This window comes from Ascaphus truei (genome assembly GCF_040206685.1).
Source record: "Ascaphus truei isolate aAscTru1 chromosome 2 unlocalized genomic scaffold, aAscTru1.hap1 SUPER_2_unloc_3, whole genome shotgun sequence".
NCBI classification, from domain to species: Eukaryota; Metazoa; Chordata; class Amphibia; order Anura; family Ascaphidae; genus Ascaphus; species Ascaphus truei.
The window spans coordinates 471,906-543,452 of record NW_027453817.1 but is presented as its reverse complement, the minus strand read 5'-3'; the positions used below and the strand labels follow the sequence as shown (position 1 = coordinate 543,452).

The window sequence follows — 71,547 nt, the reverse complement described above, 5'->3', positions numbered from 1 at the left end:
TAAAAAGTGTTGTGTGGCTCTAAGAGTGTAGATTGCTTGAAGCGGCGCTGAACCGCTACTCCTGCCCCCCCCCCCCTCACCCGACACTTGAGATTCAGTTCACCCTGTATTCAACTGTCATATACTTAATCTATATCTATAAAACTGAAAACGTTGTTTGTTTGCTGTACCTCTGGGCAATCAGATTGGTCCGTCAGTCCGCCTCTGGCCAATCTGATTGGTCTGTCGGCCCGCCCCCGCATGGCTCTCATTAGCCTGCGTGGTTCGCTGACCACACCTACCCCACTGGCACACTCTCAGAACAATCACTGAACTTTAGGAGTACGCTTGACAGCACCATTTTCCCGCCTCACCGCCTGCTCTCACCTCAGAAACTAACCCCAGCGCAGATTTTGTGCCTGAAAATTTTCATCCCCTGCGGACTACACACCACCTCAGGAACCGTGCGCTACCGCGTGCCACCTCCCCTCCCCCCCCAACACCACCCCCCCTCACCTCTGCACACTACTCACACCATCCGGCCCTGTGTGTCCCGCACAGCGTTCGGTACTGCGTCATCCCCCCGCTCCCGCCACCCCTCCCCCCTCACCAACACCGCCCAGTGCAGTCACCCGCCAGCACACCATACACCGTCCGGTGACACCCCCCCTCCCGCACACCCTCCGCTGCTGCGTGCCCCGCCACCTCCGCGGTCCCCTACCAGACACGTGCCAGGGCCCCTGCACAAACCACCACCATCACCTCCCGCCATGCACAGCGTCGCTGCATAACCCGCCAACAGTCACCCCCATCCACACAAATTCAACCCCTCCCCCAAACAATAACACTGTCACCCATACAGACACCACCAACCACACAAATGCCACCCACACCCCAAATTACAACTATTACATCATATTTACATTTAATTCAACACTTATTTTACACATTATTATACCACGTTTACACACAATAATTAGGGATTAACATCCCGGCCAACGCCGGGTCTCTCAGCTAGTAGCACTATAAAGTTGGTGGTGTGTTTACTCACGGTACCGTTGGGCGACGTTCCTGCTGTGTGTGCTCCCATGCACTGATTACAAGATAGAGGGATATAGCCATAGACTTCAATGCAAAATACACAGCTCAGTCCAGACCAATCTTTAAGGTATACAGGGTCACCCCAACAAAGTTCTGTCCTGAATACAATATTGGTGCTCGGGGTCCCGGCCTTTTTTACCATCTGCTGCTATAAAGTCCCTTAAAAGCCTGCCCTGTTGCTGCCATCTCAGCAGCGCCTCCAATTGTAGCACTGTTTCTTCCCCACCACCCCCTCTGGGAGATATTGCTTTGGCTACAGGTGTTTGTGGTGCGTGCATACCTGTGAGGGTCCAGGAGAGCTGAGTGGTCCGCGATGGTGTGGGGAACAGGACAAGCTTTGGTGATCTTTATGTTTAGCTCAGGGTCTCAGCGCCTCCAGCTTCAGTGGGCTCCAGGATTCCAGAGACAGTCCCCAGCAAAGCAGACTTCTTTCACACCCCTGCCCAAGAGACTGTAAACTCAGGCAGGGATGTATGAAAAGGGATGCTTTATTGCTGCAGTCACTGCAGATGTTGCACAGCGGATGTAGATAGGTGACAGAAGGTCCCAGGCCTCTGGATGGTGCTAGGCCCTCTGGTAGTTTTGAGGACTTAATCTCTCTTAGACAGCCAGCCCTGGAGGGACTGGCTCCTTGCTTCCTCACCCCAGGAGGGTGGGAGCTGGACTGAAGGTCTCACCCCTCTAAGGGCTGAGCTTCCTCTATAATTTAGTACTTCCTCCCTGAGGCTCAGAAGGGTATGCACGTGGATTGAAACGTACTGTACAGTATGCACCTGGATTGAAAACTGGATGAAGGACAGACAACAAAGGGTTGTCATAAATGGAACTTTTTCAGGTTGGGCTAAAGTCGTGAGTGGAATACCTCAGGGGTCGGTACTGGGACCCCTGCTTTTTAACTTGTTTATTAATGACCTTGAGGTTTGCATCGAGAGCAAAGTCTCCATCTTTGCTGATACTAAATTGTGTAAGGTAATAGAATCAGAGCAGGATGTAATTTCTCTTCAGAAGGACTTGGAGAGACTTGAAACGTGGGCAGGTAAATGGCAGATGAGGTTTAATACAGATAAATGTAAGGTTATGCATTTGGGATGCAAGAATAAAAAGGCGACTTACAAATTAAATGGAGATATATTGGAGGAATCATTGATGGAGAAGGATTTAGGAGTGCTTGTAGACAGCAGGCTTAGCAATAGTGCCCAATGTCATGCAGTAGCTGCAAAGGCAAACAAGATCTTATCATATCGTAAACATAATTATGCCCCTTTACAAAGCATTAGTAAGACCACACCTTTAATATGGAGTACAATTTTGGGCACCAATCCTAAGAAAAGACATTATGGAACTAGAGAGAGTGCAGAGAAGAGCCACCAAATTAATAAAGGGGATGGACATTCTAACTATGAGGAGAGCCTAGCTAAATGAGATTTATTTACATTAGAAAAGAGGTGTCTAAGAGGGGATATGATAACTATACACAAATATATTCGGGGACAATACAAGGAGCTTTCAAAATAACTATTCATCCCACGGGCAGTACTAAGGACTCGGGCCATCCCTTAAGGTTGGAGGAAAGGAGATTTCACCAGCAACAAAGGAAAGGGTTCTTTAAAGTAAGGGCAGTTAAAATGTGGAATTCATTACCCATGGAGACTGTGATGGCAGATACAATAGATTTGTTAAAAAAAAGGTTGGACATTTTTTAGATAGGAAAGGTATACAGGGATATACCAAATAAGTATACATGGGAAGGATGCTGATCCAGGGATTAATCCGATTGCCAAATCTTGGAGTCAGGAAGGAATGTAATTTTTCCCCTTAATGGTGTAACACATAACCCCCTTCAACCCCTCCCCCCCCCCCCAATCGCAGATAGGGACCATGTGGGGAAATCTCTATATGTTACCAGGTGTGGTGCAATATACCTGTCAGGTTTACAGGAGGCCTGAGCCTCCGCTGATGGGAACCTGGGGGTGCTCCTAGAACGTCTCTTGGGTCAGCGCCTCCACCTATGTGGGATTCTGCAAATGTAGAATGGCCCTCACATAGGAACATCCATAAAGTAACCAGCCCACACCAAAGGTTATGGCTAAAAAGGATTTACTATAGGGATCAGCAACATAACATCATTACATACATCACAGAGTACTAACAGCTCTATACATAACACATAGCATCAGCTATATGCCAATACTGACAGCTGTAACACTAGCCCCTCACTGGGCTGTAACCCCACACCTTTCTTCCACCCATCCCTGTGTCCCATTAGTCCCAATCCACCCAAGTGTGTGTGGTCAGGCCTGTCACATATGAACAGCAAGGTTGGTGCACGTGTGGAAGGTGTAGATACCTGCCCAGATGCTCCCAGCACATGGGTATGACAATCTTCTCAAAGGATCTACCGACGCCACGATGACTGTGCTCCGCGTGGGATGGGGTCTCGCCAGACGATCCCACCGTGAAGACCAGTCTCTCAATCAGCACAAAGCAAACAGCGATCTGACCCCCAGACCAGATCCTGAGAAACTGCAGAAGACACTGTGTCCCTGGCTGCTACACATATAATGGGGAAGGGTCCTACCTTAGGGCCTGTCCCTATGAGCTTACCCACTAAACCCAGTGGGGAGTGGGGCCTGCCTGGGGTTTCTCTGGCCTAGTACAGCAGAGCACTGCTCTGTGTGCACTACCTTCCCCAATCTCTTCCCGGATCCAACTGACTCGCATGGTCTGTGCACAACAATGTATCTTTCTCCAGCAGGAGAAGCTGCAAGCCCTATTGGCTGCCTGGCTGCATGTGACAGGGATCATAGGGCAGTCCCCAGAGGCTGCTGGGTGTTGTAGTCCTTTGCAGAGCTCCTTATCATTGGACCGCAACCCTGTAATGGCTGCCACTAGCTCTAGCTGCTCCTGCTCACCTGTAATGGCCGCCGCTAGCTTTGCCAACCTCTGCGCATGCACGGACACAATAAAGATGGCGGCGCCCTGTCACTGATGTCGCTGGGAGCCACCGGCGACGCACTCACCCCCGCAGCATCCCCTACCAGGGTGAGGGTGAGTGAGGGAGAAAGGGGGAACTGGGGAGCCAGAGGGGACCTGGCTTCAATGGGGGGGGGGGGGGGGTTTGTTTGCCTTCCTCTGGGTCAATAAGTAAGTACAGATATAGGATAAAGTATCTGTCGTCTAAATTTAGCATAGGTTGTGAACTTAATGGACGTACGTCTTTTTTCAACCTCATCTACTATGTAACTATGTAACTATGTAACTATGAGGGCACAAGATCTGCACCATAATAGGCTGCACACAGATTCCTATGTCACCCCCACTTCCAATCGAAAAACCTGTAAAAAATAAAAATACATTTCCATACATGCAATATCTTACTTACCATTAGAAGCGGTGGCCCTCCGTCTCCCGGGGAAACAGGAAGCTCACGTACCTTGAAGGCCTCCAACAGCATCCGATGCCATCATCCATGAAGATCCGGATCATGTACCCCAAACTTCTTTCTTCTTTCTTTAATCACTGTCTTCTATCTTCTATCTTTGGCCTGAGCGCGCCAAATGTAACTAATCCCTGCAGGGGAATACTGCAGCCCTATTGGCTCTCGAGCGACATGTGGTTAGCATGCCCCTATGCATTATGGGGCTTGTAGTCCCTGTGGAGCCTATCCCTAATAGCCGCCGCATGCATCTAGCGTACTTCACATGTGCGACTCAATAATGGCCGCTGCGACTCCTCTGCGCATGCGCGAACTGGTAATGGCCGCCGGAGCTCCCTCTGTGCATGCACGAGTCTCCGCGCATGCGCCCGCACTACAACATGGCGGCGCCCCTTACCAGGAGCTGACGACGAGCCCGTCGCTACCTGCACCTCCCCGCAACAACCCCCGCGGCAGTGGAGGCAAGGGGGGGGGCAAACAGTAAACCGGGGAACCTGGTTACATCCTCCCCCTGGTGAAAAAATACCGTCCCCGCTTTGGAACGGCGTCACACAGCATAAGTTTACACAATAAAAATGCCAGGCATAATATGTAGAACTTATCACATGCACAGTACAAGGGCAGACTAGTAGCCACAGATGGCATGGCTACAAATATACACATTCTGCTGTGTGACGTGAGGGGGTAACCAGGCTATACAATAAAGGTTAAGCCCCCTGGTTACCCCTGAAACCATGGGGTCCCTGGTACCTCCATAAGCCAGGGACCAGGGATAATACATGGGGAAAATAAAGTGACCCCTGATTATTCTGTTTTCATGTTCCCTTGACCCTAGAACTGAGAGATTTCTTGTGTGGCAGTTTTATGTGGGATACTTTCGGTGAAAATACAATTATTTTGTTTGCAGGAGTTCGGGGCCGAAGTTACCGGTAATCGTTTAATTCTCCCCGGCGAGCAGGAATGATTTGCCGGTACGCAGGGTGAATTACACCGGGGGCTTCACTGTGTCCCCCAGACTCCTGGATTTCGAGCCCAAATATCCCTAATCCATTTCCTGTAAAAGTATAAGGTTCCCCAAATATATTCTTTATTAAAGTGTACTTTATAAGATGTCTACAATTACTATAAGGCCCTGTACAGTCCGCCAGGGCATCAGCATAGATGCCGGTATGTCTGTATAGAGTCCGTAGTTGAAAGAGGAGAGGGTAGAAAAGGAAGGTGTGAAAGAGTGGCACACTATTGCTTTTAAGAAATATATTTAACAATATTTTCCTCCTTGGTGCTCACCCTCTATTGGTCCCGGTGTCTCAAAGCTGGATCCACGTGAACATGAACAAGTATTGGAAACAGAGGAAGCACACAGGAGGAGCCTTGGGTTGAGTATAAATACACTTCTACTGTATTAATGCATCAGAGCAGGCATACATATATTGTTATCATATTGTTATTGTTATATATATTGTTATATGTATGCCTGCTCTGATGCATTAATACAATAGAAGTTTATTTATTCTCAACCTAAGTCTCTTGTGTGCTTCCTCTATTTCCAATACTTGTTCAAAGAGGACAGGATGTCCAGAGGTGAGAAGACCATTTGGTGGTCGAGGAAGAATGAATTACCAAGTCCGAAGAACAAAGGGCACCCTGTGGGGACACCTTTTGTGTCTGCCAGACTTGGTGGAGCCTGCAAAGCGGGTGGCATTGGGTTAGCTTGGGAAAAATGGCGAGCGTAGGCGCTTCTCCCATTGGCTAATCCACATTTCCCGCCCACCCAGCATTTCGAGCCGGCTTGGCACGCCTCCTCCTCTAACGTCAGCCCAGAGACGAGTCCCTGTTTCTATTGGCTGGTGGGAAGGAATTCCCACGCTCTGATTGGTTGCTCCTCCTTCCGCCATGCTGAACATAGCTCAGTGGAGGGTACGTATGGAGGAGCCCCAGTCAGAGAGCCAGACGATTTGGTGGCTTGAGTTGATGAGGCTAGGGCAGGCTATTTAAAGTTGCTCTGTCCCAAATAGCAATGCAATCGGCCTTGTTTTGGAGCTAGGAAAGTCTGCCCTGCAGAGACTAAGTCAGACACGAGGACCAAGTTCTCATCTGAGAACATAGTGGTCGTGGTCAGGAGTTCCTGTCGAAAACAGTTCCAGGAGTATCAGGACTAGGTGCCGATCAGGAGTTCCTGTTGAATCTCGGTCTAGGACGTCCGGAACAATGTTCCGATCAGGGTAACACTTGCAAGTGGGCTCCCTGCACCTAGGAAAGGCTAGATCTCAGACCCCCAGACCCTAGTAAGTGTGTATATTTCTGTGTTTTGTTGTATTTCCGAAGGTTTTATCCAAATAAACCCCATTTTATTTCACTGCCTTGTTTTGCCTATTGACTGATCCCAGAAATATACGTGTGTTAAGAGACCTGGTCCCCAGTGATACTCCGTTACACACACAAACTGGTGACATTAAAGGGTGTGTACATCACTGCTTCTAACCTGGGTAACTCTCCCTATTCTTTCTCTGCAGAGGTACTTAGGCGTGTTCCATCTCCTGTATAGCGTCCGTTATTCGCTATTTCACCTGGGCCCGGTGATGGTAGGGATAGAGTTGGCTGCTTTGAATAAATGTGGAGCCCATCATTTCCCTGACCTGTCAGTAAAACATTTGTACTAAGTACTGTATATATATGTAGCCATGTGTAAAATTGGTGTACATATCTTCCTCGTGCTGTGCAGTAACTCCTGTTAAAAGGGCAGGGTTGCCAGTAGTCATCATGGAGGTTTGCCCTCAACCCCTGTGATGTGTAAGATAGTAGCCAAGGAAGTGACAGCATGCTCTGGTCCACTATTAGTGACAGAGGTGGGTTGTTTCTGGAAGCTGATATATTGCACAGCACTCCCTAAAGTTAGTCAGTCAGTGAGAGCCATGTGGAGTGTCTGCAACACTGTTGCAGGGTGTCAGAGCAGAGCCAGACAGTGCAGTGTCTGATGCAAGAGCTGTGAGGCTGTGCAGCTGAAGTGGCAGAGAGACAAGCTGCTTACCCACTGTATCCAGGGACCTGGTACAGATGGGGATCTCCCTTATGGGAGAGGTGGACACCCAATGTAATTAGGAGGAGCAGGAGGAACCTTCCTCAAGATGGTCAACCCAAAGATGAGCGGCTAGACCGACCACTATGAGGGGCAGTTTAGCCAGGATGATGCTAATAAAGAGGCCCTTGTTCACTGCAACCCTTCTGTGTGAGTGTGGAGTCATTCTGCAGAAGGAGGCACCACAGAGGAGGTCCTCATCAGATACATCCCCCTGCGGACGCAGAGATCCTGATGAGGTGGAGGCGCTGCATCGTATGTGAGTAGGACTCAAAGCACACTACCTCAGATGCCTGTCTTGTTGATATCCCCATACCATCCAAGCGGGAGACTCAGGAGTCCTGTACGCCAGCAGGTGCACCACAACATACATGCATGTAATGGGGACCAGTTAGACCACAGGGGCCAATGTGAGATTGGGTGGGTCCAGAAAAACCGTTACATATATATAGATATGTGTCGTGTAGCCTGTTTCCTGCACCACAGGGACCAGGGGTTAACTCTGTACTCAGGATAAATGTTGCAAAGTTTCATGTGACCTTTCCATGTGTAACCCTGTATCCCCCCTCTCCTTTGGGAAACTACTCTGGTTACTGCTTCGGTGCGCTGCTGAAGCCTACCCGCGGTGTCAGGAGAAGCTGAGCTGCGCGATGTTAAGGGCAATGGGACAGACTTTACGGACATTTCTTAGTTACTCACACACGTTACAGCGCCTCCAGCCATGACAGGGTCCCAAGGATAGGATGTCAGCTCCTGTCATTGCGGTCCATCTACCTCCTGCCTAGTAACTGACACCCAGGCAGAGGCAAGGTGCACAAGCATCTTTATTTTCTCAGGACTTCTGGATGGTGCCTGCCCATTCTCTTGGGGAATTCTGGTCTGGAGGGTCTCTTGGCCGGCCGGCCTAGAGTAATGGCATGCTTGCCCCGCAATGGGGAAGACTCATAGCCCTCTTACTCCCTTTCAGGATCAGAGCCAGACCTTTCCTCCTTCCATGCCTACTCCTAGAGCAGGGCAGAACTCCACTCTCCTCCGTACAATCTCTCCTAGGAGGGTAGCGTAGCACTCTCCTCTACCTCCCCACTCTAGCAGGAGCTCAGAGGAACTCTCTCATCCACCTCCTCACTCCAGGAGGAGCAGAGGGGAACTCCTTAACTTTAGCCTACTCCCCTTAGAAACTTCTGGAAGGGGCGGGCTCATAGACTGTACCCACCTGCACAGGCTACAAGACACCACCTACCTTCCTTCACTTTCTGGGGAAGCAAGAAGGGGGGGTCAAGGGCCCACAGATTAACCTGCTAATGCCTGGATCTTAACAGGGATTACATAGCAGATACACTACGTGTGGGAGAAACAGGTACAGCTGGACATACCCTGTTACACATGTAACGAAGGTTATTTAGTTAAACCCTTTGACCAAAGCTTTATAAGCCTGCAGCCAACGTCAAGGCTGCGGCCCCAGACTGCACTGCAGCACGTGCGCCCGGGGGGTGGGGCGGCGCGTGCACAGCACTTTACTGCGATCTGTGGAGAGAGGCAGAGATTGCGACAGGGGGCGTGGCTGGGGGTTTTCATGGGCGTGGCCATGACCTCACACGGCTGGTTCGCCCTTATTGGCTGAAGCGCCAGGGGGCGTGGCCACGCCTCTGTCACAAGTTGCAAATACAATTTTTTTGTATTTGGAAAATCTCGTCATAGAGCGCAGCTGCACCTTCCACGCCAAGGTGCCGCGTGGGCCCAGCCCCCCTGAGGGGCGGTGCTTGTTCGTACAGCGCACGCCGAGCCGTGCGCTGTAGAACGCACTGGGACCGTAGCCTCACCAAATTGCTGGTACCTACACTGAATATAGGTCATCATTGTCCCTTGGACTAATGAAAAATGTGAGAAGGTCCTTCAGGGCCGAAGCGCTTAACTAAATACCCCTTATTCATGAGATTAACTAAATACCCCTTATTCATGAGATTAACTAAATACCCCTTATTCATGAGATTAACTAAATACCCCTTATTCATGAGATTAACTAAATACCCTTATTCATGAGATTAACTAAATACCCCTTATTCATGAGATTAACTAAATACCCTTATTCATGAGATTAACTAAATACCCCTTATTCATGAGATTAACTAAATACCCCTTATTCATGAGATTAACTAAATACCCCTTATTCATGAGATTAACTAAATACCCCTTATTCATGAGATTAACTAAATACCCCTTATTCATGAGATTAACTAAATACCCCTTATTCATGAGATTAACTAAGTACCCTTATTCATGAGATTAACTAAATACCCCTTATTCATGAGATTAACTAAATACCCCTTATTCATGAGATTAACTAAATACCCCTTATTCATGAGATTAACTAAATACCCCTTATTCATGAGATTAACTAAATACCCCTTATTCATGAGATTAACTAAATACCCCTTATTCATGAGATTAACTAAATACCCCTTATTCATGAGATTAACTAAATACCCCTTATTCATGAGATTAACTAAATACCCCTTATTCATGAGATTAACTAAGTACCCTTATTCATGAGATTAACTAAATACCCCTTATTCATGAGATTAACTAAATACCCCTTATTCATGAGATTAACTAAATACCCCTTATTCATGAGATTAACTAAATACCCCTTATTCATGAGATTACTGTTTTATTTTAGCCTAACTGGTGGGAGCGCAGGAATCGTTCTTTTTGTTTTTCTATATGTAAGGCCGACCTTTTTACCAGCAGTATAGGGAGGAGCGTGGTTATAGGTATAATATAGGTATAATATATATATATATATATATATATACATATATATATATATATATATATATATATTTAGGGAGGAGCATGGTTATATGTACAATATATATATATATAGGGAGGAGCGCGGTATTATGTACAATATATATATATATATAGGGAGGAGCGGGGTATTATGTACAATATATATATATATATACTGTATAGGGAGGAGCACGGTATTATGTACAATATATATATATATAGGGAGGAGCGTGGTTATATGTACAATATATATATATATATATATAGGGAGGAGCACGGTATTATGTACAGTCTGTGACGGTCAGGGGTAGCCAGGCTCTCAATAAAGGTATTATGGCCGTCTGGTTACCTCTGATCCATATTTTGGGTTTTAGAGTGTCAGCTCTTCAACCTGAAATGTATGTGCTTGTGCAACAATAAAGTATTTGTGTGTCGGTTACCTTTCCAGGAGTGCCAGCGAGCAGGGAGTGCCAGCGCGCAGGGAGTGCCAGCGCGCAGGGAGTGCCAGCGCGCAGGGAGTGCCAGCGAGCAGGGAGTGCCAGCGCACAGGGAGTGCCAGCGCACAGGGAGTGCCAGCGAACAGGGAGTGCCAGCGCGCAGGGAGTGCCAGCGCCCAGGGAGTGCCAGCGCGCAGGGAGTGCCAGCGCGCAGGGAGTGCCAGCGAGCAGGAAGTGCCAGCGAGCAGAGATCGCTGGGCTATAAGTTTCAGGGGGGGATTTTGCAGAGCAAGTCTTGTAAGATTGTGTTTAGCTAGTCGGGGTCCAGAGTTGCTGGCTACCCCAATAATGTACCCGGGAATCGGGTCAGGAGACCGGATACATGTAGGCACAATGCTCCGGTCAAAATCCTGCTCTGAAAACGCTTTCACGACTTACCGCTAGACTCCCTGCTTCAGCACAGACCAGAAAGGTAAATGGGACATATGGGGGTAAGGTATAACCAGAACAGTCCCCCAGTTAATACCCAGTTACTCAGACCCAGTATAGAGGTTCTGGAGGTACTCCAACCATACATGAGGTAGCGAGGGTTTTTAAAAGTCCTAGTCCGGTTTTCAGAGTGTGGGGATTCGGCCGGGGAATATGAACCTGCGCGCTGTCTCATTCTATTCCCCATAACCCAAGGACTTAGAAAAACATGTGAAAGTACCTTTTATTACATTGTGTTTTAATAGTACATATGTTTGTGCACAGTATTATGAGCTGGGGACTTCCAGGTCCGTGGGTCCGAGAGACCATGTGGCTGCCGAGCCTGGTGCCACAAAGTCTGCTCGGGTCCCGGACATGAAAGCCTCAGATGTTGCCAGGTGTGAAAGCAGGTGGAGTACCAGAGTTGGGCTCAAGTACTCACATCCTGGAGTGAATGGAAGTCATCGGACCACCATTTGCCCCAACCCAGACTTTGACGAGCCTAACACAGCGGGAGACCCTTGCATGACACGTGGCAGAGGTGCCAGGTTGGCGCATGCCCTTGTCAGGTTCCGAATCCGAGCTTGCCCGGCTTCAGGAGACTGACATCGCTCTGATTGGCTGGTAGGAAATTTCCCACGCTCGGATTGGCTGTAGTGCTTCATGAATGAACTCAAAAATACTATAAGAATCCCTCAGCCAATCCGGAGTTGAGATTCTGAGCGCTAAGACAGCAGCGGCAAATTTGAATGTATGAAAAGATGCTCCGGGAGAAATAGCAGCGCGCCGGCTTCAGACATTTCAGGACGACTTTAGCGGCCAAGTTCTGAGGATTGAACGTCGCGGCTGGAATTGGAGCCGATTTTAGTTCCCGGACGTTTGGGATTTACTCGCGGTGAAGTTATTTCAGGCTCCGGAGCGGATACAGCGGCGGCGTCAGGAACTTCACGCCGATATCAGTTCCAGGACATTTCAGGCTAAGTCTAGTTGTGTAGCCCCAGTAAGTGTGTCTTCTCTTGTATTTTGTGAGTCACTGTGTGTGACGCCTGTTTCTATGGAATACAAGACAATTTGCTTTTCTATCTTGTTTTGCTCAGGGAATGATCCTGGTAAAAAGCTGTAAATACGTGCCTCCCGTGACACAGCCTTCCACACATATACGGTATGTACTGGTGCAGCCACGAGTATCCGAACGCTGGGAAAATCTGGGACAATCTTCCAGTAACGCTGCAACATTTCCTGTGACATTTCTGCAGACAGACTAATGGCCCGTCGGAGTAACACAGCGGGGGTCCCTGGCAGTCCCATGCAGTTTGAATGTTGCAGCATTACTGGGAGATTGCCCCAGATTTTCCCGGGCAAGTGTTCGGATACTCGTGGCTGCACCAGTACAGTCTTCCCCGAATATTAGGCCAATCCCTTGCCTTGCTGCACACTCCATGAGGGCATTTTAATACAGTGTCACTGACACGTCACGGGGGGAGGTTTATTGGCTCATCTGCTTTACATAGTATTTCCTTGGAGGTGTCTGTCTCCTCCCTTCAGGGCAGCGCCCCTACTAATTCCCCGCTTAGTACAGGTACAATATACCCCCCAGTGCCAGTCTGCACATCACCCTCCGAGAGCCGGTGAATGTGTACGGCTGACAGAGAGACATATGTGTACGTTGTATTATATTCACAGCAGGGAATTTGTGCACCCGCAGCTTATCTCTGTAGTACGGTAACTACTGTATGGTACTGGTTTGACCAGCGTGTAGATGTACTACTCACAAAAGAATGTACTTTATTTAACCCCTTCAGGGCTTTCTCACGGTCCATGGGACAATAATTGCATATATTCAGTGTAAGTACCTGCATACGGTTATGCCGTGACAGGGCTGCATACGGTTATGCCGTGACGGGGCTGCATACGGTTATGCCGTGACGGGGCTGCATACGGTTATGCCGTGACGGGGCTGCATACGGTTATGCCGTGACGGGGCTGCATACGGTTATGCCGTGACGGGGCTGCATACGGTTATGCCGTGACGGGGCTGCATACGGTTATGCCGTGACAGGGCTGCATACGGTTATGCCGTGACAGGGCTGCATACGGTTATGCCGTGCCGGGGCTGCATACGGTTATGCCGTGACGGGGCTGCATACGGTTATGCCGTGACGGGGCTGCATACGGTTATGCCGTGACGGGGCTGCATACGGTTATGCCGTGACGGGGCTGCATACGGTTATGCCGTGACAGGGCTGCATACGGTTATGCCGTGACAGGGCTGCATACGGTTATGCCGTGACGGGGCTGCATACGGTTATGCCGTGACGGGGCTGCATACGGTTATGCCGTGACGGGGCTGCATACGGTTATGCCGTGACGGGGCTGCATACGGTTATGCCGTGACGGGGCGGCATACTGTTATGCCGTGACTGGGCTGCATACGGTTATGCCGTGACGGGGCTGCATACGGTTATGCCGTGACACGGCTGCATACGGTTATGCCGTGACGGGGCTGCATACGGTTATGCCGTGACGGGGCTGCATACGGTTATGCCGTGACGGGGCTGCATACGGTTATGCCGTGACGGGGCTGCATACGGTTATGCCGTGACGGGGCTGCATACGGTTATGCCGTGATGGGGCTGCATACGGTTATGCCGTGACGGGGCTGCATACGGTTATGCCGTGACGGGGCTGCATACGGTTATGCCGTGCCGGGGCTGCAGGCTTATAACGCTTTGGCCTAAGGGTTTAACTAAATACCCCTTATTCATGAGATTACCATTTTATTTTAGCCTAATTGGCAGGAGCGCAGGAATCGCGCTTTTTGTTTTTCTATATGTTTTCGGTTAGGAGGCGCCGTACAGTATGGGTGGGGCGGTTAGAAAAATAACAGCGCCAGTCCAGCGTTAAACGCCGATGCTTCGCCGCGAGAACCTTGCGTTGCGCATGTTCCTGCCTGGCGATAAGAAGCAGACATTTAGCTCAGCGGTGAGTGATCCGTTTGCAACCTCTGAATGCCCACAGGGTCAGCAGCTATGACCCAGGGGTCAGCGGTTTCACACGCCACGCAGGACACTAGCAGGCTAAGCACCTGACATGTCGTCATTATATCAAACCTACAGGTCCCCTCCCTCCGAGCAGAGATAGGATCCCTCCCTCCCCTCCCTCCTTCTCTGTGCGAAATTACCACTGCATACTGATACAGGGTGGCTCACTCGCACACTCGCACACACGCAGGGGGGGAGCAGTGAGCCTGCAGGGGTAAGTCTGGCACAGAGGAGCGGAGGACCCTGCATACAGTACGCAGCCACACTGCTCACCCTATACACAGCCACACTGCTCACCCTATACACAGCCACACTGCTCACCCTATACACAGCCACACTGCTCACCCTATACACAGCCACACTGCTCACCCTATACATACCCACACTGCTCACCCTATACACAGCCACACTGCTCACCCTATACACAGCCACACTGCTCACCCTATACACACGCACACTGCTCACCCTATACACAGCCACACTGCTCACCCTATACACAGCCACACTGCTCACCCTATACACAGCCACACTGCTCACCCTATACACAGCCACACTGCTCACCCTATACACAGCCACACTGCTCACCCTATACACAGCCACACTGCTCACCCTATACACAGCCACACTGCTCACCCTATACACAGCCACACTGCTCACCCTATACACAGCCACACTGCTCACCCTATACACAGCCACATTGGTCACCCTATACACAGCCACACTGCTCACCCTATACACAGCCACACTGCTCACCCTATACACAGCCACACTGCTCACCCTATACACCGCCACACTGCTCACCCTATACACAGCCACACTGCTCACCCTATACACAGCCACACTGCTCACCCTATACACAGCCACACTACTCACCCTATACACACCCACACTGCTCACCCTATGCACACCTACACTGCTCACCCTATACACAGCCACACTGCTCACCCTATACGCAGCCACACTGATCACCCTATACACAGCCACACTGCTCACCCTATACACAGCCACACTGCTCACCCTATACACAGCCACACTGCTCACCCTATACACAGCCACACTGCTCACCCTATACACACCCACACTGCTCACCCTATACACAGCCACACTGCTCACCCTATACACAGCCACACTGCTCACCCTATGCACACCCACACTGCTCACCCTATACATACCCACACTGCTCACCCTATACACAGCCACACTGCTCACCCTATACACACCCGCACTGCTCACCCTATACACAGCCACACTGCTCACCCTATACACAGCCACACTGCTCACCCTATACACAGCCACAGTGCTCACCCTATACACAGCCACACTGCTCACCCTATACACAGCCACACTGCTCACCCTATACACACGCACACTGCTCACCCTATACACACGCACACTGCTCACCCTATACATACCCACACTGCTCACCCTATACACACGCACACTGCTCACCCTATACACAGCCACACTGCTCACCCTATACACAGCCACACTGCTCACCCTATACACACGCACACTGCTCACCCTATACACAGCCACACTGCTCACCCTATACACAGCCACACTGCTCACCCTATACACACGCACACTGCTCACCCTATACACAGCCACACTGCTCACCCTATACACAGCCACACTGCTCACCCTATACACAGCCACACTGCTCACCCTATACACAGCCACACTGCTCACCCTATACACAGCCACACTGCTCACCCTATACACAGCCACACTGCTCACCCTATGCACACCCACACTGCTCACCCTATACGCAGCCACACTGCTCACCCTATACATACCCACACTGCTCACCCTATACACAGCCACACTGCTCACCCTATACACACCCACACTGCTCACCCTATACACAGCCACACTGCTCACCCTATACACAGCCACACTGCTCACCCTATACACAGCCACACTGCTCACCCTATACACACCCACACTGCTCACCCTATACACACCCACACTGCTCACCCTATACACACCCACACTGCTCACCCTATACACACCCACACTGCTCACCCTATACACACCCACACTGCTCACCCTATACACACCCACACTGCTCACCCTATACACACCCACACTGCTCACCCTATACACACCCACACTGCTCACCCTATACACACCCACACTGCTCACCCTATACACACCCACACTGCTCAACCTATGCACAGCCACACTGCTCACCCTATACACAGCCACACTGCTCACCCTATACATATACACTGCTCACCCTATACATACCTACATTTACCCTGCATACAGTTCATACCCACACCGCTCACCCCATACATAACCACACTGCGCACCTTATACATTCCCACATTGCTCACACTATAGACATACATACTGTACCCACATTGCTCAGTCTATAGATATAAACACACTGCTCACCCTATAGATATACATATCCACACTAATCACACTAAAGAAGACACACACGCCTCACCCTGTAGATAATCATACCCACACTGCTCACACACATACAGCTCACCCTATAGATATTAACACCCACACTGCTCACCCTATAGATAGAAGCGGCGGCTGATCTTGTTGGAGAGACCGGCGCAGGTAAGTGTTCCACTCGTCTGCTATTCATCTTTCATGGGTAAGATCTCTGGATCTCGCTGGAGGTAAGATCTCTGGATCTCGCTGGAGGTAAGATCTCTGGCTCTCGCTGGAGGTAAGATCTCTAGCTCTCGCTGGAGGTAAGATCTCTGGATCTCGCTGGAGGTAAGATCTCTGGATCTCGCTGGAGGTAAGATCTCTGGATCTCGCTGGAGGTAAGATCTCTGGATCTCGCTGGAGGTAAGATCTCTGGATCTCGCTGGAGGTAAGATCTCTGGCTCTCGCTGGAGGTAAGATCTCTAGCTCTCGCTGGAGGTAAGATCTCTGGATCTCGCTGGAGGTAAGATCTCTGGATCTCGCTGGAGGTAAGATCTCTGGATCTCGCTGGAGGTAAGATCTCTGGCTCTCGCTGGAGGTAAGATCTCTAGCTCTCGCTGGAGGTAAGATCTCTGGATCTCGCTGGAGGTAAGATTTCTGGATCTCGCTGGAGGTAAGATCTCTGGATCTCGCTGGAGGTAAGATCTCTGGCTCTCGCTGGAGGTAAGATCTCTGGATCTCGCTGGAGGTAAGATCTCTGGATCTCGCTGGAGGTAAGATCTCTGGATCTCGCTGGAGGTAAGATCTCTGGATCTCGCTGGAGGTAAGATCTCTGGATCTCGCTGGAGGTAAGATCTCTGGATCTCTCTGGAGGTAAGATTTCTGGATCTCTCTGGGGTAATATCTATGGATCTCTCCAGGGTCAGATCCCTGGATCTATCTGGGGTAAGATAACTGCATCTCTCTGGGGTAAGATTAAAGGCACAATGCCAGCTAGGACCGCATTGAAGTAGTGACAGTAATATGTTTAATATTATGGAATTAGGAATCACTTTTTAAAGTCTGGGAATGTGCCTCACATGTACAAAGCTTCCCAAACCTCACAGGTCTCTTCATCACATGTACAGAACTTTCCCAAACCTCACAGGTCTCTTCATCACATGTACAGAACTTTCCCAAACCTCACAGGTCTCTTCATCACATGTACAGAGCTTTCCTAACCTCACAGGTCTCTTCTTCACATGTACAGAGCTTCCCAAGCCTCACAGGTCTCTTCTTCACATTTACAGAGCTTTCCCAAACCTCACAGGTCTCTTCATCACATGTACAGAGTTTTCCAAACCTCACAGGTCTCTTCTTCACATGTACAGAGCATCCCAAACCTCACAGGTCTCTTCTTCACATGTACAGAGCTTCCAAACCTCACAGGTCTCTTCTTCACATGTACAGAGCATCCCAAACCTCACAGGTCTCTTCACATGTACACAGCTTTCCAAACCTCACAGGTCTCTTCTTCATGTGTCGAGAACTTCCCAAACCTCACAGGTCTCTTCTTCACCTGTACAGAGCTTTCCTAACCTCACAGGTCTCTTCTTCACATGTACAGTCCTTTCCAAACCTCACAGGTCTTTTCTTCACATGTACAGAGCTTACAAACCTCACAGGTCTCTTCTTCACATGTACAGAACTTCCCAAACCTAACAGGTCTCTTCTTCATGTGTACAGAACTTTCCAAACCTCACAGGTCTCTTCTTCACGTGTACAGAGCTTTCCAAACCTCACAGGTCTCTTCTTCACATGTACAGAGCTTACAAACCTCACAGGTCTCTTCTTCACATGTACAGAACTTCCCAAACCTCACAGGTCTCTTCTTCACATGTACAGAACTTTCCAAACCTCACAGGTCTCTTCTTCACGTGTACAGAGCTTTCCAAACCTCACAGGTCTCTTCTTCACATGTGCAGAGCTGTGGAATCGCTCCTGTGCCTAAGGATATGAATGTTTAATGATTTATGTTTTACACTCGGAATCATTTGGGAATCTTAAACGTCTTCTTTACGGATGTTAAGACGCCATATACCTCTCCTGTAATCATTTATAGGAGCAGAGCCACCACTCCCCCCTATACCATCTCCTGACTCCATTATCTGAGGTCAGCGCCTATAGACCCCAACACAGAGCAGACGTGGGATGACCACGTGGGAAATAGAGTGGTTTGATATTTGGGAAAACGTGGCTCCCGCACGGGTCTCCGAGAGAGCTGTGAGCAGATAGTGTTTAGCTGGAACGTGAAATAAATGGCAGGGAAGGGTTAACGCGAGGAGCATTACGCGGTGAGATAAAATATCAGCGATGGCTGAAGCAGGCTGATCTTATCAGATACAGTATAATAATCATTACACAGGGAGAAATTACACCGGGCAAAGGTCACCACACTGCAACAGTGCCGCCCTGCACAGGCCCAACGTGACCTCAGGACCATGGCGTGCGCAAAGGGTTAAACGCAGCGCATTGTCACTTTTATATAACAATAAATACATCGCTATTGCTATTCAAATGCTTGTTTTTCACTTTCAGTATTTGCGTGGTAAACCCATGCGTAGCAGGGTCTCACCGTCTTTACCTGATGTCTTCAGGTGGTCAGACTGTTTGCCGGTCCGCAGAGCGCTGTTCCTCTGTAAAGTCCGTATGAAACCATCATTAGTAAAACCGGGCGTAAATACGGAAAAACAGCGACTATGAGGGGGATTACACCCTGAAAGGGACCAGTCTGCTTCAGCACGCGGGCAGCGGTTAGGGTCGGGAGCGTTAGGAATAGTGGTTAAGAGTCTTGGTGTAAGAGGTGACTTATCTAAGGTAAGGGGTTAAGGTTTTTGGGTAAGGGGTTCAGGTTTTTAAGCTGAGGGGTTAAGGTTTTTGGGTGAGGGGTTAAGGTTTTTGGGTGAGGGGTTAAGGTTTTTGGGTGAGGGGTTAAGGTTTTTGGGTGAGGGGTTAAGGTTTTTGGGTGAGGGGTTAAGGTTCTTGGGTGAGGGGTTAAGGTTTTTGGGTGAGGGGTTAAGGTTTATGGGTGAGGGGTTAAGGTTTATGGGTGAGGGGTTAAGGTTTTTGGGTGAGGGGTGAAGGTTTTTGGGTAAGAGGTTACATTAACTGAAACAGCAAATTGTCCCGGCGGTGAAACAGTCATGGCTAATTGTCCTAGACTCATTCAATCTTTTCTAAGGAAGCTGTATAAAGTATACAGGTATGGAGAAGCTGGTTCTAATGTGAGGAGTAGTAGTGCTAGTGGTGACGCCATAAGGTTAATGTGAGGAGTAGTGGTGTAGTGGTGACGGCCATGAGGTTAATGTGAGGATTAGTGGTGCTAGTGGTGATGGCCATGAGGTTAATGTGAGGATTAGTGGTGCTAGTGGTGACGCCATGAGGTTAATGTGAGGATTAGTGGTGCTAGTGGTGATGGCCATGAGGTTAATGTGAGGAGGAGAGGTGCTAGTGGTGACGCCATGAGGTTAATGTGAGGATTAGCGGTGCTAGTGGTGACGGCCATGAGGTTATTGTGAGTATTAGAGGTGCTAGTGGTGACGGCCATGAGGTTAATGTGAGGATTAGTGGTGCTAGTGGTGACGGCCATGAGGTTAATGTGAGGATTAGTGGTGCTAGTGGTGATGCCATTAGGTTAATGTGAGGATTAGTGGTGCTAGTGGTGACGCCATGAGGTTAATGTGAGGATTAGTGGTGCTAGTGGTGACGGCCATGAGGTTAATGTGAGGAGTAGTGGTGCTAGTGGTGACCGCCATGAGGTTAATGTGAGGATTAGTGGTGCTAGTGGTGACGGCCATGAGGTTAATGTGAGGATTAGCGGTGCTAGTGGTGACGGCCATGAGGTTAATGTGAGGAGGAGAGGTGCTAGTGGTGACGGCCATGAGGTTAATGTGAGGAGTAGTGGTGCTAGTGGTGACGGCAATGAGGTTAATGTGAGGATTAGTGGTGCTAGTGGTGACGGCCATGAGGTTAATGTGAGGATTAGCGGTGCTAGTGGTGACTGCCATGAGGTTAATGTGAGGATTAGCGGTGCTAGTGGTGACGGCCATGAGGTTAATGTGAGGATTAGTGGTGCTAGTGTTGATGGCCATGAGGTTAATGTGAGGATTAGTGGTGCTAGTGGTTATGTCCATGAGGTTAATGTGAGGATTAGTGGTGCTAGTGGTGATGACCATGAGGTTAATGTGAGGATTAGTGGTGCTAGTGGTGACGGCCATGAGGTTATGTGAGGATTAGTGGTGCCAGTGGTGACGGCCATAAGGTTAATGTGAGGATTAGTGGTGCTAGTGGTGACGGCCATGAAGTTAATGTGAGGAGGAGAGGTGCTAGTGGTGATGGCTATGAGGTTAATGTGAGGAGGAGAGGTGCTAGTGGTGATGGCTATGAGGTTAATGTGAGGATTAGTGGTGCTAGTGGTGACGGGCATGAGGTTAATGTGAGGATTAGTGGTGCTAGTGGTGACGGCCATGAAGTTAATGTGAGGAGGAGAGGTGCTAGTGGTGACGGCCATGAAGTTAATGTGAGGATTAGTGGTGCTAGTGGTGACGGCCATGAGGTTAATGTGAGGATTAGTGGTGCTAGTGGTGACGGCCATGAGGTTAATGTGAGGAGTAGTGATGCTAGTGGTGACGGCCATGAGGTTAATGTGAGGATTAGTGGTGCTAGTGGTGACGGCCATGAGGTTAATGTGAGGAGGAGAGGTGCTAGTGGTGACGGCCATGAAGTTAATGTGAGGATTAGTGGTGCTAGTGGTGACGGCCATGAGGTTAATGTGAGGATTAGTGGTGCTAGTGGTGATGGCCATGAGGTTAATGTGAGGATTAGTGGTGCTAGTGGTGACGGCCATGAGGTTAATGTGAGGATTAGTGGTGTTAGTGGTGATGGCCATGAGGTTAATGTGAGGAGGAGAGGTGCTAGTGTTGACAGCCATGAGGTTAATGTGAGGATTAGTGGTGCTAGTGGTGACGGCCATGAGGTTAATGTGAGGATCAGTGGTACTAGTGGTGACGGCCATGAGGTTAATGTGAGGATTAGCGGTTCTAGTGGTGACGGCCATGAGGTTAATGTGAGGATTAGTGGTGCTAGTGGTGACGGCCATGAGGTTAATGTGAGGATTAGTGGTGTTAGTGGTGATGGCCATGAGGTTAATGTGAGGATTAGCGGTGCTGGTGTTGATGGCCATGAGGTTAATGTGAGGATTAGAGGTGCTAGTGGTAATGGCCATGAGGTTAATGTGAGGAGTAGCGGTGCTAGTGGTGACGGCCATGAGGTTAATGTGAGGATTAGTGGTGCTAGTGGTGACCGCCATGAGGTTAATGTGAGGATTAGTGGTGCTAGTGGTGAGGACCATGAGGTTAATGTGAGGATTAGTGGTGCTACTGGTGATGACCATGAGGTTAATGTGAGGATTAGTTGTGCTAGTGGTGATGACCATGAGGTTAATGTGAGGAGTAGCGGTGCTAGTGGTGACGGCCATGAGGTTAATGTGAGGAGGAGAGGTGCTAGTTGTGACGGCCATAAGGTTAATGTGAGGATTAGAGGTGCTAGTGGTGACGGCCATGAGGTTAATGTGAGGATTAGTGGTGCTAGTGGTGATGACCATGAGGTTAATGTGAGGATTAGTTGTGCTAGTGGTGATGACCATGAGGTTCATGTGAGGATTAGAGGTGCTAGTGGTGACGGCCATGAGGTTAATGTGAGGATTAGTGGTGCTAGTGGTGATGACCATGAGGCTAATGTGAGGATTAGAGGTGCTAGTGGTGATGGCCATGAGGTTAATGTGAGGAGTAGTGGTGCTAGTGGTAACGGCCATGAGATTAATGTGAGGATTAGTGGTGCTAGTGGTGATGGCCATGAGGTTAATGTGAGGATTAGTGGTGCTAGTGGTGACGGCAATGAGGTTAATGTGAGGATTAGTGGTGCTAGTGGTGACGGGCATGAGGTTAATGTGAGGATTAGTGGTGCTATTGGTGACAGCCATGAGGTTACTGTGAGGAGTAGCGGTGCTAGTGGTGACAGCCATGAGGTTAATGTGAGGATTAGTGGTGCTAGTGGTGACGGCCATGAGGTTAATGTGAGGATTAGTGGTGCTAGTGGTGACGGCAATGAGGTTAATGTGAGGATTAGTGGTGCTAGTGGTGACCGCCATGAGGTTAATGTGAGGAGGAGAGGTGCTAGTGGTGACGGCCATGAGGTTAATGTGAGGATTAGAGGTGCTAGTGGTGACGGCCATGAGGTTAATGTGAGGGGTAGTGGTGCCAGTGGTGACGGCCATGAGGTTAATGTGAGGATTAGTGGTGCAAGTGGTTATGGCCCTGAGGTTAATGTGAGGAGTAGTGGTGCTAGTGGTGACGGCCATGAGGTTAATGTAAGGATTAGTGGTGCTAGTGGTGACGGAAATTAGGTTAATGTGAGGATTAGTGGTGCTAGTGGTGACTGCCATGAGGTTAATGTGAGGATTAGTGGTGCTAGTTGTGACGGCCATGAGGTTAATGTGAGGAGTATGGGTGCCAGTGGTGACGGCCATGAGGTTAATGTGAGGATTAGAGTTGCTAGTGGTGACGGCCATGAAGTTAATGTGAGGAGGAGAGGTGCTAGTGGTGATGACCATGAGGTTAATGTGAGGAGTAGCTGTGCTAGTGGTGACGGCCATGAGGTTAATGTGAGGATTAGTGGTGCTAGTGGTTATGGCCATGAGGTTAATGTGAGGAGTAGAGGTGCTAGTGGTGACGCCATGAGGTTAATGTGAGGATTAGTGGTGCTAGTGATGACTGCCATGAGGTTAATGTGAGGAGTAGCGGTGCTAGTGGTGACGGCCATGAGGTTAATGTGAGAATTAGTGGTGCTAGTGGTGACGTCCATGAGGTTAATGTGAGGATTAGTGGTGCTAGTTGTGATGACCATGAGGTTAATGTGAGGATTAGTGGTGCTAGTGGTGATGACCATGAGGTTAATGTGAGGATTAGTTGTGCTAATGGTGATGACCATGAGGTTAATGTGAGGAGTTGCGGTGCTAGTGGTGACGGCCATGAGGTTAATGTGAGGAGGAGAGGTGCTAGTGGTGACCGCCATGAGGTTAATGTGAGGAGGAGAGGTGCTAGTTCTGACGGCCATGAGGTTAATGTGAGGAGTAGAGGTGCTAGTGGTGACGGCCATGAAGTTAATGTGAGGAGGAGAGGTGCTAGTGGTGATGGCCATGAGGTTAATGTGAGGATTAGTGGTGCAAGTGATGACGACCATGAGGTTAATGTGAGGAGTAGCAGTGCTAGTGGTGATGGCCATGGGGTTAATGTGAGGAGTAGCGGTGCTTGTGGTGATGACCATGAGGCTAATGTGAGGATTGGAGGTGCTAGTGGTGATGGCCATGAGGTTAATGTGAGGAGTAGAGGTGCTAGTGGTAACGGCCATGAGATTAATGTGAGGATTAGTGGTGCTAGTGGTGATGGCCATGAGGTTAATGTGAGGATTAGTGGTGCTAGTGGTGACGGCCATTAGTTTAATGTGAGGAGGAGAGGTGCTAGTGGTGACGGGCATGAGGTTAATGTGAGGATTAGTGGTTCTAGTGGTGACCGCCATGAGGTTACTGTGAGGAGTAGCGGTGCTAGTGGTGACAGCCATGAGGTTAATGTGAGGATTAGTGGTGCTAGTGGTGACGGCCATGAGGTTAATGTTAGGATTAGTGGTGCTAGTGGTGATGGCCATGAGGTTAATGTGAGGATTAGTGGTGCTAGTGGTGACCGCCATGAGGTTAATGTGAGGAGGAGAGGTGCTAGTTGTGACGGCCATGAGGTTAATGTGAGGGGTAGTGGTGCCAGTGGTGACGGCCATGAGATTAATGTGAGGATTAGCGGTGCTACTGGTGACAGCCATGAGGTTAATGAGAGGATTAGTGGTGCTAGTGGTGACGGCCATGAAGTTAATGTGAGGAGGAGAGGTGCTAGTGGTGACAGCCATGAGGTTAATGTGAGGATTAGTGGTGCAAGTGGTTATGGCCCTGAGGTTAATGTGAGGAGTAGTGGTGCTAGTGGTGACGGCCATGAGGTTAATGTGAGGATTAGTGATGCTAGTGGTGACCGCAATGAGGTTAATGTGAGGAGGAGAGGTGCTAGTTGTGACGGCCATGAGGTTAATGTGAGGAGTATGGGTGCCAGTGGTGACAGCCATGAGGTTAATGTGAGGATTAGAGTTGCTAGTGGTGACGGCCATGAAGTTAATGTGAGGAGGAGAGGTGCTAGTGGTGATGACCATGAGGTTAATGTGAGGAGTAGCGGTGCTAGTGGTGACGGCCATTAGGTTAATGTGAGGATTAGTGGTGCTAGTGGTGATGACCATGAGGTTACTGTGAGGAGTAGCGGTGCTAGTTGTGACAGCCATGAGGTTAATGTGAGGATTAGTGGTGCTAGTGGTGACGGCCATGAGGTTAATGTGAGGATTAGTGGTGCTAGTGGTGACGGCCATGAGGTTACTGTGAGGATTAGTGGTGCTAGTGGTTATGGCCATGAGGTTAATGTGAGGAGTAGAGGTGCTAGTGGTGACGCCATGAGGTTAATGTGAGGAGTAGAGGTGCTAGTGGTTATGGCCATGAGGTTAATGTGAGGAGTAGAGGTGCTAGTGGTGACGCCATGAGGTTAATGTGAGGATTAGCGGTGCTAGTTGTGACGGCCATGAGGTTAATGTGAGGAGTAGAGGTGCTAGTGGTGACCGCCATGAAGTTAATGTGAGGAGGAGAGGTGCTAGTGGTCACAGCCATGAGGTTAATGTGAGGATTAGTGGTGCTAGTGGTGATGACCATGAGGTTAATGTGAGGATTAATGGTGCCAGTGGTGACGGCCATGAGGTTAATGTGAGGATTAGTGGTGCTAGTGGTGACGGCCATGAAGTTAATGTGAGGAGGAGAGGTGCTAGTGGTGATGACCATGAGGTTAATGTGAGGATTAATGGTGCCAGTGGTGACGGCCATGAGGTTAATGTGAGGATTAGTGGTGCTAGTGGTGACGGCCATGAAGTTAATGTGAGGATTAGTGGTGCTAGTGGTGATGGCCATGAGGTTAATGTGAGGAGTAGTGGTGCTAGTGGTGACGGCCATGAGGTTAATGTGAGGATTAGTGGTGCTAGTGGTGATGGCCATGAGGTTAATGTGAGGATTAGTGGTGCTAGTGTTGATGACCATGAGGTTAATGTGAGGATTAGCGGTGCTAGTGGTGACGGCCATGAGGTTCATGTGAGGATTAGTGGTGTTAGTGGTGATGGCCATGAGGTTAATGTGAGGATTAGCGGTGCTAGTGGTGATGGCCATGAGGTTAATGTGAGGATTAGAGGTGCTAGTGGTAATGGCCATGAGGTTAATGTGAGGAGTAGCGGTGCTAGTGGTGACGGCCATGAGGTTAATGTGAGGATTAGTGGTGCTAGTGGTGACCGCCATGAGGTTAATGTGAGGATTAGTGGTGCTAGTGGTGATGACCATGAGGTTAATGTGAGGATTAGTGGTGTTAGTGGTGATGGCCATGAGGTTAATGTGAGGATTAGTGGTGCTAGTGGTGACGGCCATGAGGTTCATGTGAGGATTAGCGGTGCTAGTGATGACGGCCATGAGGTTAATGTGAGGATTAGTGGTGCTAGTGGTGACGGCCATGAGGTTAATGTGAGGAGGAGAGGTGCTAGTGTTGACAGCCATGAGGTTAATGTGAGGATTAGTGGTGCTAGTGGTGATGACCATGAGGTTAATGTGAGGATTAGTGGTGTTAGTCGTTATGGCCATGAGGTTAATGTGAGGATTTGTGGTGCTAGTGGTGACGGCCATGAGGTTCATGTGAGGATTAGCGGTGCTAGTGATGACAGCCATGAGGTTAATGTGAGGATTAGTGGTGCTAGTGGTGACGGCCATGAGGTTAATGTGAGGATTAGTGGTGCTAGTGGTGACGGCCATGAGGTTAATGTGAGGAGGAGAGGTGCTAGTGTTGACAGCCATGAGGTTAATGTGAGGATTAGTGGTGCTAGTGGTGATGACCATGAGGTTAATGTGAGGATTAGTGGTGCCAGTGGTGACGGCCATGAGGTTAATGTGAGGATTAGTGGTGCTAGTGGTGACGGCAATGAGGTTAATGTGAGGAGGAGAGGTGCTAGTTGTGACGGCCATGAGGTTAATGTGAGGAGTAGAGGTGCTAGTGGTGACCGCCATGAAGTTAATGTGAGGAGGAGAGGTGCTAGTGGTCACAGCCATGAGGTTAATGTGAGGATTAGTGGTGCTAGTGGTGATGACCATGAGGTTAATGTGAGGATTAATGGTGCCAGTGGTGACGGCCATGAAGTTAATGTGAGGAGGAGAGGTGCTAGTGGTGATGACCATGAGGTTAATGTGAGGATTAATGGTGCCAGTGGTGACGGCCATGAGGTTAATGTGAGGATTAGTGGTGCTAGTGGTGACGGCCATGAAGTTAATGTGAGGATTAGTGGTGCTAGTGGTGACGGCCATGAGGTTAATGTGAGGATTAGTGGCGCTAGTGGTGATGGCCATGAGGTTAATGTGAGGATTAGTGGTGCTAGTGTTGATGACCATGAGGTTAATGTGAGGATTAGCGGTGCTAGTGGTGACGGCCATGAGGTTCATGTGAGGATTAGTGGTGTTAGTGGTGATGGCCATGAGGTTAATGTGAGGATTAGCGGTGCTAGTGGTGATGGCCATGAGGTTAATGTGAGGATTAGAGGTGCTAGTGGTAATGGCCATGAGGTTAATGTGAGGAGTAGCGGTGCTAGTGGTGACGGCCATGAGGTTAATGTGAGGATTAGTGGTGCTAGTGGTGACCGCCATGAGGTTAATGTGAGGATTAGTGGTGCTAGTGGTGATGACCATGAGGTTAATGTGAGGATTAGTGGTGTTAGTGGTGATGGCCATGAGGTTAATGTGAGGATTAGTGGTGCTAGTGGTGACGGCCATGAGGTTCATGTGAGGATTAGCGGTGCTAGTGATGACGGCCATGAGGTTAATGTGAGGATTAGTGGTGCTAGTGGTGACGGCCATGAGGTTAATGTGAGGAGGAGAGGTGCTAGTGTTGACAGCCATGAGGTTAATGTGAGGATTAGTGGTGCTAGTGGTGATGACCATGAGGTTAATGTGAGGATTAGTGGTGTTAGTCGTTATGGCCATGAGGTTAATGTGAGGATTTGTGGTGCTAGTGGTGACGGCCATGAGGTTCATGTGAGGATTAGCGGTGCTAGTGATGACAGCCATGAGGTTAATGTGAGGATTAGTGGTGCTAGTGGTGACGGCCATGAGGTTAATGTGAGGATTAGTGGTGCTAGTGGTGACGGCCATGAGGTTAATGTGAGGAGGAGAGGTGCTAGTGTTGACAGCCATGAGGTTAATGTGAGGATTAGTGGTGCTAGTGGTGATGACCATGAGGTTAATGTGAGGATTAGTGGTGCCAGTGGTGACGGCCATGAGGTTAATGTGAGGATTAGTGGTGCTAGTGGTGACGGCCATGAAGTTAATGTGAGGAGGAGAGGTGCTAGTGGTGATGACCATGAGGTTAATGTGAGGATTAATGGTGCCAGTGGTGACGGCCATGAGGTTAATGTGAGGATTAGTAGTGCTAGTGGTGACGGCCATGAAGTTAATGTGAGGATTAGTGGTGCTAGTGGTGATGGCCATGAGGTTAATGTGAGGAGTAGTGGTGCTAGTGGTGACGGCCATGAGGTTAATGTGAGGAGGAGAGGTGCTAGTGGTGACGGCCATGAGGTTAATGTGAGGATTAGTGGTGCTAGTGGTGATGGCCATGAGGTTAATGTGAGGAGTAGTGGTGCTAGTGGTGACGGCCATGAGTTTAATGTGAGGATTAGAGGTGCTAGTGGTGAAGGCCATGAGGTTAATGTGAGGATTAGTGGTGCTAGTGGTGATGACCATGAGGTTAATGTGAGGAGTAGCTGTGCTAGTGATGACGGCATGAGGTTAATGTGAGGATTAGTGGTGCTAGTGGTGACGGCCATGAGGTTAATGTGAGGATTAGAGGTGCTAGTGGTGACGGCCATGAGGTTAATGTGAGGATTAGTGGTGCTAGTGGTGACGGCCATGAGGTTAATGTGAGGATTAGTGGTGCTAGTGGTGACGTCCATGAGGTTAATGTGAGGATTAGTGGTGCTAGTGTTGATGACCATGAGGTTAATGTGAGGATTAGCGGTGCTAGTGGTGACGGCCATGAGGTTCATGTGAGAATTAGTGGTGCTAGTGGTGACGTCCATGAGGTTAATGTGAGGATTAGTGGTGCTAGTGTTGATGACCATGAGGTTAATGTGAGGATTAGCGGTGCTAGTGGTGATGGCCATGAGGTTAATGTGAGGATTAGAGGTGCTAGTGGTAATGGCCATGAGGTTAATGTGAGGAGTAGCGGTGCTAGTGGTGACGGCCATGAGGTTAATGTGAGGATTAGTGGTGCTAGTGGTGACGGCCATGAGGTTAATGTGAGGATTAGTGGTGCTAGTGGTGACCGCCATGAGGTTAATGTGAGGATTAGTGGTGCTAGTGGTGATGACCATGAGGTTAATGTGAGGATTAGTGGTGTTAGTGGTGATGGCCATGAGGTTAATGTGAGGATTAGTGATGCTAGTGGTGACGGCCATGAGGTTCATGTGAGGATTAGTGGTGCTAGTGGTGACGGCCATGAGGTTAATGTGAGGAGGAGAGGTGCTAGTGTTGACAACCATGAGGTTAATGTGAGGATTAGTGGTGCTAGTGGTGATGACCATGAGGTTAATGTGAGGATTAGTGGTGTTAGTCGTTATGGCCATGAGGTTAATGTGAGGATTTGTGGTGCTAGTGGTGACGGCCATGAGGTTCATGTGAGGATTAGCGGTGCTAGTGATGACAGCCATGAGGTTAATGTGAGGATTAGTGGTGCTAGTGGTGACGGCCATGAGGTTAATGTGAGGATTAGTGGTGCTAGTGGTGACGGCCATGAGGTTAATGTGAGGAGGAGAGGTGCTAGTGTTGACAGCCATGAGGTTAATGTGAGGATTAGTGGTGCTAGTGGTGGTGACCATGAGGTTAATGTGAGGATTAGTGGTGTTAGTCGTTATGGCCATGAGGTTAATGTGAGGATTTGTGGTGCTAGTGGTGACGGCCATGAGGTTCATGTGAGGATTAGCGGTGCTAGTGATGACAGCCATGAGGTTAATGTGAGGATTAGTGGTGCTAGTGGTGACGGCCATGAGGTTAATGTGAGGATTAGTGGTGCTAGTGGTGACGGCCATGAGGTTAATGTGAGGAGGAGAGGTGCTAGTGTTGACAGCCATGAGGTTAATGTGAGGATTAGTGGTGCTAGTGGTGATGACCATGAGGTTAATGTGAGGATTAGTGGTGCCAGTGGTGACGGCCATGAGGTTAATGTGAGGATTAGTGGTGCTAGTGGTGACGGCCATGAAGTTAATGTGAGGAGGAGAGGTGCTAGTGGTGATGACCATGAGGTTAATGTGAGGATTAGTGGTGCCAGTGGTGACGGCCATGAGGTTAATGTGAGGATTAGTGGTGCTAGTGGTGACGGCCATGAAGTTAATGTGAGGATTAGTGGTGCTAGTGGTGACGTCCATGAGGTTAATGTGAGGAGTAGCGGTGTTAGTCGTTATGGCCATGAGGTTCATGTGAGGATTAGCGGTGCTAGTGGTGACGGCCATGAGGTTACTGTGAGGAGTAGCGGTGCTAGTGGTGACAGCCATGAGGTTAATGTGAGGAGTAGTGGTGCTAGTGGTGACGGCCATGAGGTTAATGTGAGGATTTGTGGTGCTAGTGGTGACGGCCATGAGGTTAATGTGAGGATTAGCGGTGCTACTGGTGACGGCCATGAGGTTAATGTGAGGATTAGCGGTGCTAGTGGTGACAGCCATGAGGTTAATGTGAGGAGGAGAGGTGCTAGTGGTGACGGCCATGAGGTTAATGTGAGGAGTAGAGGTGCTTTTGGTGACCGCAATGAGGTTAATGTGAGGAGTAGTGGTGCTAGTGGTGACGGCCACGAGGTTAATCTGAGGAGTAGTGAAATTCAAGAACAAAGCGCACACCTCATAGTGCAGTATGTTGGTTTTACTTGCCAAGAAAAGATAAAAGTTGCAATTTCAAATTGTCAGTGCAACGAGAGCACTGAATGTGGACACTCTTGGGGTATCTCAGCATAAGTAGCGTCTGTGTGATCCTGTCCCCTCCACTGACGCGTCCGTCAGGTCTGCCCTGCTGGTACAGGTTCCTCCAATTGCAGAGTGGGGCGCCGCGTCACTGTATTGCTGCGTCACTTCATTCCCACGCAGTGACGTCACCGGTTTTAGAGCTCCGGCACCACGAGCAGATCGGGAGGAGCAGGGGGAATGATGTTACTCGATCAGCATCTCCTCGAGTTCTCCTTCTTCCACAGAGCCTGCCTCTCACCCTCCCACACAGTGTCCTGACCAACCAGAACAACCCTACGCGTTTCAAGGCGTGTGCCTCTTCGTCAGGGGTGTGGTTTGTGGTTGGCGGGACTGTCATTTATATACCTCTGCCTTAACATGCAATTAATACAATTTAAAGGAATATGCTTTAATGATGAACTGAAATACGGAAAATACTGTAGACATATAAATATGTATAAGGCAGGGGTATCATAAATGTATGCAAACAATAAACCAATATTAAAAATATATATATATATACACACATACTGAGTTAATTTAAAAAGCATCATAATACTATAGGCATAATGTGATATAACTTTTTGGGGGACTACTATAGCCCCCATAAAAAATATCTGACATGTTTGAAGCCAATAAATAGAATAATATCAGTACAAAAACCTATACAATCTATTATAACTTAACCTAAAGCCACACATGGATGACATAAACCATATTAAATGTAATATTACAAAATAAACTTTTGAATACTATAATATATATGCATAGCTAGAATAGAAATAAATATATATACCACTGTATTAGATTGATTACATAATACAGCCTGTACTAAAAGACCATGTGAATATTAGTTTAATCATAAAAAAGAGGCCAGATCAATCCCTTCATTGAGACCCTTAGGGGAGAGAGTCCCTAATTGGTGTATCCAGAAAGTCTCACCTTGTCGCAATTTAAGAAAACGATCACCTCCCTTAACCCCTAATTTAACATGTTCTATCCCTGTTACCGTTAAACTTCTTGGGTCCAGGTAATAGTATTTGCATCATCTGCACTCAATTTATTGTTTAACAGTGCGGGTGCCAGCAATGTTTTTAGTGCATTTGCTTTACGGTGAGCTATCTTTGAATGGTCTGGGAGAATTTTATTAAGAATGTTGTCACATTTAAGAATTTTCCAGTGTTTGTCCATGGACACTAGAAAGAAGGATCCTTAGGGAAATCAACCAAATGAGAAAATATTTAATCCCAAACCAACCACACATGTGGTGGCTTCAACTAATACTAAAAGATCTGAGAGAAATGTGGAAGCACAAAGATCTCAATTTGGGTCCAGGTTTTCTCCCTTAAGGGGATTAGAATCACCAATTGTCAATGATGAACCAAGGCGAAATATAAGCGTCTACTGTCAAGGACAGAACATTCCTGCTTCAGCACGGTCTGTCATCCTTCCTTCCTTCTCTCTAGGATTAAAACCCAGGCAGTCCCAGTAGACTCAATGACCACCGTCCAGCAGGTCTAAGGGGCTGTGCCAGCTTCCACAGCTGGGGAGAATTCTTCCCTGTCCCCCCTTCTCTGAGGAACAGTAGTCTGTCTTTAAAACCACTTCCTTGTTCACTCAGACCAGGCTTATTAGCTCCATTAGTTAGCAGCTGCTGCTGGCTTCTCCTTAGGGAAATTAACTCTCGGTGGACTGGGAAGCACACTTTACTGCACTGTTCCAGCACCTAGAGGATAGTGATGGTATCACAACACACACACACTGCAGATCTCCTCTATATATATACACACACTGCAGATCTCCTCTATACACACACACTGCAGATCTCCTCTATATGTACACACACACACTGCAGATCTCCTCTATACACACACACACACACACTGCATTATAACTTTATTTCTCTTTCTATTTCATAGGCATCTTTATAATGTGGGCCAGTAGTCTTGTCTGGATGACAACCTTCCTTTGTGTTGGAATGGCTTCCTCCTCCACACAGTCTCCTTCCAGGGGTCGGTACAAGGCATCTGTCTTCGCCGACTTGACACCTAGTGAGATGACATCCATATGGAGCTTCCTAATGGAGCAGGAACACCTCAAGTTGGTCTCCACGCGGCAAACATTTGGCAAAAACTCCATCTTCATGATGGAATTAAACACGCCCAAAAAGCGTCATGTACTCAATTTCTTGGATAAAAATGGTGCCAAGCCCCAACGAGAGGCGAGAGTGGTGGTTATCTTTGGCGACCAGCCCCAACCTAATGTCACTGAATACATTGTAGGTCCACTGCCTTTCCCATATTATTACAAGCCATATGCCTTGAAGGGAAACAAGAAGATCAGCTTTGAGTCAAGGCCTATGACTTATATGGAGTATGAAAATATCTACCAGAAGCTGCAGGAGGTCCTAAAGGAGGTCAACCACATACTGCTGGAGACGTCCGGGTTTTCCTTTTACAACTGCACGAGCCGCTGTCTCACCTTCACCGACATTGCTCCACGGGGCTTGAAGTCTGGGGAACGCAGGACGTGGATCATGCTGCAGCGATTTGTGGAAGGATACTTCATCCACCCCATTGGTTTTGAGCTCCTATTAAACCACCGCTCCCTTAACCCCAGGGAGTGGGCTGTAGAAAAGGTGTGGTACAACGGGCAGTATTTTGATAGCATGGAGGAGTTGGTGCAAAAGTATGCGAGGAACGAATTGACGAAGATCCGTCTGCCAGAGTATGTGGAGAGTGACCACTATTCCACTTTCATCCCCCGTGGAGAATACAAGACCAAGACTGACATTCATGGACCAAAGGTGTGTGAGCCACAGGGTAAGCGCTACAGAGTTTTGGGCAACTATGTGGAGTATGCCGGCTGGAGCTTTGCGTACCGGGTGCGCACGTCCACCGGCATGCAGCTCTTTGACATACAATATAACAATGAAAGGATAGCCTATGAGGTGAGCATCCAGGAGGCCATCGCCTTTTACGGTGGGAACACCCCAGCTGCTATGCAGACCAAATACATTGACTCTGGGTGGGGCATGGGTTCAGTTGACTATGAGTTGGCCAAAGGCATCGACTGCCCTGAGGTGGCCACTTACCATGATATCTACCACTTTTACGACACAGACAAGCCGATTCACTACAAGAACGCCTTGTGCATCTTTGAGCTGCCCACTGGAATGCCCTTACGCCGTCATTTTAACAGCAACTACAAAGGTGGGTACAACTTCTTCGCTGGGGTGGAGAACCACGTTCTGGTGGTGAGGACCACCTCTACTGTCTACAACTATGACTACATTTGGGACTTCATCTTCTACCAGAATGGGGTCGTGGAGGTTAAGATCCATGCCACGGGATACATCCATGCCACGTTCTTCACGCAGGAGGGCCTCCAATATGGCAGCAAAGTCTACAGTCACGTCCTGGGGAACCTGCACACCCACTTGATCCACTATAAAGTTGATCTGGATATTGCAGGTAAGATGTTGTGCTGGGTCCCTTGTGCTACAGGTATTATCTCTGTGTAAGAGACACGGGCAGAGGTACAACCCGGGAGACATATATGGGGAAAATGAACCCCGGCTTTTATTCAGCTCGTAGCTTTAAACAAAACAGTGTAGGGAAACACAAAAAAACAATCATCCTATCCCTGTGTAAGGGGTAACTCACTCTCCCAGTCCCTATCTGCAGGGCTGGGAGGATACGCCCCTTACCCACCTATCCCTGTGTAAGGGGTAACTCACTCTCCCAGTCCCTATCTGCAGGGATGGGAGGATACGCCCCTTACCCACCTATCCCTGTGTAAGGGGTAACTCCCTCTCCCAGTCCCTATCTGCAGGGCTGGGGGGATACACCCCTTACCCACCTATCCCTGTGTAAGGGATAACTCACTCTCCCCGTCCCTATCTGCAGGGCTGGGGGGATACGCCTCTTACCCACCTATCCCTGTGTAAGGGGTAACTCACTGTCCCAGTCCCTATCTGCAGGGCTGGGAGGATACGCCCCTTACCCACCTATCCCTGTGTAAGGGATAACTCACTCTCCCAGTCCCTATCTGCAGGGCTGGGAGGATACGCCCCTTACCCACCTATCCCTGTGTAAGGGGTAACTCACTCTCCCAGTCCCTATCTGCAGGGCTGGGAGGATACGCCCCTTACGCACCTATCCCTGTGAAAGGGATAACTCCCTCTCCCAGTCCCTATCTGCAGGGCTGGGAGGATACGCCCCTTACCCACCTATCCCTGTGTAAGGGATAACTCACTCTCCCAGTCCCTATCTGCAGGGCTGGGAGGATACGCCCCTTACCCACCTATCCCTGTGTAAGGGATAACTCACTCCCCCAGTCCCTATCTGCAGGGCTGGGAGGATACACCCCTTACCCACCTATCCCTGTGTAAGGGATAACTCACTCTCCCTGTCCCTATCTGCAGGGCTGGGAGGATACGCCCCTTACCCACCTATCCCTGTGTAAGGGATAACTCACTTTCCCTGTCCCTATCTGCAGGGCTGGGAGGATACGCACCTTACCCACCTATCCCTGTGTAAGGGGTAACTCACTCCCCCTGTCCCTATCTGCAGGGCTGGGAGGATACGCCCCTTACCCACCTATCCCTGTGTAAGGGGTAACTCACTCCCCCTGTCCCTATCTGCAGGGCTGGGAGGATACGCCCCTTACCCACCTATCCATGTGTAAGGGATAACTCACTCTCCCTGTCCCTATCTGCAGGGCTGGGAGGATACGCCCCTTACCCACCTATCCATGTGTAAGGGATAACTCACTCTCCCTGTCCCTATCTGCAGGGCTGGGAGGATACGCCCCTTACCCACCTATCCCTGTGTAAGAGATAACTCACTCTCCCAGTCCCTATCTGCAGGGCTGGGAGGATACGCCCCTTACCCACCTATCCCTGTGTAAGGGATAACTCACTCTCCCAGTCCCTATCTGCAGGGCTGGGAGGATACACCCCTCACCCACCTATCCCTGTGTAAGGGGTAACTCACTCTCCCTGTCCCTATCTGCAGGGCTGGGAGGATACGCCCCTTACCCACCTATCCCTGTGTAAGGGGTAACTCACTCCCCCTGTCCCTATCTGCAGGGCTGGGAGGATATGCCCCTTACCCACCTATCCATGTGTAAGGGATAACTCACTCCCCCTGTCCCTATCTGCAGGGCTGGGAGGATATGCCCCTTACCCACCTATCCCTGTGTAAGGGGTAACTCACTGTCCCTGTCCCTATCTGCAGGGCTGGGAGGATACGCCCCTTACCCACCTATCCCTCTGTAAGGGGTAACTCACTCTCCCAGTCCCTATCTGCAGGGCTGGTAGGATACGTCCCTTACCCACCTATCCCTGTGTAAGGGGTAACTCACTCCCCCAGTCCCTATCTGCAGGGCTGGGAGGATACGCCCCTTACCCACCTATCCCTGTGTAAGGGATAACTCACTCCCCAGTCCCTATCTGCAGGGCAGGGAAGATACGCCTCTTACCCACCTATCCCTGTGTAAGGGGTAACTCACTCCCCCAGTCCCTATCTGCAGGGCTGGGAGGATACGCCCCTTACCCACCTATCCCTGTGTAAGGGGTAACTCACTCTCCCTGTCCCTATCTGCAGGGCTGGGAGGATACGCCCCTTACCCACCTATCCCTGTGTAAGGGATAACTCACTCTCCCAGTCCCTATCTGCAGGGCTGGGAGGATACACCCCTCACCCACCTATCCCTGTGTAAGGGGTAACTCACTCTCCCTGTCCCTATCTGCAGGGCTGGGAGGATACGCCCCTTACCCACCTATCCCTGTGTAAGGGGTAACTCACTCCCCCTGTCCCTATCTGCAGGGCTGGGAGGATATGCCCCTTACCCACCTATCCATGTGTAAGGGATAACTCACTCCCCCTGTCCCTATCTGCAGGGCTGGGAGGATATGCCCCTTACCCACCTATCCCTGTGTAAGGGGTAACTCACTGTCCCTGTCCCTATCTGCAGGGCTGGGAGGATACGCCCCTTACCCACCTATCCCTCTGTAAGGGGTAACTCACTCTCCCAGTCCCTATCTGCAGGGCTGGGAGGATACGTCCCTTACCCACCTATCCCTGTGTAAGGGGTAACTCACTCTCCCAGTCCCTATCTGCAGGGCTGGGAGGATACGCCCCTTACCCACCTATCCCTGTGTAAGGGGTAACTCACTCTCCCAGTCCCTATCTGCAGGACAGGGGGGATACGCCCCTTACCCACCTATCCCTGTGTAAGGGATAACTCACTCTCCCAGTCCCTATCTGCAGGGCTGGGAGGATACGCCCCTTACCCACCTATCCCTGTGTAAGGGATAACTCACTCTCCCAGTCCCTATCTGCAGGGCTGGGAGGATACGCCTCTTACCCACCTATCCCTGTGTAAGGGGTAACTCACTCTCCCTGTCCCTATCTGCAGGGCTGGGGGGATACGCCCCTTACCCACCTATCCCTGTGTAAGGGGTAACTCACTCTCCCAGTCCCTATCTGCAGGGCTGGGAGGATACGCCCCTTACCCACCTATCCCTGTGTAAGGGAGAACTCACTCCCCCAGTCCCTATCTGCAGGGCTGGGAGGATACGCCCCTTACCCACCTATCCCTGTGTAAGGGGTAACTCACTCTCCCAGTCCCTACCTGCAGGGCTGGGAGGATACGCCCCTTACCCACCTATCCCTGTGTAAGGGATAACTCACTCTCCCTGTCCCTATCTGCAGGGCTGGGAGGATACGCCCCTTACCCACCTATCCCTGTGTAAGGGGTAACTCACTCTCCCAGTCCCAATCTGCAGGGCTGGGAGGATACGCCCCTTACCCACCTATCCCTGTGTAAGGGATAACTCACTCTCCCAGTCCCTATCTGCAGGGCTGGGAGGATACGCCCCTTACCCACCTATCCCTGTGTAAGGGATAACTCACTCTCCCAGTCCCTATCTGCAGGGCTGGGAGGATACGCCCCTTACCCACCTATCCCTGTGTAAGGGGTAACTCACTCTCCCAGTCCCTATCTGCAGGGCTGGGAGGATACGTCCCTTACCCACCTATCCCTGTGTAAGGGATAACTCACTCTCCCAGTCCCTATCTGCAGGGCTGGGAGGATACGTCCCTTACCCACCTATCCCTGTGTAAGGGATAACTCACTCTCCCAGTCCCTATCTGCAGGGCTGGGGGGATACGCCCCTTACCCACCTATCCCTGTGTAAGGGGTAACTCACTCCCCCTGTCCCTATCTGCAGGGCTGGGAGGATACGCCCCTTACCCACCTATCCCTGTGTAAAGGATAACTCACTCCCCCCGTCCCTATCTGCAGGGCTGGGAGGATACGCCCCTTACCCACCTATCCCTGTGTAAGGGATAACTCACTCTCCCTGTCCCTATCTGCAGGGCTGGGAGGATACCCTCCTTACCCACCTATCCCTGTGTAAGGGGTAACTCACTCTCCCAATCCCTATCTGCAGGGCTGGGAGGATACGCCCCTTACCCACCTATCCCTGTGTAAGGGGTAACTCACTCTCCCAGTCCCTATCTGCAGGGCTGGGAGGATACGTCCCTTACCCACCTATCCCTGTGTAAGGGGTAACTCACTCTCCCAGTCCCTATCTGCAGGGCTGGGAGGATACCCTCCTTACCCACCTATCCCTGTGTAAGGGATAACTCACTCTCCCAGTCCCTATCTGCAGGGCTGGGAGGATACGCCCCTTACCCACCTATCCCTGTGTAAGGGGTAACTCACTCTCCCAGTCCCTATCTGCAGGGCTGGGAGGATACGTCCCTTACCCACCTATCCCTGTGTAAGGGGTAACTCACTCTCCCAGTCCCTATCTGCAGGGCTGGGAGGATACGCCTCTTACCCACCTATCCCCGTGTAAGGGATAACTCACTCCCCAGTCCCTATCTGCAGGGCTGGGAGGATACGCCTCTTACCCACCTATCCCTGTGTAAGGGATAACTCACTCTCCCAGTCCCTATCTGCAGGGCTGGGAGGATACGCCCCTTACCCACCTATCCCTGTGTAAGGGGTAACTCACTCTCCCAATCCCTATCTGCAGGGCTGGGAGGATACGCCCCTTACCCACCTATCCCTGTGTAAGGGATAACTCACTCCCCCCGTCCCTATCTACAGGGCTGGGAGGATACGCCCCTTACCCACCTATCCCTGTGTAAGGGGTAACTCCCTCTCCCCGTCCCTATCTGCAGGGCTGGGAGGATACGCCTCTTACCCACCTATCCCTGTGTACCCACCTATCTCTGTCCTACACACAGGTGCAGCGGGGGTGGGAGCGGTGTCAGTGTCTGACTGGTCCCGTTCCCACCTCTCTGTCCTACACACAGGTGCAGCGGGGGTGGGAGCGGTGTCAGTGTCTGACCGGTCTCGTTCCCACCTATCTCTGTCCTACACACAGGTGCAGCGGGGATGGGAGCGGTGTCAGTGTCTGACCGGTCCCGTTTCCACCTCTCTGTCCTACACACAGGTGCAGAAAACAGCTTCGAAACTGTGAACCTGAAATTTGAGAACCTGACAAACCCATGGAGCCCAGGGGACTTCATTGTCCAGCCACGGATTGATCGTACGCCGAGGGTCACCGAGAAGCAGGCTGCTTTCCGCTTTGGGGCACCGCTCCCCAAATACTTGATGTTCACAAACCCCAATAAGCAGAACCAATGGGGTCACCCCAAGAGCTACCGCATCCAGTACAACTCCCACGGTGACCGTGTGCTGCCCAGGCGCTGGAGGGAAGAGAGGGGCATCGCCTGGTCCAGGTAGGAATCCTCGCTATCCAGGGTCAGAAAATATATGGGGTCCCATTAAGGTGTATGGGGGAAATATCGTTACATGAAACGATCGGGCCTCTCCGCTGTCTGCCTGACCCGTCCATGTGTGTGTGCAGATACAGCCTGGCGGTGACACGTCACAGTGACGCCGAGATGACCAGCAGTAGCCTGTACGCTCAGAATGACCCCTGGAACCCCATCGTTAACTTTCAGGACTTCATCAGCAACAACGAAGACATCGTGAACAAGGTAAAAGCTGCGCACAGCGCCGTCTGACCCGCTCCATCCTACGGAGAGGAAAGGACGTCCACAATCTAAAACTGAGGAGGCCAACTCCATCCAGAGGGCCACCAACAGGCCAGGTATCAGGGATATCCCTGCTTCAGCATAGGTGGCTCAATCAGTGGCTCAGTCATAATGGCAGACTCACCTGTGCTGAAGCAGGGACACCCCGAGTACCCGACCTGCTGGTGGCCCTTGTGGACTGGAGTTGGCCACCCCTGGTCTAAAACCTTAATAAAAGATTCTGGCTCCACCAGAGGGAGCCCGCTGAGCCGCCTCTCACGGGCTTAATGCCGGGGATTGGTACTTGTATGTATTTTAAATCAGAGAACAGTAAATAATGCGTCAATGTTCGTTCTTGACCTGCGACCCGGAGCTGGGAGCGGGACTTTCACTTCGCTTCTTTCTGTTGTATGTGGTTACTGGGGCGGATTTAAAGTCACTCTGCCACGGTTTGGCGTAAGATCTGGTTTTGCACCAGGTGCTACTTAGCTCCGGAGTGCGAGGTTTTACAACGCCGGAGCACGATTGGTCTCGCAGTGGGTGGTGTTACCCCAGAGTATAGGCTAACAGGGAATAATAACATCCTGCTCTCTGATTGGTCTCGCAGTGGGTGGTGTTACCCCAGAGTATAGGCTAACAGGGAATAATAAAATCCTGCTCTCTGATTGGTCTCGCAGTGGGTGGTGTTACCCCAGAGTATAGGCTAACAGGGAATAATAACATCCTGCTCTCTGATTGGTCTCGCAGTGGGTGGTGTTACCCCAGAGTATAGGCTAACAGGGAATAATAAAATCCTGCTCTCTGATTGGTCTCGCAGTGGGTGGTGTTACCCCAGAGTATAGGCTAACAGGGAATAATAACATCCTGCTCTCTGATTGGTCTCGCAGTGGGTGGTGTTACCCCAGAGTATAGGCTAACAGGGAATAATAACATCCTGCTCTCTGATTGGTCTCGCAGTGGGTGGTGTTACCCCAGAGTATAGGCTAACAGGGAATAATAACATCCTGCTCTCTGATTGGTCTCGCAGTGGGTGGTGTTACCCCAGAGTATAGGCTAACAGGGAATAATAAAATCCTGCTCTCTGATTGGTCTCGCAGTGGGTGGTGTTACCCCAGAGTATAGGCTAACAGGGAATAATAAAATCCTGCTCTCTGATTGGTCTCGCAGTGGGTGGTGTTACCCCAGAGTATAGGCTAACAGGGAATAATAAAATCCTGCTCTCTGATTGGTCTCGCAGTGGGTGGTGTTACCCCAGAGTATAGGCTAACAGGGAATAATAAAATCCTGCTCTCTGATTGGTCTCGCAGTGGGTGGTGTTACCCCAGAGTATAGGCTAACAGGGAATAATAAAATCCTGCTCTCTGATTGGTCTCGCAGTGGGTGGTGTTACCCCAGAGTATAGGCTAACAGGGAATAATAAAATCCTGCTCTCTGATTGGTCTCGCAGTGGGTGGTGTTACCCCAGAGTATAGGCTAACAGGGAATAATAAAATCCTGCTCTCTGATTGGTCTCGCAGTGGGTGGTGTTACCCCAGAGTATAGGCTAACAGGGAATAATAAAATCCTGCTCTCTGATTGGTCTCGCAGTGGGTGGTGTTACCCCAGATTATAGGCTAACAGGGAATAATAAAATCCTGCTCTCTGATTGGTCTCGCAGTGGGTGGTGTTACCCCAGAGTATAGGCTAACAGGGAATAATAAAATCCTGCTCTCTGATTGGTCTCGCAGTGGGTGGTGTTACCCCAGAGTATAGGCTAACAGGGAATAATAAAATCCTGCTCTCTGATTGGTCTCGCAGTGGGTGGTGTTACCCCAGAGTATAGGCTAACAGGGAATAATAAAATCCTGCTCTCTGATTGGTCTCGCAGTGGGTGGTGTTACCCCTGAGTATAGGCTAACAGGGAATAATAAAATCCTGCTCTCTGATTGGTCTCGCAGTGGGTGGTGTTACCCCAGAGTATAGGCTAACAGGGAATAATAAAATCCTGCTCTCTGATTGGTTAAGATTCCAGGTATGTACCCCTGCAGGAACGCCCAGAATTGTACAAACCAGAGAACATCGCCATTCAGTATCAGTCACTATCCCCCCCGCCCGCTCTCCTATCCCCCCCCGCCCGCTCTCCTATCCCCCCCGCCCGCTCTCCTATCCCCCCGCCCGCTCTCCTATCCCCCCCCGCCCGCTCTCCTATCCCCCCCGCCCGCTCTCCTATCCCCCCCGCCCGCTCTCCTATCCCCCCCGCCCGCTCTCCTATCCCCCCCGCCCGCTCTCCTATCCCCCCCGCCCGCTCTCCTATCCCCCCCACCCGCTCTCCTATCCCCGCGCCCGCTCTCCTATCCCCCCCGCCCGCTCTCCTATCCCCCCCGCCCGCTCTCCTATCCCCCCCGCCCGCTCTCCTATCCCCCCCGCCCGCTCTCCTATCCCCCCGCCCGCTCTCCTATCCCCCCCGCCCGCTCTCCTATCCCCCCCGCCCGCTCTCCTATCCCCCCGCCTGCCCTCCTATCCCCCCCGCCCGCTCTCCTATCCCCCCCGCCCGCTCTCCTATCCCCCCCGCCCGCTCTCCTATCCCCCCCGCCTGCTCTCCTATCCCCCCGCTTGCCCTCCTATCCCCCCGCCTGCTCTCCTATCCCCCCGCCTGCTCTCCTATCCCCCCCCTGCCTGCCCTCCTATCCCCCCCCGCCCGCTCTCCTATTTCCCCCCTCTCCCCCCCCCCCCCCCCGCCCTCTCTCATCCCTCACAGATTTATGGGAGGAAATTAATCTGAAAGAAATTGGATTTTTTCCCTATCACAAATATCATAAAATTACTTTCTCGGATTTCCAATTTTGCGGCTGAGAGACTTTACTGTATGTACATAAATAAGTGGCAACATTATTAACATTTCCGCAGATGAACAAACTAAAAAAACGTGCCCCCGTCTGCAGATCAGCCCCCCCTCTTCCCATTCCTCGGTTTGTCCCCCTGATTGAAGGTGGGAAGGGGGGGGTGATTTAGGCGAGGGGGGGAAGGCGAGGGGGGGGGGAAGGCGAGGGGGGGTTGTTTTTATGACATTACAAGACTGACAAACTCTCTGATGAAAAAAATAAATATTTTCAAATACAGAAGTATCCATCGCCCCATCTCACGGTATTTCCATCGCCCCATCTCACGGTATTTCCATCTCCCCATCTCACGGTATTTCCATCGCCCCATCTCACGGTATTTCCATCGCCCCATCTCACGGTATTTCCATCGCCCCATCTCACGGTATTTCCATCGCCCCATCTCACGGTATTTCCATCGCCCCATCTCACGGTATTTCCATCGCCCCATCTCACGGTATTTCCATCGCCCCATCTCACGGTATTTCCATTGCCGAGATAGCTCCGTGCATTTCTCACCGGAAGAAACACTGTGAGTAGTGGGTTGTGTCCGCTGCATTCAGAGCGGGTGGAAATGAGCGGAGCAGAATAGAATACATTATATTATGTGCTCTAAGTAACGCTTTCCTACCGCCTCTTACTGACGCGCCCCAACTCACACGCTGGGCAAACAAGGTGCAAAGAACATGAATACATGGATAGTAAGGCACAGAAGGAAAGGCCTCTCCTGGGACCAATGTTACTGCACTCTTAGCTACACACACTCTGTAGAGCTTCTCACCTGGACATGTCTGTAGCTGAGTGTCACTGTGCTTCTTCCTTAGGATCTGGTCGCCTGGGTGACAGTGGGATTCCTGCACATTCCCCATGCTGAGGACATCCCCAACACTGCCACCCCAGGCAACGCTGTGGGCTTCTTCCTGCGCCCCTTTAACTTCTTCAACGAGGACCCCTCTGTGGCCACCAAGAGTACAGTCATTGTGAGACCCACGGACCATACCTTCACCAAGGTGAACATCCAGCGCTGGACTCCCGAGGTCGTCGGCCACTGTGTCTCTGATCAGCCGTTCCATTACAATGGGACTTACATGTACGACTGAGTCCGTAACAGAGGGATGGATTCCTAAGGAGGACCATGGGATGTCTAGAGAGACGAGCGAGTGTGGGCAGTGAGACTGGGAACTATGTGTCATTCGCCAGTCTGTGAGAGAAGGCAAGCCTCATTGGGCTGCTGGTGGTGTGGCTGCTTAGGGGTGGGAACAGCTAAGGATGGCACATCTGGCGAAAGAAGCAAACATTTTACCAAGCGAAGGTCTCGGACAATAGGCGGTCCTTATGTCTGCCACCCAGCTCCCTGTCCCAATGGAATAAGTCTCAGTAACAGAGAAATGGGATGTCATTAAGGGCCATCGGGCACAGTCACTCTGCCCATGTTCTCTATTGTTTTACTAGAGGTGGGCACAGTCACTCTGCCCATGTTCTCTATTGTTTTACTAGTGGTGGGCACAGTCACTCTGCCCATGTTCTCTATTGTTTTACTAGAGGTGGCACAGTCACTCTGCCCATGTTACCTATTGTTTTACTAGATGTGGCACAGTCACTCTGCCCATGTTTTCTATTGTTTTACTAGAGGTGGGCACAGTCACTCTGCCCATGTTCTCTATTGTTTTACTAGAGGTGGGCACAGTCACTCTGCCCATGTTCTCTATTGCTTTACTAGAGGTGGGCACAGTCACTCTGCCCATGTTATCTATTGTTTTACTAGAGGTTGCACAGTCACTCTGCCCATGTTATCTATTGTTTTACTAGAGGTGGGCACAGTCACTCTGCCCATGTTCTCTATTGTTTTACTAGAGGTGGGCACAGTCACTCTGCCCATGTTCTCTATTGCTTTACTAGAGGTGGGCACAGTCACTCTGCCCATGTTCTCTATTGCTTTACTAGAGGTGGGCACAGTCACTCTGCCCATGTTATCTATTGTTTTACTAGAGGTTGCACAGTCACTCTGCCCATGTTATCTATTGTTTTACTAGAGGTGGGCACAGTCACTCTGCCCATGTTCTCTATTGTTTTACTAGAGGTGGGCACAGTCACTCTGCCCATGTTATCTATTGTTTTACTAGAGGTGGCACAGTCACTCTGCCCATGTTATCTATTGTTTTATTAGAGGTGGCACAGTCACTCTGCCCATGTTATCTATTGTTTTACTAGAGGTGGCACAGTCACTCTGCCCATGTTCTCTATTGTTTTACTAGAGGTGGCACAGTCACTCTGCCCATGTTATCTATTGTTTTACTAGAGGTGGGCACAGTCACTCTGCCCATGTTCTCTATTGTTTTACTAGAGGTGGGCACAGTCACTCTGCCCATGTTATCTATTGTTTTACTAGAGGTGGGCACAGTCACTCTGCCCATGTTATCTATTGTTTTACTAGAGGTGGGCACAGTCACTCTGCCCATGTTACCTATTGTTTTACTAGAGGTGGCACAGTCACTCTGCCCATGTTCTCTATTGTTTTACTAGAGGTGAGCACAGTCACTCTGCCCATGTTATCTATTGTTTTACTAGAGGTGGCACAGTCACTCTGCCCATGTTATCTATTGTTTTACTAGAGGTGGCACAGTCACTCTGCCCATGTTTTCTATTGTTTTACTAGAGGTGGCACAGTCACTCTGCCCATGTTACCTATTGTTTTACTAGATGTGGCACAGTCACTCTGCCCATGTTCTCTATTGTTTTACTAGAGGTGGGCACAGTCACTCTGCCCATGTTATCTATTGTTTTACTAGAGGTGGCACAGTCACTCTGCCCATGTTATCTATTGTTTTACTAGAGGTGGGCACAGTCACTCTGCCCATGTTCTCTATTGCTTTACTAGAGGTGGGCACAGTCACTCTGCCCATGTTATCTATTGTTTTACTAGAGGTTGCACAGTCACTCTGCCCATGTTATCTATTGTTTTACTAGAGGTGGGCACAGTCACTCTGCCCATGTTCTCTATTGTTTTACTAGAGGTGGGCACAGTCACTCTGCCCATGTTATCTATTGTTTTACTAGAGGTGGCACAGTCACTCTGCCCATGTTATCTATTGTTTTATTAGAGGTGGCACAGTCACTCTGCCCATGTTATCTATTGTTTTACTAGAGGTGGCACAGTCACTCTGCCCATGTTCTCTATTGTTTTACTAGAGGTGGCACAGTCACTCTGCCCATGTTATCTATTGTTTTACTAGAGGTGGGCACAGTCACTCTGCCCATGTTCTCTATTGTTTTACTAGAGGTGGGCACAGTCACTCTGCCCATGTTATCTATTGTTTTACTAGAGGTGGGCACAGTCACTCTGCCCATGTTATCTATTGTTTTACTAGAGGTGGGCACAGTCACTCTGCCCATGTTACCTATTGTTTTACTAGAGGTGGCACAGTCACTCTGCCCATGTTCTCTATTGTTTTACTAGAGGTGAGCACAGTCACTCTGCCCATGTTATCTATTGTTTTACTAGAGGTGGCACAGTCACTCTGCCCATGTTATCTATTGTTTTACAAGAGGTGAGCACAGTCACTCTGCCCATGTTATCTATTGTTTTACTAGAGGTGACACAGTCACTCTGCCCATGTTATCTATTGTTTTACTAGAGGTGGCACAGTCACTCTGCCCATGTTTTCTATTGTTTTACTAGAGGTGGCACAGTCACTCTGCCCATGTTACCTATTGTTTTACTAGATGTGGCACAGTCACTCTGCCCATGTTCTCTATTGTTTTACTAGAGGTGGGCACAGTCACTCTGCCCATGTTATCTATTGTTTTACTAGAGGTGGGCAAACTTGGTGCCTAAGTTTTCGAATCATGCTCAAATTGTCCATTTTCAGTCACAAAACCATTGGCAACATTTGGCAGTTTTGCCAATCCTTTTAAATCCAAACCCTGAAATATGGCGCATTGAGGAAAGAGTGAGAGGGGTAAACAGAGAGAAAAGACAGGGGGGGGGAGAGGAAAGGCACAAGTAGGAGAGAGACAGAGGACATAAACAGGAGAGAGAGAGAGAGAGAGAGAGAGAGAGAGAGAGAGAGAGAGAGAGAGAGAGAATAAACAGGAGAGAGAAAAGACACAGCGAGATGAGAGCGAGAGAGGAGAGAAAGAGGGCACAGATAGGCAAGAGAGAGCGCACAGCAGCAGGGCACAGAGAGGCAAGAGAGAGCGCACAGCAGCAGGGCACCGAGAGAGGGAGCAGAGGAAAGAAAGAGGGCACAGATAGACAAGAGTGAGCGCACAGCAGCAGGGCACCGAGAGAGGGCACAAAGAGGAGAGAGTGAGAGGGCACAGTGGCGAGAGTGAGGGCACAGCAAGAGGGCACAGAGAAGAGAGAGGGGGCACAGAGAAGAGAGAGAGGGCACGTAGAGAGGAGAGAGAGGGGGCACAGCAAGGGGGCACGGAGAGAAGAGAGAGAGGGCACGTAGAGAAGAGTGGGGGCACAGAAAGAAAGAGAGGGCACAGGAAGAGGGCACATAGAGAGAAGAGAGAGGAGGCACAGCAAGAGGGCACACAGATGAAAGAGAGATAGAGGGGACACAGCAAGAGGGCCCAGAGAGAGAGGGCACAGAGCGGAGAAAGAGAGAGAGAGGGCACAGAGAGGAGAGATTACGAGGGCACAGAGAGAACATAGCAAGAGGGCACAGAGAGAGCATAGCAAGAGGGCACAGAGAGGAGAGAGAGAGGGCACAGCAAGAGGGCACAGAGAGGAGAGAGAGAGGGCACAGCAAGAGGGCACAGAGAGAAGAGAGAGAGGGCACAGCAAGAGGGCACAGAGAGGAGAGAGAGAGGGCACAGCAAGAGGGCACAGAGAGGAGAGAGAGAGGGCACAGCAAGAGGGCACAGAGAGGAGAGAGAGAGGGCATAGCAAGAGGGCACAGAGAGGAGAGAGATAGGGCACAGCAAGAGGGCACAGAGAGGAGAGAGATAGGACACAGCAAGAGGGCACAGAGAGGAGAGAGATAGGGCACAGCAAGAGGGCACAGAGAGGAGAGAGAGGGCATAGCAAGAGGGCACAGAGAGGAGAGAGATAGGGCACAGCAAGAGGGCACAGAGAGGAGAGAGATAGGACACAGCAAGAGGGCACAGAGAGGAGAGAGATAGGACACAGCAAGAGGGCACAGAGAGGAGAGAGATAGGACACAGCAAGAGGGCACAGAGAGGAGAGAGATAGGGCACAGCAAGAGGGCACAGAGAGGAGAGATAACGAGGGCACAGAGAGGGCACAGGGAGAGAGGGAGAGAGAGAGAGGGAGAGAGGGAGAGAGACAGACGACAGACAGACAGCAATAGGGCACAGAGTGGAGAGAGAAACTTAGTTGAGGACCCATTTATTTATATACCTCCAAATAGAGCCACGTATACTATAAGCCACGTGGAGAGATACTTGTGAACACACGATACCTGGGAAATATGGTAATGTAAATATGCAAAGTATATTCAAATCATTGTAATTTGCATATTTCCCAGGTATCGCAGCTGTGTTCACAGGTATCTCCCGGGAGGTGTAATTGTCTATATTTTGAGGTACAGTATATAAGAAAATTGGTTCTCTCCTAAATAGGATCTCCCCCCCCTTCTCTCTCTCCCCTCTCAGCAAAAGTCATATTTCAGGGTCTTGATGTTGTGTGAATATAGAACTTTGTTATTCGCTGGAAAAATTCACCGTTTTACTAAAACTTTATTAGCAAAAAGTTACAGTGAAGGTTTTGTGATTTTTAAAACTTTATTTTTTTTAAGGGCTTAAAAATGTTTTTCTTAACCTGAATTTGGGTAAGTTCCCACATTTCTGCAAAGTCCCAATCTCTACCACTGCACTCTTCAACTGGTTCACTGCCTCTCTGCCAATGTTCCTATCCACACCTTCCCCCGCAGCATCCCCTTCCCCCTCCATGCTGTCCCTTGTCACCGTTTTATTACCCTTCCTATGTCTTCAAACACCGCTTTCTCACCCCGCCTTATCTACCGTACATCTCCGTTGTTGGGTTTTTTCTTCTGCTTTCCTAACCTCTGTTTTAGCCACAGAATCCTTTGTAAACCAGTATTGCCGACCGGAGGAAGGGAGGAGAACTCTGTCCTATGCCATAAATTGTTAATCCAAATAAAAAAAGGTATCATCAAATACTGAAGAACTCATTTATTCTGCAATATATATATATGTATGTATGTAGCCCCGGTACCCTCCATGCTCCGGAGACCCCCCTCCCGAGGTGCCGAGAGGTTGCGGGTGCCGCCGGAGATAGTGGCGGACCCGCCGGCACGACGCGAGGGTGGGGGCCAGTGCAGGGAGCGCTCGGCGTCCCTGGAGCTCCGGCGGTGCACCACGGCTAGCAGGGGCTGCCATTGCCGCTACTCGCGCATGCGCAGTGATCGCGCATGCGCAGTGATCGCGCATGCGCAGAAGGTACCCTAGAGCTAGGGAGAAGTCGCGCGAGTACAGGAGCCCAGGAGAGGTTGCGGTGGCCATTGGAGACTCGCGCATGCGCAGGGCAAGTGTGCACGCGGCCCCAATGCCAAGACAGGCTCCATGGGACTACAACTCCCATGGAGCATAGCGAGGCAGGCACCAGGTGCCTCATAGGAGCCAATAGAGCTGCAGGATTGCGCTGGAGACAGAAGGATACATTTCGCGCGCTGAGCCCACGCTAGTTAGTTGGAGCTGGGAGCAGGAAGGGGAAGGAAGGGTGCAGGGAGTGAGTGAAGCTCCTGCACCAGGTAAGGTTCCCCCAAGTCCCAGGTAGGCCCCAACTCCTCAATAGGCTAGTGGGTAATTGACAAGGGACGGCCCCAGTTAGGGACTCTGCCCTTAGTGTGAGTGCTGTCTTGTCAGAGTCACGGCTGTCAGTGCTGTGAGGTCTGGCAAGCAGGCACAGTGTTTGTGCAGCACGTTTGCTGCACGTACCAAGTAGGTGGCAGTGCGTTACTGCAAGTACTACAGTAGGTACTAGGTAGTTAGAGTCAGGACCGGGAAGAGCTAGGGGGATGGGATAGGCCAGTTAACCCCTTAGGTCCCAGGTAGGTCCTCACTCCCCAGCTTGTGGTGCTACAGGGACAGGCCCTAGGTTAGGGACCTTGTCACGTTAGTGCCAGGGATAGATAGGGACACAGCGGACGCTGCGCTTCCTGAAAGAGATTTGGGCCCAAGTCTGCTCCCAAAGACAAAGACTATCTTCAGGGTGGGATCGCCCCTGGCGGACCCCAGGCAAGGACTCACCGGATCAGACGGGATCCCCGAGCGACAGATCCTTTGTGAAGTCACTTGCAGGTCCGAGTGCAGGTACTCTATAAGTGCACCAACAGATCATAACATTCTCTAACACATAGTGGCAGCGCTGACCACGGGACAAAGGGGTTGGGCTGTGGGCACCGTGTGGGGATGTTATAATATGGTGATGTTATAAGTGTGATGTAATAGTTGTCGTTTATTCATTCAGTAAACCTGTTATCCATAACCCCGGTGTATGTGGTTTCTGGGTGGGTTCCTATGTTCGGGCCATTCTACATCCCTAGAACCCTACACAGGTGGAGGCGCTGAAACTGAGAACGTTCCAGAGGATTCACCCCAGGCTCTCACTGGCGGAGGCTCAGACCTCCTGTGAGCCTGACAGGTATACGCACCACACCTGGTAACACTGTATGTTCTCCACACCCACACTCTATATGCGATTGGGTGGGGGGAATACCCGTTACATATATAAATATATATGAATAAGCATAAACAAATGAATTTGTGCAATCAGTAACATAACATGTTAAATATTAAGTATTTGCAAGAACACAGATTACCATACTGGTGCAAAGTTCCTATTGACCAATAATATAACGTGTGTATACAGAGCGTGTGAATGCTAACATACATGTTATGGGAAATATCACATATATTATGTATGTGTAAGGGGGTCACCCCCGGTTCCCCTGATTTTCCTTTGCCCCCTGCCTTACCCCTGTGGCAGTGGGGGAAGGGGACGGCGACTTCTCCCGGAGGGCCCCGCCCTCTTGGTTTTGGCGCGAGCTTCGCCCATGCGCAGTAAAGATCGCGCACGCGGTCCCCATAGAAAAGAGCTTTGCCAAGGACTACAATTCCCAGCAGCCTCTGGGGACTGCACTTTCACCCTGGTCACAGGCAGCATTGAAGCCCATAGAGCTGGCAGATTCTCATGCTGCAGAGTTGCAACAATGTTGTGTGTAGACAGACAGGGTTTTTGTCAGTTGCAGCACGTTAGGCAGTCAGGAAGAAGCAGAGCAAGGAGGCAGACAAGGGAAGGAGGTAGGGTACGGGAGAGAGGGATCCCCTGTACTAGCCAGCACCCCCTTGGCCCAAGATAGCTCTAGTTATCCCATATAGTGAGTGTTGCCAGGGATGCCCTAGAGTAAGGGACCCTGTCACTCAGGTTAGTCAGTTGTTAGTGGGAGTCAGGACTGGTCCTCGTTAGGGGAGTAGGCAGACGCTTAACCCCTTAGGCCCCAGATAGACTCTCCCTCTCCAGTGTATGGTGTATGTAGGATTGGTTGCTGTGTGTTGTTGCTGCATGTGCTGGGCGCAGTGTGTGCAGCGTGTGTGAATGTCTGCAGGCTGACGGTGAGAGCTGTGTGTCTGCTGCAGGCTGTTAGGAGTAGCGAGTAGCTAGATGTTAGGGAGGATTAGGGACTTGGGTAGCTAGGGGAGTGGGGCAGGTTTTTACTCCGCAGGCCCTAGGAGATTTCCCCAAGCCACCCCAGGTTGCGGTTCATCAGGGACAGGCCCTAGGTTAGGGTTCCTGTCACGTTAGGGTTAGTTAGGGATAGACAGGGATAGCGGCGGTTGCTGTTCCCATGATTCGGTTGCTGTTACCGTGAGACGGTTGCTGTTACCGTGAGACGGTGGGACCCTCGTTGGGGTTCCTGGAGAAGTACCTGGATAGGATCAGACGGATGCATCGCACGTCTGACCCTTTGAGAAGAGTGTTGCTGACCCGAGCATCGGAGTGCTCGGAAGGTACCTCTGTATTATATGTGCACCAACAGGCCTATTAGTTCATAGTGACTGCGCAGTCACCCACGATCTCCGTAGGATTGCGGGACATTGGGTGTGGGGGATCACAGGACACTGGGTGGGAACGCCAGACATTGGGCCTGAGGTGATAAGGTGATGATGTTATATAATGTGTGTTATGTGTGTTAGTAAAGTCGTATAGTTAATATACATGCTGTCGTGTAAGTGATTATTATTGTGATTGTCCTGCGAGGAGCCACTCCCCCTCTGGTGGGAGCCATCGCAGGTGGAGGCGCTGTACCGAGAAGATGTTGTAAGTGATCACCCCTAGTATAATTACCCCAGGTTCCCCGTGGCGGAAGCTCAGCCTCCTGTGAGCCAACAGGTAATGCACCACACCTGAGTAACCTTGTATGTTCCCTTGCACCCCACACTATATCTGCGATTGGGGGGGGGGGAAACCCGTTACACATGTAAAGAAAGGAAGCTTTCATACAGCTGCAGCGGACGTTATTCCAACAAATCACAGCCCCGTTTTCGTGTGCGCTGCTGTATTCCACGCGACATTAATGCCGCCAATCGCCCCGGGGACCCGCGCTTATCGCCCCGGGGACCCGCACTTATCGCCCCGGGGACCCGCGCTTATCGGCCCGGGGACCCGCGCTTATCGCCCCAGGGACCCGCGCTTATCGGCCCGGGGACCCGCGCTTATCGCCCCAGGGACCCGCGCTTATCGGCCCGGGGACCCGCGCTTATCGGCCCGGGGACCCGCGCTTATCGCCCCGGGGACCCGCGCTTATCGCCCCGGGGACCCGCGTTTATCGCCCCGGGGACCCGCGCTTATCGCCCCAGGGATCCGCGTTTATCGCGCCAGGAACCCGCGTTTATCGCGCCAGGAACCCGCGTTTATCGCCCCAGGGACCCGCGCTTATCGCCCCGGGGACCCGCGCTTATCGCCCCAGGGACCCGCGTTTATCGCGCCAGGAACCCGCGTTTATCGCCCCGGGGACCCGCGCTTATCGCCCCGGGGACCCGCGCTTATCGCCCCAGGGACCCGCGCTTATCGCCCCCGGGACCCGCGCTTATCGCCCCGGGGACCCATGCTTATTGCCCCGGGGACCCGCGCTTATCGGCCCGGGGACCCGCGCTTATCGCCCCGGGGACCCGCGCTTATCGCCCCAGGGACCCGCGCTTATCGCGCCAGGAACCCGCGCGTATCGCCCCGGGACCCGCACTTATCGCCCCGGGGACCCATGCTTATTGCCCCAGGGACCCGCGCTTATTGCCCCGGGGACCCGCGCTTATCGCGGACGCTTTGTTTGAATTTCATGGATTCTATTTCTTTGTGTGCAATGAAATGAATGAATTGCAAAGTGTACAGTACTGTGCTACTGTGTCACTGTGTCACTCTGTCACTCTGTGACTGTGTGACTGTGTGACTGTGACTGTGCCACTGTGCCACTGTGTCACTGTGTCACTGTGCTACTGTGCTACTGTGTCACTCTGTCACTGTGCTACTGTGCTACTGTGTCACTGTACTACTGTGTCACTGTGCTACTGTGTCACTCTGTCACTGTGTCACTGTGCTACTGTGCTACTGTGTCACTGTGATACTGTGCTACTGTGTCACTGTGTCCCTGTGCTACTGTGTCACTGTGCTTCTGTGCTACTGTGTCACTCTGTCACTGTGTCACTGTGCTACTGTGTCACTGTGCTACAGTGTCACTCTGTCACTGTGCTACTGTGTCACTGTGTCACTGTGGTACTGTGCTACTGTGCTACTGTGTCACTCTGTCACTGTAACTGTGTCACTGTGCTACTGTGCTACTGTGTCACTCTGTCACTCTGTCACTGTTCTACTCTGTCACTGTGTCACTGTGTCACTGTGTCACTCTGTCACTGTGTCACTGTGTCACTCTGTCACTGTGTTAATGTGTCACTCTGTCACTGTGCTACTGTGCTACTGTGTCACTCTGTCACTGTAACTGTGTCACTGTGCTACTGTGCTACTGTGTCACTCTGTCACTCTGTCACTGTTCTACTCTGTCACTGTGTCACTCTGTCACTCTGTCACTGTGTCACTCTGTCACTGTGTCACTCTGTCACTGTGTTAATGTGTCACTCTGTCACTGTGCTACTGTGCTACTGTGTCTATTCCAGGTGTTTAATAACCAGAACACTAAAATGCCATTTTCTGCACTCGCGTCTTAAGGCGGGAAGGGGCGGTACGGTTGGAAGAAATCCCGCGCCATGACATCAGTATTCCGAGGTATACACCGCGTGAAGTGTTTGAATAACCGCCGCTGCAGCTGTAGATGGTGAAAAAATAATAAGAATATGATCACATTGGTGAACTGGCCAAATAGGAAGTATAGCTCTCCGGATAATAGGATAATAAGAGCATGTCCACACACATCACACAGGGCACGCCGTGACCTCAGGAGATATAATAACATACAATATATGTCACGGGAGACAGGTTCTACAACATCATGTTATAACCGGGATCATTCGATTGAGCAAAACAAGATGGTAAAATAAATGGTAATTTATTTCTTATAAAAGACACAATGTTACACAATTCAAGATTAACACACTTACTGGGGACGGGGCTAATGAATAAATCCGTTTCTGGAATTACATTTCTTCAGATGACCTTTTTAGAGCACTTTCCAATGACCGGTCGTTACTCGCAAAAGTCCTGGAACTGATTTCGGCGCAATGCCAGATGCGACCGCGGGACTTAGAAACTTTTCTGCCTTGAAACTCCCTGACGCCGGCTCGCGTCTATTCAGTTCCGAGCATCTCTGAATTTGCCGCTGTTGGTTTGGCGCTTGGAATCTGCGCTCCTGGTTGACTGCAGGCTCTCTTAAGCTTTCAGGCTCTCACTCACTAACCTGGACAGCCTATCAGAGCGTGGGAATTCTCCTGCCAGCCAATCGTCAATTTGCCAGTGTTGTAATGCCGGACGGGCACCTTTTCTCAGGTAGCAAGGGGGCATGCGCCAACCTGGCACCTCCGCCTCTTAGCATACTGAGCCCCCCTGCTGCTAGGGCTCCACAGAGTCTGGATTTTGGCAAATGGTCATCGGACAGCTTTGTGTTAGCCCAGGATGCGGGTACTCACGCAGAACTGCAGTGCCCCTCCTGTTCTAACACATTGGCATCCCTGAGCCTTTCAAGTAAGGACTCCGGACAGACCCAGAGGCACCAAGTTTGGACGCCAGCTGGGTTTTCCGGAATCCATGACATAGAAAGCCCTCAGTTGATATACAGGTTATCAATCAATATATATACACATTAAACTATACCCGTTTAATAAAATATATTGTGTCCTGTTTCTGTGTGCTAAAAGTTATGTGTCCCTATTCTGGTGTCAGGGGTGGAGTGAGTGTATATTCCCTACAGTCACGAGCCTCGTTCCTGGCGCACGTGAGAAAATTACTTTAAACTTTTAAAACACTGCAAACCTGCTCAGCTGTATAACCTAAGCTCGAGCACCTTCTGAACCCCTACTCTAGGCTCAGGATACCTGGGCATGTATGTGGGTACCTCTGCTATACTGGGGAGCGCCAGCTATTCTAAGGACTCTATGTATACGTGCAGATATCTTGTAACCCCTTCCTATCCATTTACCTTGTCTGGAAGATGCTGGGAAGATGGGATCCATGGGGTGAGGCGTACGAGCGTTTCCGGGTCCGAGGTTGGCGGAGTAATGCGCTTAGCTGTATCAGAGGATATCACTCAATCTCCGGATACAACTCTTGGGGTATCCCATAACCCGGAACCCCACTACATAGATGCATTCTGCAAAGACTTTCTCCGCCAAACCCACCCTGAAACTTGCAGCCAGAAATCTCCCGATCCCAGCACCCCAGTAAAAACACAAGTCACATAAATCTTTAATGTCGCATACTCAGTATACAGTTGCAGTAATACATTTTTGACACCTGGGTCCCAGAGCTGAAACTCTAAGACCCTAACACACGGGTCAGGGTTAACCGACTGGGCTTGACCTTTATTATAAAGCCTGGTTAACCCCCTCACTGTCACAATACATGTGTAGCCTAGCCTCCGGCCGCTACTTCTTTTCCTGGGCACTTCCAGTGTAAGTCCTGTTAGGTGAAGGCAGTGGAGGGGTTAATTCCTTCAGCAAGGCCTTGTGTGCTTTTGCAGCCTTAGATACATTTGATGTATTTGATGTATCTAAGGGCGGGCTTAGCAACGGCCAGAGTGTCAGCCTGAGGGGTGAATTCTGATTGGATCACGTACTGTATGTGATGACCTATCCGTATCCAGATCTGTCTTGTTACGAGGCGGAGTTATAGTCACACCCAAGGGTATAAATACTGGCACTCTCACAAAAGTGGATGTGTCTCTTTCCTCCCCCTGTGGAGTGAGTACCAGCTACCCTGGGTCTCACTAGGAGGCCTCAGGAGGAGCACCATGCAGAGGAAAGCAATGCTGTAAGATCAGAACTTACAATAAACACCATTGTACCATCACCAGTGTGACTCGCTGTCTAAGGACAAAGACAGGTGTTAGTATGGACCTTCCTTCCATCCAGAGGACCCATGCTGACTGGAGGCGCTGCAACCACGAATAAGGTACCCTGTAAACCCCGTCCTGTTCTCCCCACAACACCGCGGAGCACTCAGCCCTCTTGTTGCTATTATTATAGAAGTTTATAGGAAAGGACCCAGATACCAGTCTGAGTTGGTACCAGAAGGAATCCTGGATTGGAGTATAAAAATCCGGTTTAAGGATTGGAGTATAAAAATCTGGTTTAAGGATTGGAGTGTAAAAATCCGGTTTAAGGATTGGAGTATAAAAATCCGGTTTAAGGATTGGAGTGTAAAAATCCGGTTTAAGGATTGGAGTGTAAAAATCCGGTTTAAGGATTGGAGTGTAAAAATCCGGTTTAAGGATTGGAGTGTAAAAATCCAGTTTAAGGATTGGAGTGTAAAAATCCGGTTTAATTCACGCCTGTCAAGGGCATTGGTTCTGCCACCACCCCCGATGGGGTTAGGACATGTTCAATGCCCATGAACGAAAATGTGTCCATACTACCAAACTTGCAGGATGGGAAGTGCTGGGAGACCGGGGGGGTGAGGTCACCTTTAGAAATCAGACGTAAGTGTCCCATAATACGGATCTTTAAGGCCCTTGTTGTATGTCCCACATACTCTCCCACGTACTGCCTCCCACGTACTGTCTCCCACGTACTGTCTCCCACGTACTGCCTCCCACGTACTGCCTCCCACGTACTGCCTCCCACGTACTGCCTCCCACGTACTGTCTCCCACGTACTGCCTCCCACGTACTGCCTCCCACCTACTGCCTCCCACGTACTGCCTCCCACGTACTGCCTCCCACGTACTGCCTCCCACGTAGTGTCTCCCAAATACTGTCTCCCAAATACTGCCTCCCACGTACTGCCTCCCACGTACTGCCTCCCACGTACTGCCTCCCACGTACTGCCTCCCACGTACTGCCTCCCACCTACTGCCTCCCACGTACTGCCTCCCACGTACTGCCTCCCACGTACTGTCTCCCACGTACTGTCTCCCACATACACACCTCAGCAAGTACACCACAAATGTACTGTTACAATGGATAAATTGTTTAACTTTGTAATGTTTATGTAAATTCTTTGGCAGGTTTCCTATGACAGACTTTATATTGTTTGCATGGAAAAGAGCCGAACGGGAAGCTACTCATGTTAGTAAATTTTTGATGATGATTAAACTTGCTGTTTAATGATTGATTAAACGTACTGCCTCCCACGTACTGTCTCCCACGTACTGCCTCCCACGTACTGCCTCCCACGTACTGCCTCCCACGTACTGTCTCCCACGTACTGCCTCCCACGTACTGCCTCCCACCTACTGCCTCCCACGTACTGCCTCCCACGTACTGCCTCCCACGTACTGCCTCCCACGTAGTGTCTCCCAAATTCTGTCTCCCAAATACTGTCTCCCACGTACTGCCTCCCACGTACTGCCTCCCACGTACTGCCTCCCACGTACTGCCTCCCACGTACTGCCTCCCACGTACTGTCTCCCACATACACACCTCAGCAAGTACACCACAAATGTACTGTTACAATGGATAAATTGTTTAACTTTGTAATGTTTATGTAAACTCTTTGGCAGGTTTCCTGTGACAGACTTTATATTGTTTGCATGGAAAAGAGCCGAACGGGAAGCTACTCATGTTAGTAATTTTTGATGATGATTAAACTTGCTGTAACATAATTAGCCACCGTTTTAGCTCTTTTAAATACGAATTTGGGACCAGTGTTGAAAACATTTTAAAGTGCTGGATCAACTGATAGATGTTTATACACCCCAATGGCATTTAAATATATTCTTAATTAGGGCAGCTCGAGAGCTGAATTGAGTTATAAATAATGGGGTGTCTAAATTGGAACTTCTTAATTTGGTACCATGAAATAACGGATTCCTGTCCATACAGTTTACCTCTTCAAAGGCTCTTTCCAAGTCTCTGGGTGGATCGCCTCTCCCGGGAAGGGACTAGTTGGTGTTCTCCGGGTGGGAAGGGACTGGTTGGTGTTCTCTGGGTGGGAAGGGACTGGTTGGTGTTCTCTGGGTGGGAAGGAACTGGTTGGTGTTCTCTGGGTGGGAAGGAACTGGTTGGTGTTCTCTGGGTGGGAAGGAACTTGTTGGTGTTCTCTGGGTGGGAAGGGACTGGTTGGTGTTCTCTGGGTGGGAAGGAACTGGTTGGTGTTCTCTGGGTGAGAAGGAACTGGTTGGTGTTCTCTGGGTGGGAAGGGACTGGTCGGTGTTCTCTGCGTGGGAATGAACTGGTTGGTGTTCTCTGGGTGGGAAGGGACTGGTTGGTGTTCTCTGGGTGAGAAGGAACTGGTTGGTGTTCTCTGGGTGGGAAGGAACTGGTTGGTGTTTTCTGGGTGGGAAGGGACTGGTCGGTGTTCTCTGGGTGGGAAGGGACTGGTTGGTGTTCTGTGGGTGAGAAGGAACTGGTTGGTGTTCTCTGGTTGGGAAGGGACTGGTTGGTGTTCTCTGGGTGGGAAGGGACTGGTTGGTGTTCTCTGGGTGGGAAGGGACTGGTTGGTGTTCTCTGGGTGGGAAGGAACTGGTTGGTGTTCTCTGGGTGGGAAGGAACTGGTTGGTGTTCTTTGGGTGGGAAGGGACTGGTTGGTGTTCTCTGGGTGGGAAGGAACTGGTTGGTGTTCTCTGGGTGGGAAGGAACTGGTTGGTGTTCTCTGGGTGGGAAGGAACTAGTTGGTGTTCTCTGGGTGGGAAGGAACTGGTTGGTGTTCTCTGGGTGGGAAGGAACCGGTTGGTGTTCTCTGGGTGGGAAGGAACTGGTTGGTGTTCTTTGGGTGGGAAGGGACTGGTTGGTGTTCTCTGGGTGGGAAGGAACTGGTTGGTGTTCTCTGGGTGGGAAGGAACTGGTTGGTGTTCTTTGGGTGGGAAGGGACTGGTTGGTGTTCTCTGGGTGGGAAGGAACTGGTTGGTGTTCTCTGGGTGGGAAGGAACTGGTTGGTGTTCTCTGGGTGGGAAGGAACTAGTTGGTGTTCTCTGGGTGGGAAGGAACTGGTTGGTGTTCTCTGGGTGGGAAAGGACTGGTTGGTGTTCTCTGGGTGGGAAGGAACTGGTTGGTGTTCTCTGGGTGGGAAGGGACTGGTTGGTGTTCTCTGGGTGGGAAGGGACTGGCTGGTGTTCTCTGGGTGGGAAGGAACTGATTGTGTTCTCTGGGTGAGAAGGAACTGGTTGGTGTTCTCTGGGTGGGAAGGGACTGGTTGGTGTTCTCTGGGTGGGAAGGGACTGGTTGGTGTTCTCTGGGTGGGATGGAACTGGTTGGTGTTCTCTGGGTGGGAAGGAACTGGTAGGTGTTCTCTGGGTGGGAAAGAACTGGTTGGTGTTATCTGGGTGGGAAGGGACTGGTCAGTGTTCTCTGGGTGGGAAGGAACTGGTTGGTGTTCTCTGGGTGGGAAAGAACTGGTTGGTGTTATCTGGGTGGGAAGGGACTGGTCGGTGTTCTCTGGGTGGGAAGGGACTGGTCGGTGTTCTCTGGGTGGGAAAGGACTGGTTGGTGTTCTCTGGGTCGGAAGGGACTGGTTGGTGTTCTCTGGGTGGGAAGGAACTGGTTGGTGTTATTTGGGTGGGAAGGAACTGGTTGGTGTTTTCTGGGTGGGAAGGGACTGGTCGGTGTTCTCTGGGTGGGAAGGGACTGATTGGAGTTATGTGGGTGAGAAGGAACTGGTTGGTGTTCTGTGGGTGAGAAGGAACTGGTTGGTGTTCTCTGGGTGGGAAGGAACTGGTCGTTTTTCTCTGGGTGGGAAGGGACTGGTTGGTGTTCTCTGGGTGGGAAAGGACTGGTTGGTGTTCTCTGGGTCGGAAGGAACTGGTTGCTGTTCTCTGGGTGGGAAGGAACTGGTTGGTGTTCTCTGGGTGGGAAGGAACTGGTTGGTGTTCTCTGGGTGGGGACTGGTTGGTGTTCTCTGAGTGGGGACTGGTTGGTGTTCTCTGGGTGGGAAGGGACTGGTCGGTGTTCTCTGGGTGGGAAGGGACTGGTTGGTGTTCTCTGGGTGGGAAGGAACTGGTTGGTGTTCTCTGGGTGGGAAGGAACTGGTTGGTGTTCTCTGGGTGGGAAGGGACTGGTTGGTGTTCTCTGGGTGGGAAGGAACTGGTTGGTGTTCTCTGGGTGGGAAGGAACTGGTTGGTGTTCTCTGGGTGGGAAGGAACTGGTTGGTGTTCTCTGGGTGGGAAGGAACAGGTTTGTGTTCTCTGGGTGGGAAGGGACTGGTTGGTGTTCTCTGGGTGGGAAGGAACTGGTTGGTGTTCTCTGGGTGGGAAGGGACTGGTCGGTGTTCTCTGGGTGGGAAGGAACTGGTTGGTGTTCTCTGGGTGGGAAAGAACTGGTTGGTGTTATCTGGGTGGGAAGGGACTGGTCGGTGTTCTCTGGGTGGGAAGGGACTGGTCGGTGTTCTCTGGGTGGGAAAGGACTGGTTGGTGTTCTCTGGGTCGGAAGGGACTGGTTGGTGTTCTCTGGGTGGGAAGGAACTGGTTGGTGTTATTTGGGTGGGAAGGAACTGGTTGGTGTTTTCTGGGTGGGAAGGGACTGGTCGGTGTTCTCTGGGTGGGAAGGGACTGGTTGGTGTTCTGTGGGTGAGAAGGAACTGGTTGGTGTTCTGTGGGTGAGAAGGAACTGGTTGGTGTTCTCTGGGTGGGAAGGAACTGGTCGTTTTTCTCTGGGTGGGAAGGGACTGGTTGGTGTTCTCTGGGTGGGAAAGGACTGGTTGGTGTTCTCTGGGTCGGAAGGGACTGGTTGCTGTTCTCTGGGTGGGAAGGAACTGGTTGGTGTTCTCTGGGTGGGAAGGAACTGGTTGGTGTTCTTTGGGTGGGAAGGGACTGGTTGGTGTTCTCTGGGTGGGAAGGAACTGGTTGGTGTTCTTTGGGTGGGAAGGGACTGGTTGGTGTTCTCTGGGTGGGAAGGGACTGGTTGGTGTTCTCTGGGTGGGAAGGAACTGGTTGGTGTTCTCTGGGTGGGGACTGGTTGGTGTTCTCTGAGTGGGGACTGGTTGGTGTTCTCTGGGTGGGAAGGGACTGGTTGGTGTTCTCTGGGTGGGAAGGAACTAGTTGGTGTTCTCTGGGTGGGAAGGAACTGGTTGGTGTTTCTCTGGCATTAAAAAAACCCTTCTCTAAAAAATGCCCTGACGTTTTAGAAGGATACTTGGGTTTTGTAGTATAACAATCTGGAGAAAAGGAGGGTGTATCAACTTCTTCTGATCTAGGGTCAGTTGAAGAGGCAACACTCCTTTTCCATCCTCCCCTCACAAGGGAAGAAAAAGAGAGGAGGACACACAGAAGAGGAAATCGAGCAGGAAAACAGGTAAACGAGGAGAAGAGATGTAGGTTAGCGCGGGATCAGAGACTGTGTGTACCCCCTGACCCCAAGGGCATATTCAATGTATCCTCCCATAATCTATCAGCCGAGCAGACCAGCCTTCTCAACAAGGACTTGTCTTTTTGTCCCAATGTACCATCTGATTCCTTTGAGTTGTTTGTGGACTTAAATTGTTTTGTCCGTAAGCTAACTTTAAAGAGACATATTTTCTTCTTAAGGCTACAAACAACACCAAAACACACACAAACACCCTGCTCACCATACAGAGGATTCACTGGTGCAAAGGGAAGACAATGATGTAACAAACAACACCAAAACACACACAAACACCCTGCTCACCATACAGAGGATTCACCGGTGCAAAGGGAAGACAATGATGTAACAAACAACACCAAAACACACACAAACACCCTGCTCGCCATACAGAGGATTCACTGGTAACAAAACAAACAAAACAAACACCAAATAACAGGAGTAGCTGTGTGTGCACGCTCCGTCTCGCCCGCTGTGTGCCCACGCTCCGTCTCGCCGCTGTGTGCGCCCGCTCCGTCTCGCCCGCTGTGTGCGCGCACTCTGTCTCGCCCGTTGTGTGCGCACGTTCTGTCTTGCCCGCTGTGTGCCCACGCTCCGTCTCGCCCGCTGTGTGTGCACGCTCCGTCTCGCCCGCTGTGTGCGCGTGCTCCGTCTCGCTGCTGTGTGCGCGCGCTCCGTCTCGCCCGCTGTGTGCGCACGCTCCGTCTCGCCACTGTGTGCGCATGCTCCGTCTCGCCCGCTGTGTGCGCATGCTCCGTCTCGCCCGCTGTGTGCGCCCGCTCCGTCTCGCCCGCTGTGTGCGCCCGCTCCGTCTCGCCCGCTGTGTGCGCACGCTCCGTCTCGGCCGCTGTGTGCGCGTGCTCCATCTCACCCGCTGTGTGCGGCCGCTCCGTCTCGCCCGCTGTGTACGCCCGCTCCGTCTCGCCCGCTGTGTGCGCTCGCTCCGTCTCGCCCGCTGTGTGCGCTCGCTCCGTCTCGCCCGCTGTGTGCGCCCGCTCCGTCTCGCCCGCTGTGTGCGCGCGCTCCGTCTCGCCCGCTGTGTGCGCGCGCTCTGTCTCGCCCGCTGTGTGTGCACGCTCCGTGTCTCCCGCTGTGTGTGCACGCTCCGTCTCGCCCGCTGTGTGTGCACGCTCCATCTCGCCGCTGTGTGCGCGCGCTCTCATCTCGCCTGCTGTGTGCGCGCACTCCGTCTCGCCCGCTGTGTGCGCGCGCTCCGTCTCGCCGCTGTGTGCGCGTGCTCCGTCTCGCCGCTGTGTGCGCGCGCTTTCATCTCGCCCGCTGTGTGCGCACGCTCCGTCTCGCCCGCTGTGTGCGCACGCTCTGTCTCGCCCGCTGTGTGTGCATGCTCCGTGTCTCCCGCTGTGTGTGCACGCTCCGTCTCGCCCGCTGTGTGTGCACGCTCCGTCTCGCCGCTGTGTGCGCGCGCGCTCTCATCTCGCCCGCTGTGTGCGCGCACTCCGTCTCGCCCGCTGTGTGCGCGCGCTCCGTCTCGCCGCTGTGTGCGCGTGCTCCGTCTCGCCGCTGTGTGCGCGCGCTTTCATCTCGCCCGCTGTGTGCGCACGCTCCGTCTCGCCCGCTGTGTGCGCGCGCTCTGTCTCGCCCGCTGTGTGTGCACGCTCCGTGTCTCCCGCTGTGTGTGCACGCTCCGTCTCGCCCGCTGTGTGTGCACGCTCCGTCTCGCCGCTGTGTGCGCGCGCTCTCATCTCGCCTGCTGTGTGTGCACGCTCCATCTCGCCGCTGTGTGCGCGCGCTCTCATCTCGCCTGCTGTGTGCGCGCACTCCGTCTCGCCCGCTGTGTGCGCGCGCTCCGTCTCGCCGCTGTGTGCGCGTGCTCCGTCTCGCCGCTGTGTGCGCGCGCTTTCATCTCGCCCGCTGTGTGCGCACGCTCCGTGTCTCCCGCTGTGTGTGCACGCTCCGTCTCCCCGCTGTGTGCTCCGTCTCGCCGCTGTGTGCGCGCGCTCTCATCTCGCCCGCTGTGTGCGCGCACTTCGTCTCGCCCGCTGTGTGCGCGCGCTCCGTCTCGCCGCTGTGTGCGCGTGCTCCGTCTCGCCGCTGTGTGCGCGCGCTTTCATCTCGCCCGCTGTGTGCGCACGCTCCGTCTCGCCCGCTGTGTGCGCGCGCTCTGTCTCGCCCGCTGTGTGTGCACGCTCCGTGTCTCCCGCTGTGTGTGCACGCTCCGTCTCGCCCGCTGTGTGTGCACGCTCCGTCTCGCCCGCTGTGTGTGCACGCTCCGTGTCTCCCGCTGTGTGCGCGCGCTCCGTCTCGCCCGCTGTGTGTGCACGCTCCGTCTCGCCGCTGTGTGCGCGCGCTCTCATCTCGCCCGCTGTGTGCGCGCGCTCCGTCTCGCCCGCTGTGTGCGCGCGCTCCGTCTCGCCCGCTATGTGCGCACGCTCCGTCTCGCCGCTGTGTGCGCGCGCTTTCATCTCGCCCGCTGTGTGCGCACGCTCCGTCTCGTCGCTGTGTGCGCACGCTCATCTCGCCCGCTGTGTGCACGCGCTCCGTCTCTCCCACTGTGTGCGCGCGCTCCGTCTCGCCCGCTGTGTGCGCGCGCTCCGTCTCGCCCGCTATGTGCGCACGCTCCGTCTCGCCGCTGTGTGCGCATTCTCCGTCTCGCCCGCTGTGCGCACGCTCCGTCTCGCCCGCTGTGTGCGCACGCTCCGTCTCGCCCGCTGTGTGCGCCCGCTCCGTCTCGCCCGCTGTGTGCGCGCGCTCCGTCTCGCCCGCTGTGTGCGCCCGCTCCGTCTCGCCCGCTGTGTGCGCACGCTCCGTCTCGCCCGCTGTGTGCGCGCGCTCCGTGTCGCCCACTGTGTGCGCACGCTCCGTCTCGCCCGCTGTGTGCACGCGCTCTCATCTCGCCTGCTGTGTGCGCGCGCTCCGTCTCGCCCGCTGTGTGTGCACGCTCCGTCTCGCCCGCTGTGTGTGCACGCTCACGCTCATTCTCGCCCGCTGTGTGTGCACGCTCCGTCTCGCCCGCTGTGTGTGCACGCTCACGCTCAGTCTCGCCCACTGTGTGTGCACGCTCCGTCTCGCCCGCTGTGTGCGCACGCTCCGTCTCGCCCGCTGTGTGCGCACGCTCCGTCTCGCCCACTGTGTGCGCACGCTCCGTCTCGCCGCTGTGTGCGCGCGCTCCGTCTTGCCTGCTGTGTGCACGCACTCTCATCTCGCCCGCTGTGCGCGCACGCTCCGTCTCGCCCGCTGTGTGTGCACGCTCCGTCTCGCCGCTGTGTGCGCGCGCTCTCATCTCGCCCGCTGTGTGCGCGCTCCGTGTCACCCGCTGTGTGCGCACGCTCCGTCTCGCCCGCTGTGTCTGCACGCTCCGTCTCGCCGCTGTGTGCGTGCTCTCTCATCTCGCCCGCTGTGTGCGCGCTCCGTCTCGCCCGCTGTGTGTGCGTGCTCCGTCTCACCGCTGTGTGCGCGCGCTCCGTCTCGCCGCTGTGTGCGCGCGCTTTCATCTCGCCCGCTGTGTGCGCGCACTCCGTCTCGCCCGCTGTGTGTGCGTGCTCCGTCTCACCGCTGTGTGCGCACGCTCCGTCTCGCCGCTGTGTGCGCGCGCTTTCATCTCGCCCGCTGTGTGCGCGCACTCCGTCTCGCCGCTGTGTGCGCTCTCATCTCGCCCGCTGTGTGCGCACGCTCCGTCTCGTCGCTGTGAGCGCGCGCTCATCTCGCCCGCTGTGTGCGCGTGCTCCGTCTCGTCTGCTGTGTGCGCACGCTCCATCTCGCTGCTGTGTGCGCACGCTCCGTCTCGCCCGCTGTGTGCGCGCGCTCCGTCTCGCCCGCTTTGTGTGCGCGCTCCGTCTCGTCCGCTGTGTGCACGCACTCTCATCTCGCCCGCTGTGCGCGCACGCTCCGTCTCGCCCGCTGTGTGTGCGCGCTCCGTCTCGTCCGCTGTGTGCACGTGCTCCGTTTCGCCCGCTGTGTGCGCACGCTCCGTCTCGCCCGCTGTGTGCGCACGCTACGTCTCGCCCGCTGTGTGCGCGCGCTCCGTGTCTCCCGCTGTGTGTGCGCGCTCCGTCTCGCCGCTGTGTGCGCACACTCCGTTTCGCCCGCTGTGTGCGCACGTCTCGCCCGCGGGTTGTCCTTTTGCACTTGGCTCTGTGGGACCTGTTGATTGGTCTGCGTGACATGTGCATCTTGTGCTATCGGTTATTTATATCAGTTACTTGATGTATACAATATATTACATCGTTACTTGAGTGCAACATTAAGGGACTTCTAGTGCCCCCTTGTGGCCACGTTGTTGTGTTCTAATAACAATAATAATTTATACCTATATTTGATCTGGCCGTCTGTACACATTTGGACAATTTGACCTCATTGTGGACAGAGACCAATATGGAGTTGAGTCCTTTGGGTTACATTGGATAATATTGATGAGTTATTCACCTCTCCTGTTACTGGTGGCGACAATTGTCGGATTGTTCAAGCTCCATATTAGCTGCGATCACACTTTCCCCTCCGATATAAAGGTCATTTTATTCATTGGTGCATAAAGATTTACAGCGAGCAAAAATCGACGGTCTAAATCAGAGGTGCGCAAAGTTTTTTTGCTGTGCCCCCCCTGTGTTTCCCGGACCCAGCGCTGGTGCCCCCCCCCCCTCAAGTGACCAAGCGTCAAATGAGGGTCATGTGACCCCACAACGTAATTTGACGCGCGTTACCATGATGACGACGCGTCATTGGCCGCCGTGTTGTCACGGTGACGTGACCAGAAGCCGGTTGAATCCGGTAAGTTGAGGTTGCAGAGGGGAGAGCGTGGGGCCTCTGCAAACACCGCGCCCCCCTGATAAATCTCCCCGCAGCGCCCCCCCGTTTGCGCACCCCTGGTCTAAACCATACAACAATAATCTCTCTGGGGTGAGACAAGAGCAGCGCTTAAAAAGAATGAGAAATGGGTCATTAGACAAGCTGACACGGGCGGGGGAATTGTTATGCAGGATATATCGGTTTATATTCAGGAAGCAGATCGCTACTGTCAGACATAGCGTCCTAAATTAGGCTCTCACAGGATCCCACCACAGAACGCCAAGCCCCTCTGTGAGGTGTCCAATTACAGAGCTTGACTAACTGAGGAAGAAGTTCATAGGCGGCTTGATAAAATGTAAGTAAATAAGGCACCTGGCCCCGGTGGCATACATCCAAGAGTTCTCAGGGAGTTAAGCTCAGTAATAGCCAAACCGTTACATTTAATATTAAGGGACTCCATTTCCACAGGCGCAGTACCACAAGATTGGCGTGAAGCAGACGTGGTGCATTGATAAAGAGCGTATCGCGCGAAACGCGTTGGTGGCGGCCCGGGGGCTCGTTTCTGTACTTGATGTCTTGATTCGTTAAAACGTTTTATTTTTATGGGACACACTCTCTCGCAGTTCTCTCTCTTTCACTGTCTGCAGTAGTGCTCCAACTTTCCTGGGTCCTGTGGAAAAACGGAGGCACACACCTGTGGAGGTACATCACATAGAAGACCCTACGGATGTGAGTAATTCTACGCTTATACCCCTTGTTAGTTGTCCACATGGAGGCACATATGTCTGGACACTAGCCCGTGGGAGTTATCACTAATCTTAGTGGAACTCCATCCAGCTATTCGATTAACGGTGGATTTAGGTGTTTTTCATTATATAATCACTGGTCTGTTTATTCAAGTGATACTCCAAGGATTTATACAGTACAGTGATGGAATCATTTCACCCAGGCTTGTTTAAGCCATTCATCTGTGTTTGAGCACCATACAGCTTCTTTTTCCTTGATACCCAAATGTCTGCAGGTTTTTTTTATAAGGTTCAAACCCCTATCCCTAACAAGTGCAGCTATCTCTCAGTGCGAATAACTTTTCCCACCTATCCTGGAGTTGCCAATACTTTAGAAACCTGGCAGAGGAGGCTTCTCATTCTGCTAAGGGCATGTGCCAACCTAGCACCTTTGCTCTTTAGCAAATGAGACCCTCTACCTGGTTACACTAAGTCTGGGCTGGCCAACATTTGCCAAACTGCCCGGACTTTACACTAGGATGGGGGTACTTGAGGAACCCCTCCCCAACTAACACCTTAAGGACACTGAGCCCTTTCATCTCCGGGCTTTTACAGACATTGTGGTATCAAGTCAGCGGGATGCCACAGAAGTCCGGAGCTGCACATCCTCAGCTCATTTACAGTGAGTCACTACACGCATACTAAGGCCTTGCCCCCGCTGCCTACTACAGCGTCCGCTGTGGCGGACGCTGCGCGCACGAGAGCCCTCCCCTCAATGGCGCCGGGCCCGCTGCGAGGGGGGGCCGCAGCGCTCGGGCGAGAGTTGCTCCTGCTCTCAATAGAATTGAGAGCAGGACTCGCGCCGAGCGATTAAGCACGCCCCCCGGCGGTTCAGCCAATGAGGGCGAACCTGCCGGGTGACGTCATGGCCGCGCCCCCGTCACTCCCCCGCCACGCCTCCCCCGGTCTCTCTTCCTGCAGTGAGCTGCAGACCGGGGAATTGGCTGAACGCGCCGCCAATCTCGCGGGCGCGCGTTACAGTGGCGTTACCGGGGCCTTAGCCTAAGTAGGGGGCTATAATAAATAAGTGTTTCCCAGTCCCCGGTGGTCTTAATGAAAGCCCAAATATGACAATTATGTTTAATACACTATTTGAAGGGGACTTTCATTCATCAATTTTTATAGAACGCTATAAAAATTGAGCTATGGTTGTTTATATGTTTCTATCTGAACTAAGAGGAGCGGAGGTGCTGTGTGTGAGGAGAGAAGCGGAGGTGCTGTGTGTGAGGAGAGGAGCGGAGGTGCTGTGTGTGAGGAGAGGAGCGGAGGTGCTGTGTGTGTGAGGAGAGGAGTGGAGGTGCTGTGTGTGAGGAGAGAAGCGTAGGTGCTGTGTGTGTGAGGAGAGGAGCGGAGGTGCTGTGTGTGAGGAGAGGAGCGGAGGTGCTGTGTGTAAGGAGAGGAGCGGAGGTGCTGTGTGTGAGGAGAGGAGCGGAGGTGCTGTGTGTGAGGAGAGGAGCAGGGATGCTGTGTGTGTGAGGAGAGGAGCAGAGGTGCTGTGTGTGTGAGGAGAGGAGCAGAGGTGCTGTGTGTGAGGAGAGGGGCGGAGGTGCTGTGTGTGTGAGGAGAGGAGCAGAGGTGCTGTGTGTGAGGAGAGGGGCGGAGGTGCTGTGTGTGAGGAGAGGGGCGGAGGTGCTGTGTGTGTGAGGAGAGGAGCGGAGGTGCTGTGTGTGTGAGGAGAGGAGCGGGGGTGCTGTGTGTGTGAGGAGAGGAGCGGAGGTGCTGTGTGTGTGAGGAGAGGAGCGGAGGTGCTGTGTGTGTGAGGAGAGGAGCGGGGGTGCTGTGTGTGAGGAGAGGAGCGAAGGTGCTGTGTGTGTGAGGAGAGAAGCGGAGGTGCTGTGTGTGTGAGGAGAGGAGCGGAGGTGCTGTGTGTGAGGAGAGGAGCGGAGGTGCTGTGTGTGAGGAGAGGAGTGGAGGTGCTGTGTGTGAGGAGAGAAGCGTAGGTGCTGTGTGTGTGAGGAGAGGAGCGGAGGTGCTGTGTGTGAGGAGAGGAGCGGAGGTGCTGAGTGTAAGGAGAGGAGCGGAGGTGCTGTGTGTGAGGAGAGGAGCGGAGGTGCTGTGTGTGAGGAGAGGAGCAGGGATGCTGTGTGTGTGAGGAGAGGAGCAGAGGTGCTGTGTGTGTGAGGAGAGGAGCAGAGGTGCTGTGTGTGAGGAGAGGGGCGGAGGTGCTGTGTGTGTGAGGAGAGGAGCAGAGGTGCTGTGTGTGAGGAGAGGGGCGGAGGTGCTGTGTGTGAGGAGAGGGGCGGAGGTGCTGTGTGTGTGAGGAGAGGAGCGGAGGTGCTGTGTGTGTGAGGAGAGGAGCGGGGGTGCTGTGTGTGTGAGGAGAGGAGCGGAGGTGCTGTGTGTGTGAGGAGAGGAGCGGAGGTGCTGTGTGTGTGAGGAGAGGAGCGGGGGTGCTGTGTGTGAGGAGAGGAGCGGAGGTGCTGTGTGTGTGAGGAGAGAAGCGGAGGTGCTGTGTGTGTGAGGAGAGGAGCGGGGGTGCTGTGTGTGAGGAGAGGAGCGGAGGTGCTGTGTGTGTGAGGAGAGAAGTGCAGGTGCTGTGTGTGAGAGGAGAGGAGTGGAGGTGCTGTGTGTGAGAAGAGAGGAGCGGAGGTGCTGTGTGTGTGAGGAGAGGAGCGGAGGTGCTGTGTGTGAGGAGCGGAGGTGCTGCCGTAGTGAATGAATAATGCTCAGAATTCTAACCAATCAGAGAGCAGGGATTAATGGCTGAAATGTTACAGCTTTAGCCTATAATTTGGGTTAACATGTTTCGGTTTTGTACTTTAACAGCAGAACAAACGAGAAGGAAACGCCAGCTCATATTCTAATATTTGGTTTAATATTATTAGCATTATCATCATTCATTTAAATAAGGTACCATATTTGTACATATTATTTCTACAAAACCTCTACATCCTGCATTCAGACACATGCTGAGGAAGATTTGTGCATAGTATTGGATGCCGCACGCCCAAACGCCAAATAAAAGACCCCCTTCCCCGCCCCCCCCGGAATGAAACAGCTGTATACACACATCCTGCTTTCTCATGTAGGCAGATGTTACAGGCAAAACCGCTGTCGGGTGGTTATATAGAGGAGACCTCTGTTTGGTTTATCTCTGGGATAGTCCGTTGTGTATTTGTCTTTGGAACATTCATGAAAGGCAGGTTATAGCATTCATAGCAGCCTGGACGCAGCCATCTTGAGTCTGTGTGATGTCATTGATGACACTGTATTTGCGAGGTCATTGGTGACAATGGATTTGTGATGTCACTAATGACTCAGGGAGCCTTTCTATGACATCACATTGGTAATAAAGATTATTTGAGCGCAATTTGTTTGTAGCGCATTAGTAAGCGATACATCCCTCCACTGTCTGTCATTGGGTGTCAGTTATACGTATCGGAAAGGAAGGTCCCACGTGGACACGGAATTTCTATACTTCTGGTGCAGACATGTTCCTAATTATAGGAACAATACGGGAGCAAAAAAAGGTCCAAACTGCGAACAGCGGAAATCCAAGGTGATAATATCCCATGGGAAGAGAATTAGCATTTATCATGCAATACCAGGACAAGGAGGGCAATAACTGACAACTACCCCTTCAGGCACAATTACCCTCCATCCAACTCAAAGGACCTTTGTACGTTGGTTGGGACCAGGTTTAGCCTTGCTTTTACCCTATAGGTTGAGCTTGATGGACATGTGTCTTTTTTTAACCCCATCTGCTATGTAACTACGTATAGTAAATAAATACGTTATTTTTCTCTCAGTTTGGACTCCTTGGTTATGTCAGCTCCAATTATCGCAGGCCAAATGCCAATGAGGAATTTCTAACATTACTCCAGCTTGGTCATGGGTGACACACCTTTTCCTTTGTTGGTTTAGGGTTCATCGCTATCTACCTGGGTAAAATGGCACAACTGACAGGGTTTGTATGTATTGTCCCACTGGTGCATTAGAGATAGTAAGAAGGGCAGCATGGAACGTAAACATACAAGACTTTGGGAAAGGTGCAGGAGACATTGGGAGAAGGGAGTGGGGGCAGTAAGAGAGCAGAACACGAGACACCATGAGGAGAGAGCAAACCGGTGAGGGGAAGGATGGGACGGCAGGGAGTGGGGGCAGTAAGAGAGCAGAACACGAGACAACATGAGGAGAGAGCAAACCGGTGAGGGAAGGATGGGACGGCAGGGAGTGGGGGCAGTAAGAGAGCAGAACATGAGACACCATGAGGAGAGAGCAAACCGGTGAGGGGAAGGATGGGACGGCAGGGAGTGGGGGCAGTAAGAGAGCA

General features: G+C 51.6%; 2 protein-coding genes across 4 annotated transcripts in view; one reads left to right on the top strand and one right to left on the bottom strand.

The window, feature by feature from the left end:
* Positions 1-16,825: 16,825 nt before the first annotated feature.
* On the top strand, positions 16,826-48,970 carry AOC1 (amine oxidase copper containing 1). The gene is made up of 5 exons (XM_075580481.1): positions 16,826-16,905; positions 32,823-34,376; positions 39,377-39,665; positions 39,794-39,926; positions 43,645-48,970. The coding sequence occupies exons 2-5, from the start codon at positions 32,834-32,836 to the stop codon at positions 43,918-43,920; spliced, it is 2,241 nt and encodes a 746-aa protein (XP_075436596.1). The 5' UTR covers positions 16,826-16,905; positions 32,823-32,833; the 3' UTR covers positions 43,921-48,970.
* Positions 48,971-70,067: 21,097 nt separating this feature from the next.
* Positions 70,068-71,547, bottom strand: part of LOC142473273 (voltage-gated inwardly rectifying potassium channel KCNH2-like) — a 427,634-nt gene continuing 426,154 nt past the window's right edge. For all 3 annotated transcript variants that reach the window (XM_075580479.1, XM_075580478.1, XM_075580480.1), the window contains one exon: positions 70,068-71,547. This exon is cut by the window's right edge and continues 4,048 nt beyond it. The gene's annotated coding sequence lies outside the window, so the exon portion shown is untranslated.

Excerpts from the sequence above, each read along its gene's own strand:
- AOC1 (XM_075580481.1), top strand. The coding sequence starts at position 32,834 with ATGTGGGCCAGTAGTCTTGTCTGGATGACAACCTTCCTTTGTGTTGGA. Across the intron at positions 34,377-39,376 it reads AGTTGATCTGGATATTGCAG|GTGCAGAAAACAGCTTCGAA; the intron begins GTAAGATGTTGT and ends TCCTACACACAG. Across the intron at positions 39,927-43,644 it reads ACGAAGACATCGTGAACAAG|GATCTGGTCGCCTGGGTGAC; the intron begins GTAAAAGCTGCG and ends CTTCTTCCTTAG.